This window comes from Canis lupus, chromosome 21, assembly GCF_011100685.1.
Source record: "Canis lupus familiaris isolate Mischka breed German Shepherd chromosome 21, alternate assembly UU_Cfam_GSD_1.0, whole genome shotgun sequence".
Lineage (NCBI taxonomy): Eukaryota > Metazoa > Chordata > Mammalia > Carnivora > Canidae > Canis > Canis lupus.
In genome coordinates, this window is record NC_049242.1 from 50,022,086 (window position 1) to 50,094,174 (window position 72,089).

Consider the following 72,089-nt stretch of genomic DNA (forward strand, 5'->3'; position numbering starts at 1 on the left):
TTTCCAGTTTCAAATGTTATTAAGAAAATTATAAGGAAAATACATTTACAGTACTCTACTGGAAAAAATCCATCCATGTAAATGTAGATCCATGAACCTCCAACCCATGCTGCCCAAGGTTGCATACACTCACACATACATACACATATTGTATTTTAGGGAGGACATCTTATTCACGTAGTAGACTTTTCAATCACTCCTTTTGATAAAGACAAGTGGATTAAATGAAAGGATAAAAATTATGGTTGACGGGACATTGCTATAGGTCTCTTCTGGAAGAGTGCCAGAAAATTTCACATCACGTGGTATAAAGTATAGGACGGTTTTCAAACGATGTAAAATGTCAGCCAGAGTATAGGCTATTTCTTTGTCTAAGCATTCATAAAAACAAATATCAATTAGTTTTCTAGTTTCAATTCTTGTAAGTGTTTGTATACGTCCTGTATATGTGTGGACATGAACAGAGAAGAGTTTGGATATATTGTCTTATTCTCCCTAGATTCTTCTACATTTCCTTTGGTCAAATTAGCTTTATCCTTGAGAGAAATTAATTCTAATTGATTTGGGCCAAACTGACAAAGTTTTTTGAAGCATTTTCAATCAGTGCCAACTTTTAAGGCATTTTCTTCTATTTGTAGGAGATTGAAACAGTATCCAAGCAATATTGCCAAAAGCACCTTTCTGATTGCTTCTCTATGCACATGGATCATTGGTTTTTTGATGCCCTGTACTGTCAAAAGCACCCGCCTTATTCATTTCCAGTCACTGTGCAGCTCATTATAATCCCTCCCCCAGCCTCCCCAGGCCTATTCAATGCCTTTGGTTCTAGTCTGAGTGTCGGGCTCACTAGTCTTTCTGGTTTGCCCATCATGCAGTTGATTCCTGCTGCCACGAACCCTTTTTGTCTGTCTTGTTCGGGACTGCTGCCTGAGTTCTCTCCCTGCATTTTTACCAAGGGAGCCATTGTGTCCTGAGAAAGCTGAGACCCATCCTATTAAACCTGCAGAGATTTTCACTTAAGACGTTAAATATATACCTTGAGGGTCAAAGTGCAATGTGCCTGCTCCTGGCTGATACATTCCAGCCCTGTTGGAGACTCAAAAGAGCTGGAAGGTGGAAGAAGCACCACCTTCTGTACAAGGATCTTCATTGCCCGCGGTGGAGTCCAGCTTGGTAACCTGAGAATGAATACTTCTTTAAGTGCGAATCCAGGAGCCGAGAAATACCCAGCTCTCAATCAGCTTGACCAACAGCATGACCACTAGAAAAGAATGAAAGGCCCCAACTACCGTTGGCTGGAGTACATGAGATTTCTTTAGTGAATATTTGGTTCCCATCTAAACTTCCCTACCATCAAATGAAAAAACAAGTGGCTCAGAATGTTTTCAGAATTTATTGCTCAGGCATTGTATAGTGAACAAGAATGGGTTTTGTTGAACACATTTGGTGATTTTGTATTGTAGGTCAGCTGTAGCTGTGACTTGGTGTACCCTGAGTTAGAAGTGTTTGTTCTCTAAAACACATGGTTCCAGACTTACAGTGTGCTAGGATTTAATTTTTAAATGCCAAAAAAATAAAAGCTGCAGAATGCACTAACTTAGTAACATTTATGTGGGGGAATTTTCAGGTAAAGAACTAATTCCAATGGAGACAAAGTTATGGGGCGGGGGGAGTTGGTATATTAATTAGTCTGTGGTTTCACACTGATACAGAGATATAATTCTGAAACTTTATATTTTACTCAAGATTATAAAATTTAGCCCTAGACAAAGCATGAATAACCTGATAGTACAGACTCCCCATTCTGCATGGATTCTTGATTCCCTAACACGTAACCTGAGACTCCAGGGCCTATCTCCTGCGCACGCATCTTTTTTACCCTGTTTCTCCAGCAAAGCACTGACTGGCTCCAGAGTGCGTAAAAGACTAACCATGTGAAAAATGGGTAGCTGAGCCTTGCAGAGTGAGTAGAAAGGAATTCCTAAGAAAAGAAGAGATTGTAGAGAAGGAAAAGGAGGTATTAGAGGAAAGCTCATCCTGGAGAAGGTGCTTTAAAATGCATACTATTATCGACCCTAATTAAGATAAACCAAGAAAAACATCTCAATATTAGGACAATGTTCTAGAATATTGAGATGAGAGAGGGGTGCTGACAGCTGCATGCACAGAAGGGGATGAGTGGAGGTGGGCGTCGAGGCCTGAGTGTCTGTGCGCCTGGTTACATTCACCGGGGCCTTGGCAGACTGTGGTGGAAAACCAACGTTTAACGCGGTGAACGCTAACACACTGAGTTCTGGGTTTTAATTACCGATATAGTATGTTTGTAGGATCCCTTGCCAGCGTAATGACTGCCAATACAAATCTGGTATCAGATATTAGATAGAAAAGAACTAATTTATATAAAAATAACAACTGTAAACATAGAGGGCTAGGACACCCAACTTTGATCTAAATCTCAGCAGTTCTGACTCGCTCCTCACACGTAAGAGTCATCTCTTAGGGTCCTTGTGAGGGCCGCACAGGATTATGATGTTCAGGCCCAGTGTGTGCCCAAGGTATATTCAAGGTTTGCCTCCTTTTTATAATTCTCGCCATAACATTACTTTTGTTGGCTTTATGAAAAATCCCTTTAACTCAGTTTTGAGCACCATTCTAGTGTAAGGGGTGAAAAGTTACCACAAAGAGTAGTCATTTTGCCCAGGGATTTTGGTTTTCAGCTGGGACGCCTGGGTGGCTCAGTGGTTGAGCGTCTACCTTTGGCTCAGGGTGTGATCCCGGGGTCCTGGGATCGAGTTCCCGCCTGCTTCTCCCTCTGCCTATGTCTCTGCCTCTCTCTATGTCTCTCATGAATAAACATATATATATTTTTTTTTAAGAAAAGGTTACATACCAAAAGGGACTTTGCTTACTATTTCCTTGACCTTCAATCTTTGCTCCTTAGAGGACCCCTCATGGGCCTTAGTCCTGGACAACTTGACCAGGCTGTTGCAAGGTTGCCCTGCTTTGGTAGAGGGTTCCTGGGGTTTACATTTTGAGTCGCCAAATCACTTGGAGTGAAATCATTGAAATCCAGATGGAAAAACAGCCTCCAAAAGCTTCATTAGGGTTTTGTCTAACCTCTACTGATCCCATTTCTCCAAACTTTATAATTTAGATCCTCTGATTCCCATTTTTTTCTTTTTTCATTTTAGTCTGACCTGTCAATCTGCCTTTCTCTGCCTTTAGAGTTGCACTTTTTGAATATCTCTGATTGGGCTGCTGGTTCTTAAATTTTTCCACGAAGTAAAGGTTTGGCGGATACTGCTAAGTTGGTCTAATAAAGTGGTCAAATAAATACCGATGGTATGAAATTGAATGTTTCCTACCAATTGTTGAGGGTACATTTCATTACTCTTTTCACCTATCATTTGTTGGCCTCTGGGCATATTGCAAAGAAGAGCCACGTCAATTCTGATGGATGCTGGTTATTGGCCAGGTCTACAACTTCAGAACAAAGTGGAGCGATGACTCAATTATCCTTGCTCACGCCTGAATTATCTGTGTAATTGGGGCAGGAAAGTGCAGGCAATGAATGTTGCCTATTGCTATTTTTAAGCTCAGCTCCTGCTGCGTTGTTCTTCTTATGTTTCACTGGTTCTGCCGCTGGATTTAAATATTTTACATATCATAATTAATGATTTGGTTGCACCCTGAGGCTTTCTTAGCAAAAGGCACAATTTTGCAAATTGAATAGCAAATAATTACATAGGTGATATCATTTATGAATCGGAAATGAACAGAGACAATGGTGTGTCTTCAGGTTTGTGTATTTAAACAGCATGTTCTCAATTTATTAGTGACAGTATGAGAGGGCTATTATTGTCAAAGGCCCAGGTATGTGTGGGGAGGAAATTAACATTAATAGGATGATAACTGATCTTTAATGATACAGAGAGAGAATGCTCGACTTGACCTCCAGAGTGCGTAAGGGGAAAGGGGAAACACGTTCGTCCTTCCTAATGGCTGAATAACCATTTGCTTCGACGTGGATGGAACTGGAGGGTATTATGCTGAGTGAAGGAAGTCAGCCGGAGAAGGACAATCATTATATGGCTTCACTCATACGTGGAATATGAAACATAGTGAAAGGGACCATAAGGGAAGGGTGGGGGGGGACTGAGTGGGGAAAATTAGAGACAGAAACAAACCATAAGAGACTCCTAACTCTGGGAAATGAACAAAGGGTAGTGGAAGGGGAGGTGGGCGGGGGGTGGAGGTGACTGGGTGACGGGCCCTGAGGGGGGCACTTGACGGGATGAGCACTGGGTGTTATATGTTGGCAAATCGAACTTCAATTAAAAAAAAATACACATATATAAAAGAAACACACTCAACCTGATTTTCTCACACAAGCAGAAATCTTTCTGGTCTTTAGGGTTTTTTCCATTTTAAAATAGAAAGTGAAACCCTAGTCCTTAAACACAAAACAGAACAGAACCCAAAGACTAAGCTTCGGACAAACTGTATCACTCTGCTTGCGTCCCAGGCATTAGGTAATTATAATTAGTAGATATTTCCAACTGCAGTGAACCCTTCTACTTACCAAGGAGTGGATTAGTTTCATTTAAAGTTAGATGTCTGCCTGCAAAGAGAAAACCTGCTCTAAAACCCAACCTAAGAAGGCACGGCCATAACCAAAGACAACTTGGCTATAAATAGACAGTCATGACGTTATTGCAGCTGAGGAGATTTCATCCCATTAGAAACTTCACTCAGAAATGTAGAGGAGTGCTTAATAATGAATGAATGTGATTTAGGGCCGCTTTATACTGATGACACTTTTCCTATAAATATTACAGAGACGTTTAAATTTTTATCTCCCGTAATTCTAATGAATGAATTTCCCTGACCCTTACTGAAAATTATACCTGTAAAGTCGGCAATTTACTGATGATTGCTTAGGCTATTAAAGAGACTTGGGTTTCAAAACATTTTCATTTCATTCATAGATTCCTGTAATGCCTTTGGACCCAAAGTTTAAAGACGCTGGGTTGGATGTGCTTCCAACCTTGGGAGAATGTTGTCGTTTCGACAATCAATTAACTTCATTAACACATTAAAAGCCCTACTAATGTGGAAAAGTGGGGGCCTGCCTGCAGCTGCTTTCCTTGGATGGTGAGCTAGGAAAAAAAGGATGAAGGGAGGGTGTTGTGGCTGCTGCTCTTTTCTGAGAGCCTGTCGGACCCACCTCCGTTTGGACTAAAAGTATGCTTGCTCCTGTACTCTAACTCGACAAAGTGTAAGAAATAAAGGACCGAGGCACAGAAGTCTCGCTGTAATTATTTCCAGTGTTAAGTACAAACACTGGTCCAATTTTATCAAATACAAGAGAGAGTGTTGCAACGTTCAGCTAAGCTTACCAAATTTTCCAGAGAACTGTAGCTTAACTCTTCCAGTAATACAGAGTTCACATTTTATTTATTGTTTTAGTGGAAAACTGTCCAAATTGCCAGACTTATACGGCCTGGTAGAAAGTATATCAGACACATAAATTCATTCCCCAACATGTTTTGAGTATCTGTCTGTGCCGAGGGTACGGGCCTGCTGTTTCAAAAAGTGCGTACACGACGTTCACGAGAATGTGGGCATAAATGTACTACGGGGACAGGCTGGGGAGAGATGGACTGGGGAGCTTTCTAGACATGAAGTCGGACTGAATTTTCAAAGATGAACTCTTTCTTGTTCATAGAAGAAAACACATTTCAGGCAGAGGGTAAGTATTCAAAGCTTCCATATACTGGGAACAAATTAAAATTCTCTGATGACGAATGTGTTCTAGGTTTATCTTTCTCTTTCATTCCCCTACCACTCTGGGCCCCAGTTGAAACGTTTGTTCACATGTGTAGTCAGCCCTTCGTAAATCTGGTCTCCCCGTCTTCTCAGTTGGGCAGCCACTGCTTTGCTCAGGTCTTCGTCCTTTCTCCTGCGGACGATCATGATCACGGCAGCCTTCCCGCCTTCGGGGTGGCCTGCCCCCCGTCTGAGCATCCCCACTATCCTCGACATGGGTTGCCTGAAACCCATAGCCAATCCCATCGCTCCCTTTCATTGGACCCCACTACTTCCTAGGATGAGGTTCAGACTCCAGGAGGCTCTACAGGGAGGGCCCTTTCCCTTGTCATATCCCACGTCCACATGCACGCTTTCCTGGAAAAACCGACTCGCTCACAATTCTCCAAACATTTCGTGCTTTCCCTCCATCTCCTTGCTTTTACACATGCTCTTTTCTATGCCTCTGTCTAGAGCACCCTAAATCCCTTGTCTTCTAACCCAACTTCTGCATGTCTTTTGAGGCACATTTCAAGGGGCATCTGAGCAGCTCCGTCGGTCCTTTGGCTCAGGTCATGATCCCAGAGTTCTGGGATCAAGCCCCACTTTGGGCTCCCTGCTCAGGAGTCTGCTTCTCCCTCTTCCTCTCTCCCTCCTCCACTCGTTCTCTCTCTCAAATAAATAAATAAATACATACATAAATAAATAAATTTTTAAAAAGACACATTTCAAGTATCCTCTCCTCTTAGAGCTCTTCCTGATTCCTCCTGCCTCAGTTAGATGCCTTGTTTTCCCATAATACGTATTCTCCTAGCATGCATCCCACTGTGATACCATCCCCTGTGTGTGTTCTTTACTAGAGTATGTGCATCCTGAGGACAGGACCTGTGCTCTGTCTTTTCGTATATGGCTTCTAACACAATGTTCTACATGATAGAAATTATTTGTGAATAAATCAATGAATAAGCTACTTCTTCCCAGGACTCTAGTGTATTCATTACTCTGATAGTGGATACTGATAGCGTCTTGTAGAAAATTGTGATTTTGAAGTTGTCTTGTTAGGCTTGGCACTGCATTGCCTAGGACAGTTCCTGGCTCATAGACCCAAAATTATTTATGGAAATAATTCTCGCCTTGGTGAGTAAAGGAACCAGAGTTGTGGATTGAATGGTATCTTCCTGTCACCAGATAATATCGGCATCTTAACCCCTAATACCCTGTGAATGGGGCATTACTTGGAGATGGTTAAGTTAGGATGAGGTTACTAGGCCAGGCTCTAATCCAAGACGGCAGTGTCCTTATACAAAGGGGAAATCTGGACACAGACATGCTTAGGGAGAATGCTATGTGAAGACTGGAGTTATGCCTCCACAAGCCAAGGGACGCCAAAGATTGTCAATAAACCCACAGAATCCAGAAGAGAGTCATGGGACACATTCTCCCTTGTAGACCTCAGAAAGATCCAATTTTACAAATACCTTGATCTCAGGTTTCTGGGCTTCCAGAACTACGACACGATAAATTTCTGTTGTGCCAAGCCACTCGGCTTATGGTATTTTGTTATAGCCATCCTGGGAAGCTAATACACTAGGGACAAAGGTTTAGATATGTTCATGCATCTGGAGGCTGGTTTGGATCTGTAGGAGGACTGCAGTGGCACCAATGAAAATTATGGACAGTATGAAGGCAGAAGGGGAGGAGATGTTTCAAATCATGACTAGTGAGAGAAGTACTGTAAGTGTCATTTAAAAAAAAAAAAAAAGATCCAGATTCGTGTGGAAGGAGTATTGGGGACAGTCTGTACTTTGCAATTGAGAATTAGAGTTTTAGATCAGTGTCCAGGCCTGTGTATCCTTACTAAAAGCTCCATCAGGTGATTTGGGTGAACATCCGAGTTGGTGGCTCTAAAGGGATGGCCTTTCTTTTGTTTTTTTTCCCTTTTTTTTTTTTTTTTTTTTGTGATGGCCTTTCCTTTCGCTGCTCTAGGAGGCTCCGGTGGGGTTGTGCTTCTTCCCTGCAGGCTGCCTTCTCTTCCCGGGGTGCCTTCTCTGATGGTCGGAGTGCAGTGCGAGTGAGCCAGGCCTCCCGGTTCATTTTCTGATGAGGTTCTTCCCATTGAGGATAAACCTAGGTCGACTTTTACAGGTGCAACTTTTTTTTTTCAATATTTTTTTCCTTTTGTTTACATATCCTTCTATCTTCCCAAACTCACCTGTGCTACTCAGTCTTACAAAACAAACCAAACCAAACCAAACCAAACCAAACCAAAACAAAAACCTTTAAAGTTCACCACACTTTTCTGTTATTTTTATCTAAAGAAACAAACTTTTTCTCTTCTTGCCTGGGTCTTGCATTCTTTTTCTCAAATGTTGCTCCTTATGTCAGAACAGCTGAACTCCAGCCTTGCCAAGGAGACTAGTTAAACATAAGTCTTTCCAGGTTAACTACTGATTTATTATCTGATGGAGTCTTTTGCCCTCTTGAATTTAAAGTAAATCAGGATCCCCAGAGAACCCAAGGGGAAGAATATAGTGTTAAATGGCTGTTTTACACGGATTCAAAATGGAAAGATACTTTCAGAAACAGGCTAATGTGCACAGCCTCTAAAGAAATACGGAGGCTCAAGTGTTTTGTTTTTTTCCATTTAAAAATATCAAAACAAAATGGGATCAAGGGATTTGAATTTAGTGTACATAAAATAAAAGAGCTTGTGGAACTTCCCTTGCATTTAGAGCAATCAGCTAGAGCACAACCTAAGTGGAAATGGATATGTTTGAAAAAATCTATATGCTCGTTGCAGAATGGTATGTTTGAGAGACCTGCTAAGTGCTTACATTAATACATCCTGAAGTACTTTCTAATCAAACAGATTATTGCATTACTTTCAACACTGTTGTAAGTTGGAAAGTTTCCTCGTATTTTAGTGGTTTTTAAAATCACATATTAAGTCCTCATTGCAGATCCATTTCATCATCCCCCGTTATTCTAAAACGTTGTGTTAGTTTTCACTAAGCTTTGTGGCTGGCCATTGTTATGCCTCAACATACCAGGCTGTCAGTTTGGAGATGGTGCATCTGTTGTCTGAGCTTTGCGAATCAAGGAGTGTTATTTGCCCAATTAGACCAGTGGCTGTTGGTGTATGTGTTGGAGGGGAGAGAATACGTGCAGTGATGACAAATGGAAAAATTTTATCTGTGGAAGCTCAAGTCATTACGGTGAGGTTCAAGTCCTGTCCAGCATATGTCTATAGTGACTTGTGGCTGACATTCTACACCTGCTTATATAATACATGAATTGGGCCTGGTATCATGTGAATTGTTGATGGTGAAACTTGAAACCACGTGAAAATGATCTGGTTTCAGGTTCGGTTTCCAAAGCGAGACTCAGACAATAGTTATAGAATGTGCAAGTGAACCTGGGCGAGTTTGTGTAATTCTCCAGGCTTAGACCCAGGGAAATGTTCGTAATCCTCCCACCTCGCTGTGACTTAAAACTATGAAGCAAAAAAGAATAAAAGATCACAAACGTCTAGGGAAAAGTTTAACAAGGATCAGGGATAAACTAAAATAAAAGAAGCCGGTAAACCCAAGAATGTCATAGAACAGAGTACGTTGCCCCATCCTGTGACAGCATCCCCTTATACTTTGAGACTTTCTGTTATCCCTTCGATTCAAATGTCGCCTTCTCTGTGAAGCTTTCCTTGACCCCACAAATCAACATTAGATAATCCCATCCCCTGTACTTCCCAAATACTTTATTCCCACTATCTTACAAGTATTTTTTTTTTTTGCAATTTTATTTCTTGCCCTCCCCACTTACGTTCTGAACTCCAGAAAGCATAAGCTCTTCCTTTTATTCAGCTCTGTGTTCCGAGCACCGAGTAGAGTGCTTAGCATATCACAGGCAAGCAATATTTGCTTCATGAGCAAACGGAAGAATCAGTTGACTATGTGTCATCATTTTTGTTTAGCTACTTAAGACATGAATGTAAGCAAAATGTCGAGCGTAAAAAGGGTGCAGAAATCACTAAGAAATTGGCCTAGCCTTGTAAATAACCTCTCGCATTTCCTCCTGGGGTTCCAGGGCTTGGTAAACGTGGTAAAGACCTGAGAAGAACAAAGCGTAAGCGAAAGCAAATAGTGCATGAGGTCAAGGCTTTAGAACACCGAGGCGGGGGCCATGAAGGCCAAAGGAGATCAGGGAGGGAACTGAGGCATGAAGTGATGAGCTTTGAGAAAGAGGGTCGTGAGCAGCTATTGTTTGTCTCCACTGAAGTAAAGCAAAGGTAAATGGAACAGGGTAAGTTAGACATAAAAATACTATGACGCCTTGTGATGAGTGGCCGTGGGGATCACAAGAGCTTCCTGCTCCAGACTTCACCCGGTGAGAATCCACACCGCCGTCAAGGGAATGATTCCAAATTCCAGGACTGATTATACTATTTCACAGCTGAGAACCCCTCACTAAATATTCATTATTTCCAGTATTATTTTCTAAACTTGCCCGAAAAGAACAATGCCCCAGGATGGCGGTAAACATTAGAGATTCCTGCTCATCCTCTGAATGAGAATCTTGGGAGGTGGGGACTGGGAACCTGGTTCTTAATATGACATCTGATTATTCTTTTCCTCAAGTGAATTTGGGTTTATATTTGGGGTGAAGTACTTTTTCCTTAGAAAAACGCTCTGGCTTGTCTGGCCATGGGCCCCCGTCCTATTCCAGTAACAGTAGCATACTGTGGCAGATCACTGTTCCGTTCCAGATGCTATTATCTCTACTTAAATTCTATTCATGCTTCAAAACCAACCTCAAGTGAGACTTTCTCTGGAAAACTTTTGTGCCCTTTCCCATAGAAAGTGCTAGACTTTATCTTACGACATTCTCTTTATTTGGTCTTGATTTCCATTGTTTCTCTATAGCAGGAGCTTCTAAGATGAACAAACAGGTCTAACTTATTTATATAATGTGACCAAGACCCAGCATCGCGTTTGGACATAACAGGGACGTATGTCCCCTGACTTTCATTGTGTGCCAGATATCTCTTACCCACACGTCTTTTGCCCTTTATTTTTAACAAAGAGACTTGGTACATCTCAAATGAAGCCTCTTCCACGATGATTTTTCTGGATGGCTTTAGCTTTCCTAGTGAAAAACCTTTCTCTCTCTTCTTTACAACCATCTATAAGTACCACATCCTGTTTGCTTCTCTCTCTTTCTCTCTCTGTTTTTCATGTGTCTCTCTAACTAGAGTGCAAGTGATTTGGGATCGAGAAGAACATTTTCGATTTTATTTGCATGAAACTCTAGGATGAGGTGGCATGTGTAGATTTGGCTCTATCTGCAATAATATAGTTTTTAACAAAATATCTGCACCAAATATGTCATGAAGTTAACATTTTTTAAAATGTCAGTGTTGGGTTTACTTTATAGTTATATGCATTATATAACTTTCTGGACTTTTCTGACACTTGAGATAGTTTAGAATTTTTAAATATTATAATATTTTAAGCCCAGAATTGTCAACCTGAGATCCATCTGCCCCTGAGTTTGGAAAGTTCATAAACTTCTTGAAATTCTTTATAATTTTTTTTTTTTTAAAGTATGTGCCTTTTTCAGGAGAGAGAGCTCATGACTTGAATTACATTTCCATAAAGATCTGCAACCTTAACCCATTTAAGAGCAACTCTTCTGAACTTGCAACAATAATGGTAAGGAGAATTTTACAATTTACAAAGAACTTCCTCATGTGTTGGGCTGTTCATTCTTTAGCACCACTCCGAAGAAGCAGCTATGGTGGGCCTTCTCAGCTTCACTGATCAAATAAAGAAGCCAACACTCGGAGACGTCAAGAACCTCCCCTGGAGCTTACATCTCATGACTCCAGAGCTGGAGCTCTTCCCACTGTTTGTACCAAGTGGCTTCTTTCCGTAAATACTGGTTTGCATCATCTTTTTTGGACATATGGAGTAGGTTAAGCTCATCCCAGCAGTAGACAGGCAGGTGAAACTTAAATTATCCCTTATACTTAATGAATGAGGTGACTCTCCTCTCTCAGTCATTTGTCTTCAGTATCCAGGAATATATAAAAGGAATTTCCTCTTCATGCCTTCATCTTAAATACAGATTAATTCAGAAAATCCCTGGACTCTCAGCATCAGCCTCTTCTTGTTCATCACTGAGAAACATTTATTGAATGCATTTCATATGCAAGGCACTGTTCTTAGTGCTAACAACTGTAGATATATGAGCTGATACAGCAGACCACTGGGCAATTAATACCAAAATAAACCAGCTGGTCCAGCCAGCACCAGGAAACTGTGATCACTGAAATATTGTTTCAGGGACACCAGCGAGTGTGTACTGAGGGTCTTAGAATGAACCGCACTCTTTGAACCAATAATTCTACTTCTAGATATTGGTTTTATATAATTTTAAATCTAGAAAACTGTCTTCAAAATCGCATTATTCAAAATAGTAGAAAACAGGGACAACCTAAGTTTCCAGCGATAGATCAGTTGATATGTACATTTTGATTCATTACTTGTGGATACACAATTGATCCTTAATCTACCCCAACACACCTGTGGGATGTAACATCTCTTTCTGTAGCAATGGTTCACTATGTAGAGATTCACAGTGGAAGTAGCAAGGAGAGATAAATACAAATCTTTGGCAAAGGGCAGAAGGTATAGTTTGAAATGCCAACTTCATGAGGTTGGGCTACTCTCCTTCTTTGGATAAGGAATATTCTTACTTTATGGAAAGTTAATGGTTTATGACATTAGAAAATATTCATCTTTTGGGTTTGACTATCCACTATTCCTCCTAGCCATGCTTTTAGATACAGCAGCTCCCCTTTCTCAGGAAATTGCTCTTCCCTAGCTTCTTGCAGTTCTCAGGGAGGAGGGCCTGCTTCAAGATAGTGATGGATCCAGGGTCAACCAGAGTGTTTCCCAAGGAGCCAGAATGTCCCTCATTTCTGTGGGGTGCTAAGCTGGGATGACATCAAAACCTTCTCTCTCTTCTTGCCATATTATGTAAACATTTCTTATTTGTAGTAATTGAGAAGAACATATGATCTACCCCTGCTCTTCTAAGATAAATGAATAAGATTTTTCTTCTTCTTCTTCTTTTTTTTTTTTTTTTTTTTTTACTAATTTCGTCTTTTTCTTAAACTAATTCGATTGGGATTATTGTCACTTCAGACCAAAAGTGTCCTGAGTGTAACAAAGTTAGTGTGGATCCTCCTGATGTAAACACGCTAAAAACAAAACAAATAAAAATCCAGCAAAATTCCAAAAGTTTATTCATAGGGAAAAAATACTATATTGAACTATTCCAATACTGTGATTATTGATTTATTAGAGATTTTTTTGTCTTGCTCTTTCTTCTTTTCCATATTTCCCCCCATATTTTCTATAATAGGTCATATACTTCATTTAAAATTGTAAACAGCAGCACTCATGACACATGTAATTTGGCATCATGGCAAAGTTCTCAAAAAAGGAAGAGGAAGAAAGGAGAGAGGCAGGCAGTTAGATACAGATTGATTACTGAGGAGTGTATTGTTTCCTTTCCACTTCCACCAACTGCTTCTTGAGAAAATATGCTAAGCTCTGCTGAAATGTCTAAGCCACATGCTATCAGACATCTATAGCTGTCATGAAGGTTAGTAGTAGGAAATGTGAAATCGACTTTTGTTCCTGGGGAGTGTGTAGGTGCTTTATAAGGAGAGAATGTCAGGTAAATAGAAGGAAAGGTTAAAAAAGAAGCCTTTTATTTTAATAGACAGCAAACTGTAAATACCTTGGTAAATCTTACTAGACTCATGCAATGCTCTGACACCACTGGAGTTCAACTGCCAAAAGAGATACCAACTGGGCCAGGGCTAAGATAGACCATCTCAGCAAGCCGACTACATTCTAATCCTAATAGTCTATTGTTAGATAGTGTTTGACTATTGCTTCAGGGGCAGTGAAATGGCTGTGATGATCTTTATATCCTCTTAGCTTTATCAGCAACTCACAAAGCCTTGAATACGGCAGACTTTAGGTTATATTTCTTTATCTGAGTGGAGCACCAGGTTCTGGAGTCCTAGGGTGTGTAATAGCCATCCACTCTAAACCACGTGAAGATAACAGAGCCTCCAGAGTAGACCATAATAGGGTTCAAACTGGATTTGGTTTCTGAGTCTTCATGTAGACAATTTGCTAGCAAAGTGCAGGGCATTTAAAATTGAGCTGAGGGTTATTTTCAAGAGATGGTTGGAGTAGGGCTCTCCAAGTTAATGTACAGGTTAAAGGGAGCCTAAAAAAAAAAAAAAAAGGAAAAGATATTTCTAAAAAAAAATAGATTAAATCAGATTTGTATAATCTTTGTTACTTTGGCTGGAAAATTCAGGCAGGCAGTCATCCTGGAACCCAAGAACTGGGTTCTGAAACCTCACTACCCAAAGCAGAGAGGACAAAAACATGACACAGGAAGTTGGAAGAAACATATTCTCTGATCCCCCCCAGTCCTGTGTTTCTAAGACATCTTCTGTGATGGATTATAGAGATAATTTGGTGATTGCACATAATTGCCAAGATGCTTTATTATTTGACCCTGTGATAAGGAGATTAAGTTAGCATAGACTTTCACCAGGCCTCTACCATCCTCACCTGGAACTTCTCCAGAGTTAACCATCTGATCATTCGTCCACCTGTTCACCTTCATCACCACCAAGAGTGATGGTCAAAACAACAACAACAAAATACTATTAGAACTGGCTTCTGTCCCAAACAAAATAAAACAAAAACCAAGGAACCAAATCCCTCTTTCAGTTTTCTGTTGCCTATAAAATTAAGTCTACTTTATTATCTTCATATTTAACTTCATCTCGACTTACCTCTCTGGACCACCACCTCCTGCTTTTCTTCGCATGGCTTCCATCTTCACCAGTGTCCTTAAACTTTCAAATGTTCTTAAAATGCCATGATTTTTCATGTCGTTGAGACTTTGCATATGTTCTATCTGTGATTGGAATGCTTTTGCCTCCTTCTTCATCCAGGGAGGGTAGTGAATAATAAGGTAGGAGGCATACATGGAAGAGGATAACGGGGAGCTGTTAAACCATGTAGAGAGTTTGCACCTTAGCATCAGAAACTAGGGACTCAGATGATCTTTAATCAGAACACTTGGAGTGATAACTACCTGGAATTGCCTTGTGTTGTGGGAGATCTGGGATCTCTGGAAAGGAAAGGACTCCATAACAGACCCTGAAATCTTAATTCTATAACTTCCCTGATATAAAATCTCTACAAATGAGGAGACCGAGAACCACACAGATGTGAATGGGTAGCTGCAAGTCTTGGGGCCAGTAAACCCATTATACTATGCCATATCTAAACCAGAAGTATCCTATCTCAACTGTTTCTCAATACTGTGCTTGTACCTCTGCTTTAACATTTGCCAAGTTGCGTTATAACTTACATGCTTTCATTTTTTTGTTCCCCTGAAATTGAAGTCTGCAAGAATATGTCATTCAACTTTCTTGCCATAGTGCCTAGGACAGCATAGGTGATCCAAAATCCACATGAGTCATGTGGCATAACTCATAAATACAAAAAAAAAAAAAAAAAAAACTTGGTTTGAAAGCATATTTTCAGGTCCTGCATATATAAGATATATCATGTTCTATCCCTAAAATTGATAATGATGATGACCCTATTTACTATTTTCATTTATAATTCGTATGCAGAATGACCAACAATATTGTTGTGGCTGAAATATATTATCTGACTCTAAGAAAACAAATATTCTTAAAATGCCTTAGGAAGATATGATTTAATATTGTTTGCAATGCTATGTAAAGAAAAGAAAAATAATCTCTGAATATATGTTATACAGGGCAGGCTTTGAGATGATTCCAGAAAAAGATTTGTGGGTCATTTTAGATCATAAGCAAAATACGAGTTTATAATATTCATATTTTATTGCTAATTATGTGTTCGGATATGTGAATTGGTTATGCAGCATAAAATTATCTTTCCATGACTGGGACAATTATGGCTTTTTAGATAACTGAACCTAACCTATATCCACATTCTGTGGCTTAAACAACACATACAAATTTGGAAGACATTTGATAAAGGAAAAAAGCGATCAACAGTGATACAAATTGTCACCTAACAAGGGTTAAGCATGTTGTTATAAATGATTTTTATACAGAATCGCATTTGATCTTCACCATGCTCAAAGCTTTCTCAAAGAAAGTTGAGTCAGCTGGGCTCTCCCAGTTAATAAGTTGTCCATACAATTAATAAATGGTGGAGCCGAGATTCTCATCTAGATATTCCTATACCTTTACTGAACAGCATGCTGCTTCCGGAAGAAGTGTTATTTCTTCGGCCTAGAGAAAATAAAAGTGCAGAGGCTATGAACATTATAAGGGCTATATGTTTATAGGCAAAATAAGAGTTCCTGCTTCCATCAAAGCCTGGGCAGGAGGACGTTGGGTCATGCTGTAACAGCAGAAGGTTCCGTGAGAGCGTTTGCAGGAGACCCTAGAATACATCGCCTCGAAGGATGGTGGAGTCTTTTGGGGAGATCCAGTGAAGAAAGCTTAACGGGCCTGCAGCTTTCTGTCTAGAAGTGTGAGGTGGCCACTGTGCTGAAAGTCTCATTTGAGCCCTAACTTTTAATTTTAGTTAAACGGGGTCCTACGTTCTGATGGAGCATCTTTGCAGACTCCAGGGAAGGCAGCAATTAATACTGCTTTACGGTATAGGAGAGCGAGACTTCTGTTGGAACAGCTGTTTGTTGACCCAGCTGACATTCTCTTTCATCCACCCAACCATTGTTCTCCTTAAACAATAGCAAGATACAAATGTGAGTTTTACTCACTCTAATGAAAAGGGTAGAGTTTCTCTCCCTATAAATATTTTCAAAAGCCTTGATGATTCATGAGATTTGCACAAATACATTTAGAGCTGAAAGTAAGTGTATAAGGCATTTGGAGAGAATACTCTGCCCCTGACATTATAGGCAGGGGAGGGCACCTACATTAAAAATAACTCTGCTTTTGCTTTTAAGGCAAACATGCTCTTCATTACTCTCCTCCCTACCCTGACTCCCCCCTAGAAAAAATAAACATCATCCAAAACAAAACCTGACACGGGAGAAGGCTGCTTCTTGGGTGGGCATGAATGCACTCTTGCCCGAAGCAAGGGATACACACAAGATGACCTTTAAAATTTGCTTTCAAGCCCATTATTCACTGGGTTTATCTAAACATTGTTTATGAAGGAAGATAAAATATGGATGAGTTTTCAAATGAAGAAAGCAGCAAAGACTTACTGACTCTGTCTTGTTGCAGAAGGGAAATTGGATTTGTACCTTCATCTCCTGCATTTCTCATTTATTTCATTCCGGCATGCGGGGGATGTAGCACGTATCAGATTCACCTTTGAAGCTCAGCTTGTACAATAAAAACCTGATGGCTTTATCTCTTTCCCTCTGCAGAAATCTACATTTTCCTTTCAAGCTACTAGTAGTTCTTCATGCTTCTCTGTTAGGGAAGATTCCAAAATTCAAAAAATTTCCCTCTGGGCCTTTTTCTCTTAGAGATGCCTCTGAAAAGAGAGGCTCAAAGTGCACGTGAGATTAGACTCCAACACCTGTGCTTTTTCCAAACATTCTCCAAGGGATCAGATCACAAAACTCTTGTTTTGTCTCTATCCCATATCCTTCACCTCGGAACCGAATCCCGCTCATTTCAGCTGGCCGTTTCTTGTAATTCAGGATGCAGCTTAAATGCCGTCTCTTCAAAGATCTGTCCTGACCTGACCACCCCAATCTAAGTGGCCACTCGGTCACTGTCACATCTCATTCTTCCAAGCCTCAACCTACCTCGGAGTTGTTACGATCTTCGTTATCTGTTTAGCATTCATATCTCGGCCCGGAATGTGTTCCATGAGAACAGAGGTCAAGTCGGCTTTATTTACGAAACCCAGCAGCTTCAACAAAGCTTACTAATAGTATGCACTAAATTAATATATATTTTTTTTTTGATGAATGAATGTCTGGTGCCCTCAACAGGAAATACACTGCAAATGTCCATGAATAATTTCCTATTATCCGGATAACACATGCATGGAGAAATACAGGCAAATATTGATTAGTTGGCATCAAATGTATATTGATTAATACAGGTGAGAAAAGGTTGAAAAAGCACAAAATTGGGGTGGATTTCCCTAATATAAAACATAGTAAGGCAAAAGGTAAGTCTGGCATTGCCTTTTTCAATAAGCAAAACTGCTTTATTCTCGGCACCCTTGATGGTCCCAACGGTTGTGATGATCTCTTGGGTCTCCTGATGTCTCTGGTCTGTTTCTTCATCTAGTCTAGGTCTCCTGAGACCCAGATATTTTGATTTACACACTCCTCTTGGGCCTGATGACATTTTTCCAACTAGATCTTGCTTCCTTTTTTTTTTTTTAGCTAAAACTGGCTCATACCCCTTGAAGTGTGCGTACTTCTCACCAGTTTGGGTAACAATCTGAGCAGACCTGTTTTGGCCCCCGGAACCCTACCTTAGCCTCCCTTTGCCAGGAAACAGAGACTAAGAGCCCTGTGTTTTTCTCAAGTCCTTGCAGTTCTCAAGACTTTTAAAGTATCCCTCTCGGGGCACCCGGTGGCTCAGTCTGTTAAGCGTCTGCTTCTGGCTCAGGTCATGATCCCGGGGTCCTGGGATCAAGCCCTGCATTGGGCTCCCTGCTTGGGGGGAGCCTGTTTCTCCCCCTCCTTCTGCTGCTACCCTGTTGGTTCTCTCTCTCTCTCTGTCAAATAAATAAATAAAATCTTTTGAAAAAAAATAAAGTATCCTTTCCTTCCTAGCTAATCACCCTTCCCATTTTTATCCTCTCTCTCACATTTGTCTCTGCTCCTTCCATTTGACTGGCCATCATTTATCATCAGGTTTTAAATTGTCCCCAGTCTGTAGGATAAAGAGCAGTTTGGAAATCAAGTTACAGCTTTAATATGTGTCTTAATTTGGGCCTATATCAAACTATATTGACTCTGTTTACATTCACCGTGTATTTAAAAATTTATTGGCATCCACATTAAGTGCACTTGGATGACTTCCCCGAAGATAGAGCAGGAATTTTGTATTTCTTTAACGGGGCTTCAAACTGAACATTTCAGTAATGGTAATGATTTTTAAATTTCCGTAAAAACTACCTAATTTTTTCTAGAATTTATGACTAATGTCACCCTTAGCATCAACATTTAATGCAGCAGAGTTGCAGCCAACTATATCCTCGGTTGCACAACCAACCAAAACTGGTGAGGAGAAGACAGTAAAACATCTTGATCATGGTATTTGAAGTCTTCCATTTGTCAGCTCAAAACTCCCTTTATTTAATTCCACTAAAAAAAATTTGAATTTTTATGATTATAGAAATATATTTTTTTAAAAAAGAAATATATTTACTACCTAAAAAATTTCCTCTTCCCTTTTAGAAAATTTAGAAAGTGCAAATAAGAAACAAGCATACATACTCCCAGCCTTACTTTCTAGTGAGGTTTCACTCTCCTGCTAGGCTTCTTCTCCGGAAGCCACACAGCAAACTGGCCACCTACCAATATATCAGATTCTCCTTGTCTTTGCTCAGGCTGTTCCCTTAATACAAGAAACCCCTGAAATTCCTTCTCTTCTTGAAGTCATAGTTACTATTTAGAGTCCAACTCAAATGCTACCTTCTTTATCCATATTGTTCATGTCGTTTCAGATGAACCTCATCCTTTCTTCTTCCCGTCTAAGCAGACCATTTAACTCATCCCTCAAACTTGTGCATTTCCTGTACGTTGGTAGCTGGACTCATGACTCATTAAGGTTCGGGTAGTTTTTGTTTGTTTGGTTTGTTTGTTATCAGCTAGGCTACATCATGCGGGAGGCATATATTATCTTTTTTTTTTCTTTTTGAAAATGGACTTAGCAGCCACTGATTCTTAACGTCTAGAGGATGACAAGCGGCAATACTCTAATACCATTTCTCTTGTATATCATTAGTTGGAATACTTCTTTTGGGGAAAACTTTCCCCTAGGTTACAAATTGGTCACTGCATGGTAAAGTTTGATAGGAAAGGCAAAATAGAGGCTTGATTTTTATTTCCCTTTTAAATTTACAAGCTCTCAAATAATGAATTGATTTACTAGTATCCTACAAAGACCACCTTTACTTCTTTTATTAATTTTTTAGATTGTAGTTCCAGCATAGCTAACATACAGAGCTGTAGTAGTTTCAGGTATACAGCAGTGATTCAACAGTTCCATTCACCACCGTGTCCCCATCACAGCAAGTGCACTCTTTTATCCCCGTCACCTATTTAACCCATCCCCCTGCCTACCTTCCCTATGGTGACCAACACTTTGTTCTCTATAGTTAAGAGTCTGTTCCTTGGTTTCTCTCTCTCTTTTTCCTTTGCTAGTTTGTTTTGTTTCATAAATTATGCATATGAATGAAATCATATAGTATTAGTCTTCTTTGACTTGTTTTGCTTAACATTGTACTCTCTAGCTCTCTTGTTGTAAGTGGCAAGATTTAACTTTTTTATGGCTGAATAATAGCCCATTTATTATATAGATACACTATCTATTCACCTGTTAATGGACACTTGAGCTGCTTCCATAATTTTTCTATTTAATGATGCCAATGAACATAGAATACATGTATTCCTTTGAATTAATGTTTTGTATTTCGCAGGAAGTACCTACTAGAGTGATGACTAGATCATAGGGTAGTTCTATTTTTAACTTTTTGAGGACCCTCCATACTGTTCTCCACAGTGGCTGCACCAGTTTGCATCCCTACCAGCTGTGCACAGGGATTCCTGTTTCTCCATATCATTGCCAACACTTTTGTTTCTTGTGTTTTTGATTCTGACAGCTGTGAAGTGCTATCTCATTGTAGTTTTGGTTTGCATTTCCCTGATGATGAGTGATGGTGAGCATCTTTTCATGTGTCTCTTGGCCACCTGGATGTCTTCTTTGCAGAAATATCTGTTCCCGTCTCCTGCCCATTTCTTAATTGGATTCTTTTTTGGATATTGAGTTTTTTAAGTTCTTCATATACTTTGGATACTAGCCCTTTATCAGATATGTCATTTGCAAGTATCTTCTTTCATTCAGCAGGTTGCCTTTTAATTTTGTTGATAATTCCCTTCATTGTGCAGAGGATTTTATTTCAATGTGGTCCCAGTAGTTTATTTTTGCTTTTGTTTTCCTTGTCTTAGGAAACATACCTAGAAAAATGTTGTTACAGCCAATGCCAGAGAAATGACTGCCTGTACTCTCTTCTAGGGTTTTTATGACTTCAGGAAGATAACCCTTACTTTAAAAAGATTATTTAGAATTAAAAATTATATCTAGGTGGTTCTTTACAGTCAGATAAAATGACAAAAAGTGTTTAAAATATACTCCAAACAGCAAACCATTTACTTCCCATAAATATTTGTTCTATCCTTGTCTCATTCTTTTTCAAAGAACAATAATTTAAATTTTTTTCACAAGCCTCTGCTTATTACACTTCAGGGATTTCATCCAGGCTCATAATTTTAAATATAATTTATATATTTAAATTCCTGAGATTTGGACCCTGCCTGGATTTTTCCCTGAAAATCCTGTTTCATGTGCCTGACTTTTTACTTGGCTATCTCCACTTAGATGTCCAACAGTTATCTTGGGTTCAACATACCTGAAACTCAACCCTTGATCTTCCCCCACTACTAACTCTTCTATACTCTGTTTTCTCCATTTCACTCAATGGCAACCTCATCCCGTCAGTTGATCAGGTAAAAAATTTGGAGTCACTATTAAGTCCCCTCTATTTTTCATATCCCCTGCTGACCCTTGATCACAATGCATTCGGAATATAAGTATTTCTTACTTTCTCCACTGCTTCCATCTGGCTTCAATCACCACCATCTCTTGTTTGAAAACTTATTGCAATAAATTCCAAAATACTCTATCTATATATGCTCTTAGTTCCTAGAGTCTAATCTTAAAAGCAGAAATGTTAAAAAGTACATCAGATCGTGTCACTGTTCCATTAAAAACCCTATAATACTTTCTCATCTCACTCAAAGGCAGAATCCAAAGCCCTCACATCAGTTAAAAAAGCTCATGTTCTACTATTACAATGACACAAAACTCATTTTTCCTTAGCAGACAAATCACCACCTTCTCAGGCCTTTAAATTTGTTGTTTCCTTTGCCAGGATGGCCTTTCTTTACATTTCATGTGTCCTGTTATTTTGCCTCCTTCATTCAGTTATAATCTTTTTAGTGTCTTTCCCATTTAATATCATGTTCAGTTATTCCATTCTAATATATTGTAAGATTTTTTTTTACTTACATTTTTTGTTTTGTTTCCCTGATTAGATCATAAGATCTAGAAAGGAAGAAGATTTTGTTCTGTTCGCTGTTTTGCTCCTTTCTCCTAGAACAGTCTGGTAGTAGCTGCTCAATAATTATGTGTAGATTTAACAAATGGATTCTGAATTTTGGTACTTCTTATGATCTTAAATTTCTAATTTAATTTTTTTAAAAATTTTTTTCTGATTTTTCAGTTTTAAAACATCCATTTGGTTATTTTTTGTAAGTTATAATTTTCTAATTTTTCAGTTTTCAGTTTTTTTTCAGTTTTAAAACATCCATTTGGTTATTTTTTGTAAGTTATAATTTTCATTTAAAATTCTCTCTCTTCTACTTCCCCTTTTACTTTTCTGAAAATATTGATTTCACTTATTTAAAAGTCCCTGTCAGATAATTCTAATATCTGTACCATCTGCAGATCTATTTCTATTGTTTATTCTTTCTTTTGACTTTCAATCGTTTGGTTCTGTTTTTGTTTGTTGGTGTGGGTATTTTGGCTTTTTTGTGTGCCTTATACTTTTTAGCTCGATGCATAAAACTTTGTTGGGGGTCTTGATGATGGCCAATTTTCTTTCTTTTTGAAAAACTTTATTTAAATTCAATTTATTAACATGTAGTGTATTATTAATATTTCTTTATAAAGAAAGGAATACTAAAGCTTTTTCAAATAATTTCTTAAATCTTATTTTGACTTTGCATTAATAATATTTCTCTTCAAAATTTTGATTTTTATGCAATTATCAGTCAGTGCTATCTTTTATGGCATCTGGATTTATTGTTTCATAAAGGTTCCCTTACCTTTTATGTTATATAAATATTTTCCTAAATTTATTGTAATTCTTAATTTGACTTTTTACACAGCAAAGATGATATTTAATTCTTTCACTTTAAAATGTATAGCTGTTTATGCTAAGAACACAATTAAGTACATTGATTTTTCCACACGTACTTAGATTTATGTGTCTATAGTGCAATTTATATCCTGGATTTTGTTTTTGCTTTTGTTTTGCTTTGTTTTTGGTCTCTGCTTTTGCTCATGGCATAGCGTTTTGATTTCAATAACCAATATAATAAATTTTACATATGATAGGCATTTATTTATATCTTTTCTTCAAAAAGTTTCTTAGAAATATATATTTTCATATGTATGTAAAAAACTCTTCACACTTTTTTGAAAATTTTGATTTTGAATGGAATCACATTAAATTAAGCCACTCAATTGCTGTTGTATTCTCAGTTACTTGGGCCTTCACTATAATAATATAATATAATATAATATAATATAATATAATATAAAAGTTTAGGAGTCAGCAACTGGAAGCAGTGCCTTGAATATAGATTTTTGAGTTTTTTGACCCCAAACTTAATTTTATATGTGTTAATTAACATTAATATGTATTAAAAGAAGTTTTTTTAGATATTGTCTTTTAATTCAGGAATACTGTTTAGACATCATTTTCTATTTATTCAAGTTATATATTTAAAATAATGATTTTCCTTTTTAACTTATTACAAGGTACATTATAATTATAATTTCATAAATATTGTCAGCAGGGTATTAATATACATATTTCATATTTGAAATATATATTTCAATGATTTTTAGAATAAAGTACGTAAAAAGTTCTCTTTTATCCAGTTATCTTATTAGGTTTTCTTAGTATTTCTTACATATTTTATAGTTCATTTTGACTAGAAAATCATATATAAATAGTAGTATTTATCTTTTTTGTTTATAATAATTATATGCCTTTTTTATTGCATTAGCTTATTCACAATGCTGAATGATTGTAAGGATGGTGATACCCCAGTATTTTCCCTCATTTTAGTGAGACTGGTCTTGGCATTTTCAATAGTTAATATGATGTTCATTGCTTGTTTTACTGTTGTAAAATCTGGTCATCATATCTAGGTACTTACTCTTCTGCTATTAAATTGTAAAAACTGGCCATCATATCTAGGTACTTACTCTTCTGCTATTAAAATGCAGTTTAGGGACACCTGGATGGCTCAGTGGTTAAGCATCTGCCTTTGAGCCTGCATCGGGCTCCCAGCATGGAGCCTGCTTCTCCCTCTGCCTGTGTCTCTGGCTGTCTCTCTCTATGTCTCTGATGAATAAATAAATAGAATCTTAAAAAATATATATGGCTCCCGAATTTTATGAATTCTCTCTTAGTATATTTTGGTATAATCACATGTTAATTTTCTCCTTTAATATGTAAATTAAATAGAGTTTGATTTTTAAAAACTATCAAAACTGCTTATATATTCAGAATTATAAAAATAATGTTTCCTTAATGGAAAAAAAACCATGATTTTAATATGCTTTTAAAATGAGCTCATGCTATATTTAATATTTTTATAATCTACCTTTCTTTTTTAAGATTTATTTATTTATTTTAGAGGGGAGGGAGAGAGCATGAATAGTGGGAAGGGCAGAGGGAGTAAGAGAATCTTAAGCAGCCTTTGAGCACAGAGCCTGATGCGGGATCCCATCTGGCAATCCTAAAATCATGACCTGAGCTGAAATTAAAGTCAGAGTTTAAATGACTGAACTGCCCAGGCACCCCTATAATCTACTTTTCTATTTAACAATTTAATGTGGTTATCCTTCTTGCTTATAAATCTAAGTCTTTATTACCATACAGATGGCAGCAAAACATAGGATTACATGGATAGATACCATAATGTGTTATGATGGACTTTTAGGTTGTTTGAGTTTTTAGTGTTTAAACACAATTTTTAAATATTTATTTATTTGAGAGAGAGCGAATATGCATACAAGTGAGGGGAGAGGCAGAGGGTGAGACAGAGAGAGTCTCAGGCAGATTCCTTGCTGAGTGAAGAGCCTAACATGGGGCTCTATCCCAGGACCCTGAGATCGTGACCTGAGCCCAAATCAAGAGTTGGATACTCAACAGACTGAGCCACCCAGGAACCCCTTAAACCTATTTTTTAAAAAAGACATTATTCAAGGATGTTTTGAATAACAACGCAACCTGAGGTTTATAAAGTAAGAGTAACTGATTTAGAGAGAAAACTTATTCACAGCCACACAGATATTTAATTTCTTCTTTTCCTTTTTTCAACTAAAGCATATGTAATTTTATAATAAGTATTTTACAACTTTGCAAATTTCCTACCCATTCCTAATATATGATAGACTATTTAAGGATTACTAAGTATGCGTGACTACTTTTTTCCTCAGAACATTTTATAATTATACATGTTGGTTGGAGTTGAAATGATAGGATTTCCATGTATTCTTGTCCTTATTAGAGGGGAATTGAGAGGTATTTAGAGAGAAGGAATATGAGGGACTGGGAAAACACGCTTGTGTGAAGTGTGATGAGGTGAAGTTACCAGTAAAGAATCACCCCTCCTTAGGAGAATTCATTCTTTTAGAAATTGTCTTTACCTTAGATGGTCATCTCTGTCCTTCACTTGTCCAGATTGCTTTATGGAAGTAATTTCTAGAACTTGTCAAAGTTAGATGGTTAAAAGACAATATGGAACTTTGTAGGAAATATGTGTAACTTCTGAAATAAACTGAAGATAACAATTAGCCAATGAGCACCATGATTATAAAAATAAAAACTATGTCATTGAAATTATATGTATTTGGAAAAGTACTCTCAGTCTTTCTCTGCATTGTAGAAAGGGTCCAGCTTTTGAAATGAGAAGACCTTGGGTCATTGTCAGTGATTTATAGGTATGACACAAACTTTCTGAGGTTCAATTGCTGGACTTGTAAAATGGAGGTAATAAGATAAAGGTAATAGCATTTATCTCACAAGATAAATGTGAAAACTAGAGAATGCATGTGCGAGGCACTCTGGAGATGCCTTGTAAATGGTGATAACTACTGTTCTATCGCTATTGTTGATAATAATAATAAGACATTAAAAGATAGTTCATAGACTAGAAAATATTCAGACTTTTTCTCTTAACTTTTTGAACATTTACATTACTCATCCAGCTACTATTTGCTTATATTCATTAGTATTCATCCTAGAGAATCTCTTGGCATAGTACATTATTGATGACAATGCTTCCTGTTCTACTTTTTGTTTGGAAGCAAGATTAATTTATATGCTGATTAATTTGGGGGGCTGTTCACCTCACTTCTCTGCCTTTGTCATAGATCTCATTTGTTTGTAATCAATTTTTCTTAACCTTTATACCTAAGGAGCTAGTGCATGAATACATTACATATTTGTTTCATACTTTCACTTATAAGGCCAATGGTTAATGGATAGAATATAAAAAAAATGGGAAATTAGGACTTCTTTTGGAATCTTCAGTTATCTTCTTTTATTTTCTTCAGTTTATTTCAGAAATTACACATTTTTTGAAGCTTGTTTGAAACTTGTAAAGATTAATTTTGTGAAAATTCTTACTAATGATATCTTGTGTGTATAAATGAAAATAATGCATTAATGTATATTTATGGGTCATTAAATAAGTGTGCATGAAACTAGAAGGATGGCATATCATAAAAGTATTTTTCCCCTACATAAACTACATATATAAATTTAAAGTAAAAACAAGACCTCTCAGACTAAATGAATATTTTTTCAGACCTCCTATTGTAGCTCAGACCTACAACTTTGTTGGACCAAGTTTTGGGAATGTATTCCTTCATGATGCCTTTCAAATTTAAAGTTTATTATTATTGTAACACTATTGAAATTTGTTCTTTTAATTTTTTTAATTTTTAAAAATTTTAATTTTTTTATTTTTTAAAAGATTTTTTAGAATAAAAATCTTATTAATTTTATTACGGTACTTAAAAAAACAGTTGCCCTTGAGTAGTAGGGTAGTGGTATGGTGTTACAGATAACTGGTATCTTGAAAGCCTGACATATTTTACAGTGGGGACCATAAATGGATATAACTCAATGTTAGCTATGATTCTGAGTCTTAGGATTAGATCATTCTACACTTTTCTAAGCCATCTAGTAGTCGTGTGAGTAATCACCAACAGTTCTCAGAATTAGTGTATTTCTCCTTATTTTTTGTCATTAAAGCTTTATTACTAGACAATGACAAGAGACCATTCAGGGAAGTGGAAGAGTTGCTAGATAGTAATTTGGAAGAAAGAATAAGAGTAAGGAAGGAAAGAATGAAGAGAGGGAAGGATAATGAGAGGGAGGAAGGGAGGCAAAGAGGAAGGATGGAAAAAGGGAAAAAGTGAAAAAATAATACGAAGGAAAGAAGCAAACAATCATTCTTTACTATGTCTCAGTCTGAGGGAGAACAAAGGACACTGGAGAACAAAGGACACTGGATCTTCACTGCATCATGAGGTAGGAATTTCTCTGGTTTTACAGATGCAAACCTGTGTGGTGCCCACGGAGGGAATGTTTGATTCCAAGAGATCATTGATACACTGAGCATGAAGTAACCCTAAAGCCTACACACCTTATTGCTTCATTGCTTTGTATTTTTAGCTTTATTTCCTATCTTTGCTCCACAACTATGGTGAGCACATGCTGTGGGCTAATTTTAGCCACAAGGATTTAATGTCACTTTTAACTACAGATGGCTAGGCAATTAGGTAATTTTGTTTCTCTAGTGGCAGCCTGTCAGGGTAGTGCTGATAAAGACGCTGTAAAGAGAGGCCACTCCCTTACCAAGGGCTCTGATCATTTATCTTACTGGGCACAAGTTTCCTTAATTGAAAACACAAAAACAAAGAAGCAGATAGCATTGTGTGTGAGACTCTGGCTTCAGACCCAAACTGACTGGGTTTGAATCTCAGCTCTGCTACTTACTAGGTGGGATATTCCTGGGCAAATTGTTTAAACTTTCTTTTTTTTTTTTTAATTGTATGTATGTATGTATGTATTTATGAGAGAGAGAGAGAGAGCGCGAGAGCATACATGCCAGCAGGGAGAACAGAGGGGAGGGAGAAGGAGAAAGAATATGAAGCTAACACCATGCTCAGCACAAGCCCCCTACGTGGGGCTTGATCCCACCACTGCAAGATCACAAGATCACCATCTAAGTTGAAACCCAGTGGGGATCCCTGGGTGGCTCAGTGGTTTGGCGCCTGCCTTTGGCCCAGGGCGCGATCCTGGAGACCCGGGATCGAATCCCACGTCCAGCTCCCGGTGCATGGAGCCTGCTTCTGTCTCTGCCTCTCTCTCTCTGTGTGACTATCATAAATAAATAAAAATTAAAAAAAACAAAAAAACAAAAACCAGTGTCAGCCACTTAACCAACTGAGCTACCCAGGTGCTCCTGTTTAACCTTTCTATACCTCAGATCTTCTCTCCTCTAAAATGAGGATGACAATAATATTTACATTATAGAGTATTTGTAAGCATTAAAAGAATTAATATGTAAAGTGTCCTGGCACACAACAAATGGTATATAATTATTGTTGTTATTGCTTTTATTATTGCCTTTATCATCCATCGCATTCATTCTAGCTTTGTAATTCAGTAATTCTAGAAGATAACACCCCATTCCTATACTTAACTGCCACTTTCCTGACCCTCCATGAATTCCAGCCACATCCAACGCCTTCTTCTGCAGGAGATCACTGTTTTTGCATGTTACTGCATCTTATACTGAGAATTAATTCTGAAATCGCATTCATCTCAGCAAAGATTTTGTTTATGAACTTGGCTACCTCCTCCACCCCACCCCCAAAGAAGGCGGATTAACAGCTCCTATACATCTCTATCATGGTTCATTACTGTCTACATTATACATGTTGTCAGCTTCCTCCTACCCACTCCCCTCCTCCTCATCTCACACGCACACCTGAATGGTAGCTCCTGAGGACAGAGACTACAGTACATCTGGCTCTTATTGTCTTCTGAGCACATATCACAGTGCCAGGTACACAGATGGCTGTCAGAAAATAGTAAAAGAAAAAATGAATTTAACACCTGGAGGACAGCAATCCAGGGGAGATGAAAAGAATGAAGCTCACGGGCCCAGGTAACTGGAAAGTAAGAATGCAGCCATTGCAAAGGCTCATGAGTAAGTTATTGGCCAATCTAGCTATCCTTATCTAGGTGTAGAATAAAGCTAATATTTTAAGAGCCTTATCCCCCTTCCCAAATATTCCTAGTAGGCACTTTATATTTGACATCTCATTTAATATTTATTTTTAAAAACTCATGCAATATATACTATTATTAGTTTGGATTTATTGATGAAGAAAGAGACTCGGAGAATTAAGTAATGCAGCTGTGACTAGCTAAAGCTGCGACTGGAGCCCTGATCTCTCTGACTTTAAATTCTATATTCTATGTTTTAAACTGACCCTACACATACCCACTGATTCGAATTGATAGATATAAAAAAAAATTTTATAAAAAAATATTTTATCATGCTCACACGAAGATTTGAGACATCTCCCGACAGTCAAAATCTCTTTTGCAGCCCAGGATAGTCCATCTATCTTATATTTCTGAGGCAGAACAAAGGATTGCAGGTAGGAAAAGTTCAGAGAAATATGGTTGTCTTTTTTCCCTAGGTTTTTAAAAAATTCTGACCGTAGTTCAGTATTTTCACACTGCTTTTTATAAAAACAATAACAGTTTCCCAGATATCTCTAAACTCAAGGAGAAAGAAACATTTAAATAAAAAAATAGTGCTGATTTCATTTGGTTTTAAAAATACCTTGAAAAACAAATTAAATTGAAAAAATTGACAACTGCCATCAATTCCATTGAGAGTCATTTTGGAACAAGCAGATTGTCGTCTTTTAAATCTTGAACTATTAGGCTAGGATGGAAGCCCTGCCTCACTTGAGCACGCTTTTTTCTTTTCTTTTCTTTTTTTTTTTTTAATTTTTTTTTTTACTGACAGGGAATCAATCCTAGTTGCTGAACAACCAGAATTGGGTCTTCTAAGAGACCTAACTTGACATCTTATTCTGTGCAAATGAGGAGAAGGGGTGAAGAATGTGAACGGATGTCTTGGTTTGAATATTTTCCAAAGGTAGAATTTATGAGGCTATTGAAATCCTGTTAGATAAGAGTTATTGCCTATGCTTTACCAAGCTGAGCCATTTAAGATAGATGAGAATGAAACCTCTGTGATCAGAGATGCTAACAAGGAGGTCTTTCACCAATAAGCAATATATTATGGTAGTCTTGATGGGGAGGTTGTAGTAGTAGCCAGCTCTTTTTGGCATAATAGGAAGCAAATTCAACGTTGTTTCAAGTCACTGCTCCTCTCCAGAGTAGGGCACTTTGCATGTGCCATCAACATTTTACTCATCTCAGTTCTGAAATCATGTTCAGAGAAATTAATTTTCGTCAACTGCCAGGTAAGGAGGAGTGGGACGTAGAGTTTAAATTCAGGTCATCGCAATAGGTTAGGAATTTGGACTGGAATGTGGTCTTCTGGATGCCCAATATTCATCATTTACACCCTACGGTGTACTCTGATGTGAAATGCTGACTTCAGCGTAGGAGAATCTCATAAGGCTTCTCTGTAACTTGTGAAATTAGAGCTTGCTCCTCTGGCTAGTAGACAGGGGTTTCTGAGTTTGGGCATTTACATAAATGCCCCCATTTATTCTTTTCTTTCTTGAAGGAAGATCCTACACAAGATCAATAGCAACATTCTCCAGTTATGTTCCTCTTACAATTCAGGTGGAAATAAAAAATACATTGAGTCTTATAGATAAATTATTTTATATAATCCTGTTTTGAGATACCCCACTTCTCATCTTCAAGTGTAAGATGTTTCTTAGTATTTAAGCATTTATTACTTTCTCAGTTTTGTGTGCAATTATTTGTATATATCACTACATTCTCAATTATATTTTTATTGTCATTGGTGGTGGATGTTTGGAGCTTTGTTTTTACTTCTGGTTTCTTCTTCTTCTTCTTCTTCTTCTTCTTTCTTCTTCTCCTTCTTCTCCTTCTTCTTCTTTCTTCTCTTCTTCCTCTTCTTTCTTTTTTTTGTTTTAAGTTCAATGTGAAGTCTTGCTTTACTTACCAAGTAATAGATTCTACAATTTTGGACATAGTATATTCAGCATTATTGAAAACAACTCCATATCAAAGTGACCTTCCTGGAGAAGGTAAAACACAACTTATTGGTTTAATCATTGCATTCCGTAAAGGGAGATGTCACTTAACCAGCTTTCCTCTCAGTGCCAGGAAATCAGCTCAAAGTATTTCTCTTCAGATAAGTGAACATGCTTGTCATAGCTTACTTATGCTTGTTAAATCTTTCTATGAAATAATTTACAGAGAAATATGTAAATATTTTGACTGCTTGTGCCATTCTTTTCAGACTGTTTTGCAGATTACACATGGATCTCTATATGGAGTAAGAAGGAAAAGCAAGCAGAAATTTCTTAATGTAGCATTTTTTCATTAATAAAAACAGAAAGACTAAAGGACATTTTTTAAATGGAGTCTTAATGTAAATAGCCAAGAAGAGTAATGTATACTCCATGAGTTGGCCTCAAAGTGATACTAGTATGATGGAAGTACGTTATGAGTTTCCAGGACAGCATGTCCTCTTACCTTTTCTTCCTGACAGCAGATAAGTAAACCAGGGCTTAAGAGTAGAATATTTGCCAAATATACATTAGTGAAGACTTTGTATGTGGCAGGACTTTTATGGGTTTGTTACATCTTACATGAACAATGGTCTATAAACCAACCTTTAATCTTAAAAGTATATGTTCTTTATAACCTATAATTAGCAAATGTGATATATTCTGAGCATAGATAGGGTAGGGGAAAGTGAGGGAATTTTCCCCAGGTGGTTCTCATTAAACATATAAAGTCTGTTCAAATTCAACTTTTGTTTGTTTGGTTGGTTTTTACATGGCTATTGAAATGATAAGATTATGTTGATGAGATCTGAAGATCAATATAATGGAATAATTGAGCTATTCCACCATCACAAATGACATTATTATAGATATTTGTACTTGTCAAATGACTGTACTTTTAATATTTTGCAATGGAACACATTTTATTCAATTTTAGGGTTATAAATGGAAATGTGCCTTAACAGAGGAAAGCATTACATCACTAATACTTACTCATGACTGTGGAACTGAACAAAACATCAATCAGGGTCCCTGGTTTGAAGTAACAGGAATTATCTCTGGCCTTTAACCAAAAGGAGATGCATTGGAAAAATGGCAGGGATGCCCATAATTGACAATTGGATGGTAGACTAAAGCTTAGAAAATGGAGAATTGCAGGCCAGGCTATAGGAAGAGCCATCAAAGTCACATTACAGCAACCATCTGATCCATGGGCGCTTGCTACTGTGATGGGATCATCTGACTCCCCCTATATTTACTCATTCTTTGCATTGCTCATTTAAGTTTCAGAGTTCTAGAACAAAAGCTTTACCAACAAAGCCTAACTCATTGGCCTATTTTGTGGTAGAGGAAGGTCCCAGTTTCTATGGCTTGGGATCAGGGCAGCGATAGAAGGCAAACACTAGAAATTGTCTTCCAATTATGTTGGCACACAGTGAGGAGCTAGTAAGAATAGTGGGAAGTAGATGATAACCAGTCAAAAAATGACAAATGTCTACTCCAAATAAATATTGACTTGGAAGTCATAATGGGACTTGTAAGACTGGACTTTATCATCAAATACGATGAGATTATGGAGTACCTTCTGCTGTCTTTTCCTATCTTTAAAATGACAAATTTGAGGATGTCTGGGTGGCTCAGTCTGTTAAACATCCAACTCTTGATTTCAGCTCAGGTCATGATCTTGGGGTCATGAGATCAAGCCCCAGGTCGGACTCAACATGCTCAGGGTGGAGTCTGCTTGAGATTGTCTCTTTCCTTCTCCCTCTGCCTCTCCTCTTGCTTGTGCTCTCTAAATAAATAAATAAATAAATAAATAAATAAATAAATAAATAAATAAATCTATCTTTAAAATAAAATGACAAATTTGACTTAGAGCAGAATGGCACTTGTGTCTTTTCTCTGGTTCTATAGCAGACATCACTAATCAATTACTGTATTCTTCCTCCTAAGACCAGACATGACCTTAGAATTCTTCTCAATATAGTGCTCTGACAGCAACTACTAAATTATTATTGACAAATGAGATGAAACCCTGCAGATACCTCTGAATTAGAGGTTAATTACATTTCCTTACAGTGTTAATAATGTTCTTTGAAATTCCAGGACTAATAAGTATTGTTGGTTGAATTATTTTAGAATATGAACCTAGACCAGGTGGGAATATATTCATAAAGTAGCTAATCCAGTAATATCTGATTGAAATGAAAAAAAATATTTTCAAATTTGACTGGCTTTCATTATGAATGTTGAAATGTTGAAGGAACAGTTTATTCTCTTGTAGAATGTGCTGTTCATCCTCTGCTGTTAATCCAAGAAAGTCCAGAGCTCGTAACAACTCTTTGTGGACTAACAGAAAAAGAAGGGATTAGTCTGAGGTTTAGAAGTATGGATGATGTTATTGATGGTAAACAAATGTAACATTAGAAAAAAATCATTAACTATGAATTATATTGTTAATGGTAAAGGAACTATGATTTAAGTAGGCTTTTAAAGTTTATAAAATATAGGATCTAAAACGGCTCAAAAATCTATACTAGAATTCACTAGGATTTAAGCTACTAAACCAGATGGCATGTTTAGCTATTGTGACCAAATAAACATATTTGTTTAGTACTGTTTTTGTTTACTTATTTATTTTAAGAGTGAATGTTTTGTATTTAGAGCTCTGTTAACATCTGGAGCCACTAATCGGACTGTTGGATTTGCGATTTACAAGTGACACGGGGTGTTAATGATTACAAAAAGACCATGAATTCCCCTCATTCCTGTATGCGTTCATGAGAGACACACAGAGAGGCAGAGACACAGGCAGAGGGAGAAGCAGGCTCTAGGCAGGGAGCCCGATGCAGGACTCGATCCCAGGACCCCAGGGTCACACCCTGGGCCACAGGCAGACGCTCAACCACTGAGCCACCCAGGTTCCCCTCGTACCTCCTTTAATCAAGAGAGGGGAGATCTATTTCTCCACTCCTTGAATCTGGTTTGGCCACAAGTCTTGCCTTGGACAAAGCTTCTTTACAAATGTAGTGCAAGGAGTCTTGAGAAGTGCTTGCACTTTGGAGTTTATCTTGTTATTTTAGGGAGGGCTATGTAAATGAAACTGGGCTGGTCTTCTGGATGATGAAAGTTACAATGACCAAGTTTTCTCCATTATTTCACTCAACATAACCAGCCATTTGTCACATTGGTGAACGTCTTCTAACACCACGCAGCCTCATTTGAGCTGGACCACTTTAAATTATACAGTCAATTCTCAGAATCCTGAGAAATAATGAATCTTTTTTTTTTTTTTTGAGACATTAAATCTTGCATGAACTTATAAGTAGCAATATATGCCAAGCAGTTGCTTTTGGTCTTCTCGTCATTCACCTGGTATTGGTTCACTTACTCTCACGGAGAAATCTCTAGAAACTGCTTGTTTTTTCCCACTGATTATCAATGAACAGAATGCATTTTAGATACACTGGGAAAGACTACTGACACCCTATCTATAGTTTTTAAAAGCAAAATGACTTTGGGGACACGTGGGTGGCTCAGTGGTAGAGCGTCTGCCTTTAGCTCAGGTCATGATCCCCAGGTCCTGGGATCCAGTTGCGCATCGGGCTCCCCAGAGGGAGTCTGCTTCTCCCTCTGCCTGTGTCTCTGCCTCTCTCTCTGTGTCTCTCATGAATACATAAATAAAATATTTTTTAAAAAAGAAAAGAAAAAGAAAGCTGACTTTGGACTTTTTTTTGATTTTCATTAGTTTAGCTTCAGGGATTATCTTTCTAAATGAAAATGTATGTTGAAATTCTTTTGTTTTTAGGTCTAGCAATGATACAGGTGTCAAACACCTTAACACAGATGACGAAAACTTCATAATGTCAGCAAATTCCAAGCTATTGCAAAAAAAGTAATTTCTCAACTTGTTCAGGGTTAATCTGCCACATGGATTTGATGTGACATTGAAGAATGAAAAAGGCAAGAGACTGGGATTTTATCAGAGAAAGGAAAGGGGCCTCATAACGTTTAAACTACACAATATCTTCCTGATGGGAAGCTATAGGTCAATTTACTTTTAGAATTTATAAAGTTTTTTGTGACATTTGTTCTAGGTCCTAGTATTCCAAGCTGTATCTTATCCTAGATCCCAGGGCTAATTGACCTACATCTTTCCTCCATCTTCAAGCTATTTCTAACAACACAGCATCTGTTTTCCCTGGGAATTGTCCTGACACACAGAGTTCTCTTCAGAATTTTCACTTGTTTTGACTGTGCTACTTGGTCCCCTTCCAAAGTTAGTCTATGCCCATACGTATGCATGTATGTATTTATGTCATATTTCTCCGTTGTTTCTCTTTGTGCCTTGGAAATAGGTTTCTGGTGGAAAATTGGCCAGAGACGTGTTTGGAAGGAAGGGCAAAGCATGGTAATCTATGGTCACAGGGATTGTGCCTAAATTATATATCATATTTGTACTTAGAAAAAAAATGCTTTTTTTGTTATTATCATCATATTTCAGTAATGTGATAGTGCTTTGGGGTACACAAATATGCTGTTTATGCAGTTCTGGAGTCCTTTGGTCTAGTATTACAATGTCAATTACTTCAATTGCTGTATCTTAGGGACCGTGGAGAAGTTGACTGAAAGGGCTAGTTTTATGACAAGGCGCATAGTGATATTGGTGTTGCATTCTTTAGAATCAAATACCCAAATTCGACATAGAACCACAAAAGGGGGAATAGAGTCACAGTGGCTCTAATGGCAGCTGGTTTAGGGTAATTACTGGCAAAAAATTCTCTTTAGATTAAAAAATTTAAATGATCCAAAATAAGACTTATGTAAAATGTCTCATCATTTTTAATTCAACACCACTTGGAAGTAACACATAGCATGCACTGTTTTGTTTAGAAGTCAGTAGACTTTCTGAATATGTTTATTCTGGATAATTCAGTTCAAATTTTCACTAAATTTATCCCTCCAAAATAAGTATACTGTGCATATATTGAAAGTGATGCTGACTGTTAACTCTGGGAAAGGTCTTGTAAAAGCCAATGACTTCTGAAATAGAGGCAGCACGAGGCAGAGGTCTTGTTCACTTAACTCTGTCCAACTTGGGACTGCCTATCAGGAGGGGAAAGCACTAACAGAGAGGTATTCTGTGTTAACAGTGGATCAAGCAAATTGTGACCTATAATTAGTAACTTGGAATCCCTTCTGCTTCTCAGAGGGACAATGAACAACAAAGAACAAGGTATCTGGGACCTTGGAGCTACAATACACTGATAGGCTGTGTAAGAAAAATAACTCTTCTGCCTTTGTTAAGAAGACACTCCAAACCTGGATCCTGGTGATAAGTGCTCTCTTTTCAGTATGTAATAAGAACTGGATCAAAGTAGAATCAGGTAAAGATATGGACCTTTTAGCTCTCAAGGAGGGTCTAGCCACTGATGAAGGGGGAAGATGGCACTTAGCCTTAAGGACCCACGATAACTCATCTTAAATGATAGACCAATCATTAAATGATAGTCTCAATCCTGCCTATTGCAATGCATGATGGATTCACCCACAAGACAATTATTTTGCTGACCCATTTACCATTATTCATTCACTTATTTGTCATTTCAGAAATCGTTAGGGGTGCCTGGGTGGCTCAGTAGGTTGAGCACTCGGCTCTTGCTCTCTTAGGGTCATGAGATTGAGCCTTGCATGGAGCTTGGCACTCAGCGTGGAATCTGCTTAAGATTCTCTCTCTCCCTCTCCCTCTGCCCCTCTTGCCCCCCGCCTATGCTCTCTATCTAAAATAAATACATATATACATAAACATATAAAATCTTAAAAAAATGCCTATTGGATGTCTCTTTTATTTCAGTTACTGTTCTAGTCTCTTGGGTTAGAGCAATTGAACTAAATAGAGAAAAAACCCCAGCTTCGTGGATTTCTTTGTAACAGTGGGAGAAGAAAGATAATGAAGTTAAAATACAGTAAGTTAAATGGGAAAAAAGCTCTGAAGAAAAATAAGGCAAGAAAGTGGGATATTGTGTGTGTGTCTGTGTGTGTCTGTGCTGGGGAAGCAATTTTAGATACGATAGGGATAGACACTGCATGGAATTTCAGAGAAAAGTAATAAATGAGGCAGACATGGAATTTATAGACTGGTGGCCAGGAAAGGTGGTCATATAGAGAATTCTATTACATTGTGACAGCAGCGCTGTAAGAGATCCATACAACGCTACGGCTCAGCCTGTAGTGCAAGGGGACGTTGAGTGGTCTGAGGAGTCAGGGAAGGTTTTATGGGTCCATTGACAGTAAAATTGAGACCAAAATATAAAATGGGCCACAGGAAAACTGAAGTGGGTTGAAGGTCAGCACAGGTAAAAACACGTTCAAAGATTCTGTAGGAAATGAGAATTTTGTATGTTCAAGGAATTGAAAGTTTAAAATGGCTGAAGCTGAACTGGAGGAAGGAAAGTGACATGAGATGAGTCTCTGGAAGGAAGCACTGGGCACATCACAAAGGTGTTGAATGCCACTTTAGGAAGTTTGGAGTTTATCTTAACTACAAAGTGAATCCATTACACGAATCCTAAGGTTTGGGAAAGTCTTGAGGTTTGTTCCCTGGGACCTGAAGGGAGGCAGTGTGAAGCTCTGCGCGTTCGGAACCTTGATGGCCCCCAACTCTTTCTTTGATTCAGCTCATTAGCTTGCCTTTCAATGGAAAAATGCCTTTATCTGTGATCCACATATTTATTCTCTCATTCATTTGTTCTTCAGCAGATATATATGATCTTGGTAACATACATTCTGGTTGTGTACAAAATAAACCATTTTAATTCACATGTCTGAGAAGGTGTGTTTCCTTGGAATCTAGGTAACTAGAGCCCAGCCAATGGTCCTGTCCCTAGGACTGCACTTTCGGTTTTAATTTAACTCATTGGGGTCTTTATTGCATTTGACTGCCTTGTTTTATATTTACAAAACACAGCAAGAAAATAATTATTTCATAATCTTTTTTTTGGCATGTTACATATTATTTGTTTTCCAGAAGATATAATACACGTTTCATTCTCAAGAAAATTCCATAATAGAGACATAAACTTTTATAGTTGGAAGGGTTCACAGGAATCAAAATTATAATACAGGTGAGGAAACTGTCAACTTGAGAGAAACTGTCACTTAATTTACATTATTTGACAAAGTCTACTTAAAATGTTATTGCTTTTAGTTTACATATTTCATATTATTTTTATAATGTTATATATTTTAAAAAAATATTACTACAAACATAGGGTGCAAAAATCTGAAAGTTGTAAAAGGGTATAAAATTATCTTTATTTTTCATACATTTTCTCAGGCCATATATTTCCCTCCACAATTCTATTTTTTAATGTAATCTCTCCAAATATGTTTTATGTATATGCAAACATACATTAAATGTGTGTATACATATTATAAGACCAACCTTTAGCATTGTCTACATCATTTTCCTCAACTTGTTTTATCACTGAACAATATATTTTTGAGATCATTGCATATATTATACAGAAAGAGCTGCCTCATTCTTCTTAATGACTATATAGTATTCTGTGGCATGGCTGTGCCCTCATTAAATTATCTAATCCATGAAGAGACTTTATTTTTTCCAAGTATTTTCATAATAAAAATATTTCATTAAACATCATTTACGTAATATCATCCTTACCATGTGGGATTCTATCTATAGATATTTGTAAACATAGAAGTGCTGATTCAGAGTATATAAGTTATGAAAATTTTAATGAATATTGAAAAGTTACCTATATAATACCATATATTTAATTAATGAGAGTTCTGGTTTTCTCACCCTCTTTACAACAATGCCGTATTGAACTATTTGATCTTTGTCAAAGACCAAAATGATAATTGATCATTATTTTAATTTATATTTCTTTTTTTAAGAGTAAAGATGAACATATTTTCATATGTCTAAGATATATTTGCATGTTCTTTTCTATAAACTAGTAGTAGCATTTGATTATTTTTATCAGATTATTGCTTTTTGATACTGACTTACATGCATTATTTATATATTAAATAATTGAAACCTTTGTTATCACTGTTGCATTTTTTCCCCAGTTTGAATTTTACCTTCTAACTGTGGTTAAGGTGTTTTTACTATGCACATTTTAAAAAGTGTAGTAAAACTTATCACCTTTTTCTCTTACCACCTCTGGGTTTATGTATTTTATATAGAAGGGCCTTTCTCACTCTATGATTATTTTAAAAATTCCATGTTTTATCCTAGAAAGTTCATAGATATGGTTTAGTATATTAAATTATTGTAGTTTTAAAATATGTTCAAAGCTAGTAGGTCTAATCCCTTTACATTGGTTTTTATTTTCACAATTATTTTTGACAAAATGCATTGGTTTTTCACATGAACTTTAGAATCTATATAGTTCCAAAAACTCTTGGTATCTTTTGGTGATTTTATAATAATTAAATATAAATTTAAAGAGAATTAGCCTCATTCTGAGTCTTTTTGAACAAGAAGAGAGGGCATTTTTTTTTTTTTTGCATTTGGGGGGGTCGTTTTCTAAAACAGTACATGAAATAATATCGACCTGGAAGTAAGATAAGAATAAAAATTAAGAGCAAACATTTAGAAACTTTGAGGTAATTTCATATGTTTGTGACATTAGTGTAGTTCTGACTTTTTTCAGAAGTTCATTTTTATTGTATTTTTAAAATTATCTAATCATGGTAAATTAAAAGCAAAAAGACTGGTCTTTCATCATTTTAGTTTGAGAAGTAATGCTGCAAATGCTATAACAATTTTTGTGGTTACTGTTATTGTTTGAAGATTATTTGATTTCATTACCTGCATGAATATAGGTAGATACACAGGTACGTAGACAGATGGTTAGATTAATATAATCATATTCATGTTCTTTGTGAATTTTTTTTCATAATCTTTTTCTTATTTATTTGGCTCTTCTCTCCCTTTTTTCCCTCCACATTCCATAGCATCTCTCCACTCCAAATATCCCATGTTAACAACCCACTGTATAACTTTCCATATTTTATCTACAAAAATATTAAATAATAGTGGCATAATTTCTTCTCTCTGAGTTTTAAGAAAAATACAGCTAGAGCTTCACCCGTAAATATGACCCTTTTGGGGAAATAAGACACATAATTTATCATGTAAAGAAGGTATCCTATTTATTTTTTACTACATCAAAAAAGAACCTATTTTAAACATTATCAAATCCATTTTTAACCTCTATGTGATGTTTTTTATGCTCTTCCTTTTACATGTATCATTGTGGTGAATTATATAATCAGATTTCCTAATATTGGACCATCTTTGCTTTCCTGGAGTAAATCCCATGTCGTTGTTGAATATGTGTATTAATCTTTTCCCCTCGGCTTTATTGAGATATAATTGCCATGTAACATTGTGTAGGTTTTAGGTGTATAAGTTCATGATCTGATACCTATATATTGTGAGATGATTACAGCAATAGGGTTAGTTAAGGCATCTTCACCTCAAATAATTACCATGTTTTGTTGTTGTTATGGTGAGAACAATTAAGATCTCCTCTCTCATCAACTTTCAAGTATACGATATTATATTTTATTTTGTTGAGAATTTTTTTTTATCCATGTTCATCAGGAATATGGGCGATAGTCTTATTTTCTTGTAATCTCTTCCCTGGCTTTGGTATTAGGATAACTCTGGCCTTGTAAAATGGGTTTGGAATGTTCCTTCATCTTATCTTTTCTGTAAGACTTTGAAAAGGATTGGCATTAATTCTTTAAATGTTGTTAGGATTCACCAATGAAACTGTCTGGTCCTGGACTTTTCTTTTTGGGAGGTTTTGATTACTGATTCAGACTCTTATTATCAGTCTGTTCAGATTTTCTCTCTTCATGATTCACTCTTGGTAGCTTATATGTTTCTAGGAATTTATACATTTCTTCTGGGTTATCCAATCTGTTGACATATAATTGTTCATAGTAGTCTCCTATGAACCTTTGTATTACTGTGGTATCAGTCACAACTACTGTTTCATTTACAATTTTATTGTAAATGAAATTTTGTTTTTCCTTTCAAAAACCAAATTTAGTTCTGTTGATCTTTTCAAATTTTTTTCTATTCTTTATTTTATTTATTTCTGCTGTGTTCCTTCTACTGACTTTGGGCTTAGATTTTTCTTTTTCTAGTTTCTTGAGATGTGAAAGCAAGTTATTTATGTAAGACCTTTCTTTTTCTTAATGTAAGCATTTATCACTATGAAATTCCCTCTTAGAACTGCTTTTGCCACGTTGTATAAGTTTTGGTATGTTTTGTTTCCATTTTCACGTGTTTGTATACCTTCCCTTCCTTTTCAATGATATGAAGAGAATGGATTCTCTCATAATGATTTTATTTTATTTAAATTTAGGTCTCCACTTTTAGATTTATTTCAGTTATGATTTTAACCACTATCAGCATTTAGCTGAATCAGATCTCAGAGCTATCTAGAAATTACTACCTCAGATTTCAAAAAGGAAAATAGTATTTATAAAAAGGGATCTATTATGTACAATATTATGTATATTTGGAAAGAGGGGAAGGAGATAGTGAGAAGTGTTCATGTCTTGAAGGCCTATTTTAGTAAAGCGATAGTGTCTATACTAATGTATTTTTCTATTATAATATGTGGGGTACCATATGACTAAGTAATATTAATAATGAAGAAAGTTCAGTGGAAGCAAAAACGCAAATTAAAACAAACCTTTATGTAGTTGCTGTTTATCTTCCAGCAAAGGTAAGAATAACTTAAGACACAACAGCATCAAGAGATAATACCTCCTTTCATGGGTCAACCTCAACTTATGCCACTTTGCAGATATGCTTTATAACGCCATCAGACTATCTCAGAAAACCCCCAAATCCAAAAACTCTTTTAATTTTTGGCATACAAACTGAGGTTTTGGTAAAAGATACAGAGAAAAACCTGTGACACAGATTCATAGATACTTTTTAAGCACCCAATTCACCATGTAAAATCAAGGCATTTGTGTCCAATTTAAAATATGGAGGTGTTCTGATTGCTTCTGGAAAATATTTTTAGATTACAAAAGGGATTATCTATACATAAATGACCCAATACTTGTGTCTTTCGGTATTCTAACTTCACTCATTCCTTACTGTAGTAATGAGACAGAGAAGACCTTATATTCTAAATTGTGATTCTTTAAACACTCAGGCCCTCAAAAGCTCAGCCTAAACTACAGGTAAACAAAGCACCTCGTTGATACCTGAGACCAAATAGTTTATTGTACAATTGACTTAAACTTGGATTTTTAAAGCACAGAAAGCATCCTTGAAACCAAAATTGGGGAGCTTGCCTCAATGCTAGATTAAATGCTCTAAGTAGCTCTGAAAATCAAGTCTGCAAACACAAAGAGCAATCAGTCCACTCATCATTACTATGCCGCTTGAATTCCAGTAATTTATGGGGAAGGAAAACAAATCTAGTTACTCATCCTCTTCGTGAATGAAATGTGCTCTGCACTACAAATGCAAATTATTATCCCTCATCTAAATCATTGACTTAATGATATTCTATTTCCCAGTCTCATCCTCATGTCACTGACAATGAACAGGCTTAATCGAATGATTAAAAAGTGTTCTCTGTTATATTTGAGCTAGAGTTTATTTCAGAGTTGTGTGCTTTAAAATTATAAGGATTTTATGTTTTTATGTCTCTGCAAGAAAATATTCAAAGTAAATGTTCCTGTACTTTCTTCTTAAGAGGAATGGTGCAAATATATATTAGTTCCTGCCTGGAGAGTCCAAAATGTATTTCTGAGGGCCAGGATACAATAGGACCCATTGGACAACTACACAGGAGGCCAGTAAAAATTCAAAATGGGAGTATAAGAATTCTGAGTGAATACATTAAAGCCTGTTCAGTTTTGAAAAATGTGAGACATGTCCTCGTAAAAATTATATAGTGATGTTTATTATTTTAAGTACTGAAATATTCTTGATTTTATAATAGTCTGATAGCATTCTAGCTGAAGTGTTTTACACATACCCCTCCTTTACTTTGTAACCATATGAATAATCATATTGCATGTTCTTTAGTGATCCAAAATTATGGTTGTAAATGTCAACTATTATAAAACAGGGAGAAGTATGCTCTTTACATTTAGTAGCTGCTAATGAAAATGTTTTTGCTTTTTTTTTATCTCTCTCTCTGTCTTTGATGTGCTGCTTGAGAATTTTCTACTTGTTCTTCTTCGGACTAGGAAATAAAGTATGATGTGGACATGGGTGTGTACATACCAATGTGTGGTTGCGTGTGTGTGTGTGTATGTGTGTGTTGGATTCCTTTAGTTCAAGGAACTGAAACACTTGTTACACCTAAAATATTAGAGGATTTTTCATAATGATACGCGTGGAAAGAACAAAGGCAGAAATCTCTCCCAGCTTATCACGCCTCAGGGAATCTAGCAACAATAACGCAATAGAAGAAGACTAGAACGTGGTCTGGGACTAGAAAGTCATTTGGGATATAAAGCCATTCTGGGGACAATGGATTAAATGAACCTCATACCACAGATGCGTACAGGATATTCCACTCAACAGCAGCAGGACGTACATTTTTCTGAAGTGCAGTATGGCACATTCTCCAGGGTAGATCACATGGTAAGTCACAAACCAAGTCCTAGTGAATCTAAAGACGTTGACGTCATAGCAAATATCTTCTTCTACAATGTGTGAAACCAGTGCTTTGGATACAAAGATGATTATGGCATAATGTTTACCTTCAATAACTTACCACCTAGAAAATGAGAGACAAATAAGCTGAACTGAGGTTTTAGGTTATGACTCATGAAACCTAAACCTTCGGGAATACCAGGTGTGAAGGCCTTGATAAAGGTGATACACACATGAAAACCTTTCAGAAGACCTCTCTCCTTCACGTTAGAATTCCCTTTCCAGCATTCTGTTTGGGAATTGGTGTTCTATACATCACAAACCACTGGTGTTAAAAAACAGGAGAGGCCTGGAAAATCATCTGAGCTTGAAAACAGTCGTTGAAGTTTCAGTGTTCTTGGTGATGAAGTTGATTGTGTGCATGTTTCATTAAGAATCAAAGCATGTACATCATTCTGCATGGAAGCCAACAGCAGAAGCACAGCAGCATCCCCAAGGTGCGGTGACTAATATTTTGAGTAAGGCCTCAGCGTTCCCTTTATAGATCAGGTGTTAATATACACTGACATGCTTGCTCACAGCGCTGAAAATTAATACGAACAAAGTGGGCTAAATAAAGTGTCACTCTGAAAATGCAAATGCTTTGGGTAGAATGGGAAACATTTTACGGCTTTCTTTAAAAATATTTTCTCAGTTCCTTTGAAGATAAAAATATGCTAAAAACCCTTTAAGATCTTTTAGGGGCGGTTGTATTTTTTCTTCTATATCTTGTACTGAAGCAAAACTTTTAGTTTGTGTTTTAATAAATGTATTTCCAGAAAGGACAGGTTGGAATTAATTCATAACCAAGTATTTTTCCAATGACCATCATTTTTGTCCTTTGAATGATGTTATTTGTAATGAAGTCCTTTAAAAAAAAAACAAAACTGTTTCTCTTGTTTGTTTTATTATAGGTTCAATGGTCTGGAAGGGATAGAAGTGGTCAGTTAATCAAAACATCTGGACACATAGGAGTTTCATTTTATCTTCTTAGAGCAAGCACCTTGGCAACCCAATTTTTGGGGGGACCAGCAGTGGTCATTTCAGAGACTCACTGAGCTGGTAAGGACCTTAGAGATTAACCTAGTAGGGATTATTCAAAGACCTTCATAATTCTGAATAAAGAGGATAAAAACTAACAAGCAAACAAAAAACACATTTGTAATTCTGGAAGTATTTTCCTTAAGAGTAGATTCATGTTAAAAGAGAGAGAGAGAGAGAGAGAGAGAGAGAGAGAGAGAAAGAACTCTTAGATTCAGACACAAGGAGTTTTAATAATGTAACTGGTTGTGTTTTCTCTATGGACACTGACCTAAGTTTAATGCAATGGTTAACAGCATAGAATATGGTAACGGTCTCTGGGTCAGAATCCTCTCTCTGCCACTTATTTGTTTTGTAACCTTGGACAAGTTATTAAATATCTCAGTTTTCTTTTCTGTAAAATTGGGATAATAATAGAACTTATTTAATAGAGTTATAGTGGGTATTAAATGAGTTCATAGAAAGTGCATAAAATACTCCCTGCCACATAAAAATTATTATGTATGTTTAATCCATCATTTTTATAAGTTAATCCTTGCAACATTACTAGAGATAATGTTTTATTTTTTATTTTTAAAGGATTTTGTTTATTTATTCATGAGAGACACAGAGAGAGGCAGAGACACAGGCAGAGGGAGAAGCAGGCTCCATGCAGGGAGCCCAATGTGGGACTCAATCCCAGTACCCTGGGGTCGCACCCTGAGCTGAAGGGAGACGCTCAACCACTGGACGACCCAGACACCCTGAGATAGTGTTTGAATAGAAGGAAAATTGAGGCTTACAGAAGGCAAATAACATATACAATGCCAATCAACTAATAAGCAAGTCAAGCCAGGCATACAACACAATGATTTTCACTGCAAAATATATATTCTACATAATACTGCTTTAGTTTCTCCTATGTTGTCATGTGCCACCCATATTATTATTCATTTAATGCCACTTCTTCTACTAAGTTTCAAACTAGGCAAGTTTTATTTCAGCACCTTTTTAAGAGAAAAAAAGATATGTTAGTTTTTTATTGCTGCTATAGAAATTACCACAAACTTAGTTTCTCTTAAAATTCTGGAGGCCAGAAGTCTGAAATAAGTTTCACTGGGATAGAGACAAGGTGTCTGTCATTGGATCGTCCTGGAGTCTCTGGACAGAACCTGTTGCCTTGCCTTTCCCAGCTTCCCGAGGTCATCTGCATTCCTGGGCTTATGGCCCCTTTCTCTATCTTCAAAATATATCACAAATCTTTGTTTTCATTGTCTTGTTGCCTTCACTCTTTCTGACCATCTGCCTCCTCCTTATAAGGATCCTTGTAATTACAGTGAGTCCACTTGGATAATACAAGATAATCTTCCCACATCCAGATCCTTAACTTAATCACATCTGTAAGTTTCCTTTTTGCCATATTCATAGTTTCTGAGGATTAGTGCATAGACATCTTTGGGGGGCATTATTCAGCTTATAATACAAGGTTTAGATTAAGATATATTTATTTGCATGTCATTTTGTAAACCTAAATAGCATAAATTTAAAGAACAGAGAGAAAATTTGTATAGAACTCTTGATCCCCTTTGTGTTTTACTCCCTCCACCCACATACTTGCTCGTTGAGGCTACTGTAAGATATGATGTTTGTTAATCATCCATTTTATTGTCAGGAAGATGCCTCCTTGGGATAGAGTACTCATTTAAATATAGCAAGGGATTAGTGGCAACAAATATTTGACTATAAATATTATAGGGTGAAAGTCATGATAACTTTAATTTTCTTTAAAATTTTTTTGGCTGAATCGAATTTGAACTATATTTTTCAAAGTGTTTTTCTGGAAAATACATTCAGATGACCACTTCTCCCCATCCCCATTGTTTTACAAAACAATGAGAACAAAAGGCAATTTTGCTGCAGCTTAGATAAGTTTTATATAATTACATCTTTTGGATAAAGAAATAAATGCATCCACCTTAAATTTATAATCCAAGTTTCAGGTGTCATAATCACTTTAAGGCCAGAGTTGAGAGCCTAACATGACCATTGAGAGATAAGCTTGCACAGGTGAACATAAACTCGTCAGGGCTATTCAGTCAATTAAGAAAAGACCTGAAAATGGATATAAGATCTATGCCTATAAAATCACTTTTGGCATGTATACAGGACTCATAAATATCATCACCAAATCTTATAACATTAGTAAAGTTACCATTCCCTTTCCTAAATTTAAAAGAAATTTTAGGAAAAAAAATAGAAAGGGAATCTCAACAATCAGCATTTTCAGAGACTGGACAAGTTGACTTAAATAGCATGATCATTAAATTTCACCAATTTTCCAAGACCACTGAACTCAACATTTCCTAAAACACCTATTGATTAATCATATAAAAACATTTAGTATTATTGAATTCTTACTATGTGCTACTCACTGGGGTATATGTTTTAAATGAAAATATAAATAAGATACCATTCTTCTAAGACTTCTAGAGTCCAATTGGGCAGTGATATTATCAAGAAAACCCCAGAGTCTGCAATGATAATAATATGCACTATGGCGGAGGAATTTATACAGTATGAGAACACCTAACCTTAAAATTGGCCAGCATATAGAACTTCCTGTAGGTACTGCTTGAAGCTGAGACTTCAAAGGGAAGGAGCAGATGCCTTTATGGAGAAGAGGAGTCCACATCACAGTCAAAGGCATAGAATAATTTTTGCAGGGAACTATTTTATTTGGCAAAATAGAAGAGAGAAAGACTAAGAGGCTGACTAGCAGTAAGTTGTGAATGATTTTTTTTTAATTAGAGAATTTGACTTTCATTTTAGATTCTATGACTTAAAATAGAAAGAATAAAATAATCACATTTGTGATTTGAAAAAAATAATCAGTCTGTTGGTATGTTAAGGCGAAAATGAGATTTCAGTAATCCAGTTAAACGTAATAAGGATATTGTGTAAGAAAATAGAAATAGCTATGAGTAGGAGTAGCAAAATAAAGATATGGATGCAGATTCAGCAAAACATGAGGGTTAAATAAAAGGAGTCAGAAATTTGTTACAGGTAAATGATGATGTCACTAAAAAGGAGAATATAGGAAAAGAAGGCAGATTTTGTAAAAAAGGTAATGAATAATTAGTGTTTAGACTAGTTTAGTGGTATGCCTACAAGATATTTCAAGGGAAATGTCATATATATAGTTGGATATATTGGGCTGGAGGTCAGAAGAGTGTTTTGGGATGAATACACACACACACACACACACACACACACACACACACACGAGTTGTGGATAAAGAATTGAGGCCATAGGTATGATTAGATTTATCTAAGGAAAGTGAGAGAGTTAAATGTTTTGGGATAGAAGTCTGGAGAGTACTGCTCTTTAGTGGAATTAAATAAGGAAGAAGGAGGGAAGGAAGGAAGAAAGAAAGGGAGGAAGGAAGGGAAGGAGGGATCACAGGGTTAGCCTAAAGTCTAGTAAAATAGGAAAAAAAATAGGGGAATATCTTTAGGACATAAAACAAGCATTGTGGCAACTGCTACTCCCATTTTCTAACCCTGAGGTAGCAAATTCAATTGCCTATGGGGACATGTAATTTAATGAGAAATTTGGGCATAGAGTAATGATAAGGGACTGTCATATACCAGAGAACATGTGGTATGCAAGCTGCTGTGTATGTCCTGCCTGTTATTGCCCTGTGGGAATTTGGGTCAATGTTGCCAGATATGTTTTTTTTTTTTTTAAACCTGAAACTCTATTTTTGTATGAAATCTGCCAAATTTAAAATGTTTAAAGTCTCACAAAAAATATCTAGAGATTTTTTTTCAGCTCACAGGCTACCAGTTTGCAACATCTGCCTAAGTATCCATGACAGAAACAATCCTGGGCCCACAGCACTGCTGGTTGGCCCCAGTATTATAATCTTGCATGTTGATATGCATGAGTATGTTCTCCACCTTGATGAATACATGTGATATTCTGTGCTACTCTGCTTAGAAATTGGCAACAGGAAAAATTAAGATGTACCTTAAAAAAACACTTTAATCAGTGTCTAGGACTGTATTTGTAAACTTTGCTAGCTACCGTTATGTAAGACCTTGACGTCTCTAAATAGGCCACTTATATATATGTTAGCATTCAAACATGGGCACATTTCAGGTGAAAAGGGATGCTCTCAGCAGAAGGTAAAAGTGAAATGTTTAATCACTCTAATTATAAATGCATATTATCAGTGTTGAACTGTCTGTATTTTACTTGGACCTTGTGAATTCATTGTTCTTAAGTAAAATGAGACTCATTTTCTCAAAATTACTTGATCTTCATTATTTATCTTGAGGGTATACCATGAGCATTTCAGTATTTTTAAGCCTTACTTGCTACTCATGTCACTTATTTGGAGCAAGAGCAATTTTACTCTGTATCAATTAATGGTTTCTTTTGTTTGGGAATATAAAATCCAAGTAACCTTAGAATAGGAAAAAATAATTAGGTTGTAAATCTTCACAAGTGGTACATATTCTTTTCTCAGTTATAAATTGAGCATCAAGCATTGTTCTTTTGCATGTGAAAGGACATTCAATTAGTAGGACTAATTTTCTCTGGCATTAAGTCAAGTTCTACTATTTGGCTTTAAGTTCTGAAACAGATGACAAGCACATCAAAAAAAAAAAAAAGACTGCTTTTTATTTTAGGGAATGAAACAGACTTGGTTTTGAGAGGAGTTAAGATGGTGGAGGAGTAGGGGGACTCTAAGCTTCTTTCATTCTTCAAACACAGCTACAAAGTTCTCAAATCGTTCTGAACACCCAAAAAAAATCAATCAGAGGTCTGAGAGAACAAAAGCTGCAAGTCTACAAGTACAAAAGTGACCACCTCTTGGAAGGTAGGAAGTGTGGAGAGTTAAATTGGGGGAGACATAACCAGATATGGCGGTAAGGAGGGAGCATGCTTATGAAGGCTCTACAAATTATTGTAAGCAGTGGAGCACAAAATCTGTACTTTTAGAAGTCTGTTACCATGGGGGTAGTGCCTGGCTTAAGGGTTCTCAGGTGGTGTAGGAGGTGGACTCCCAGGAGTGACAATGTGGTCTGAGGATCCCCTGGGTCACAAGAAGATCAAGTGGTGCCAAGTGTGGCAGTGTTCCCAGGCACGAGGGCAGGAAACCCAGCTGGGAGCGGCCAGTCTTGGTGCTGGTCTTCTGTTATGTTTTGCCATAAACTGTGACCCACTGTGCAGTCTCATGCTCACTTTCCCAGCAGGGGCTGGCAAATGGCACAAGTGTGGTGAGACCATCTCCCAGAGGAACAGTGTGGGTCTATGTGGGGGGGAGACCCTAAAACTTGGAGTTTTGAAATTGTGTCACACACCTGATAAAAAAGTTGGATGCAGGCAAGGTGAACACAGGGTTTAGACAGAAACTGGGGACACAAGAGGAATGATTGATGGATCTTCTGTGAGGGCTCCCTGACAAGTGAGGAGCATTAAATTTCAGCTCCAGGGCTAGAGAGCTAGAGAGCTGAGTGTGGCCACAGTCATCCCACCGTCAGTGCCCAAGGCCTTCAGAGAACGAAACAGAGCCACCTAGTGCAGGATGGAGCTGCTTACACCAAACCCCTACTCCCTACACCCTGGAATAAGTGACCCTGAAACAAATCAGCCTGAAAGTCAATGCAGCAGGCACCCATCCCCAAATGACTCATTCACACCAAGTCTACTGAACAGAGTGCTGTAGCATTTAGTTCTAGGGGAAATAGGCTATAACGTCCTTTTTACTTTTATTCATTATTTTTTATTAATTTTTAAATTTACTTTCTTATTTTTTCAATTCCTTAAAGTTTTTTCATTATTATTTTTATTTATTTTATTATTTTTAAAATATTTTATTTATCTATTCATGAGAGACACACACAGAGAGAGAGAGAGAGAGAGAGAGGCAGAGACACAGGCAGAGGGAGAAGCAGGCTCCATGCAGGGAGCCCGATGTGGGACTCGATCCCAGGTCTCCAGGATCACTCCCTGGGCTGAAGGCAGTGCTAAACTGCTGAGCCACCCAGGCTGCTCCTATTTTTATTCATATATTATATATTTAATTTTTTGTTTATTTCACACACTTATATTTTGTATTTTGGGATCTATATTCTTTTAACAAGTAGATGAAAACACACCCAAGATCTAGATTTTGTTTTGTTTTGTTCTTTGTTTTTTTTGTTTGTTTTTGCTTTTTTGTTTTTTCTTTCTTTTCTTTTTCTGGACAAAATGACAAGACAGAGAAATTCACCCCAAAAGAAAGAACAGGAAGTAGATAGAACTCAAGGCCAGGGATTTAATCAATATAGCCATAAATAAGATGTTTGAACTAGAATTTAAAACAATGATTATAAGGATACTAGCTGGTTTTGAAGAAAGCATAGAGGGCACTAGAGAATCCATTACTGCAGAGATAAAAGAACTAAAATCTAGTAAGGCTGAAATTAAAAAGTCTATAACCAAGATGCAAACACAAATGGGGCCATAAAAATGAGGATGGGTGAAACAGAGGAATGAATTAGTGATATAGAAGATAAAAATATAGGAAATAAGCTGAAAAGAGGGAAGGGAAAGTATGGGTCATGAAGGTAGACATAGGGAATTTAGAGACTTACTAAAACATACTAACATTGGTATCATAGGAATACCAGATGATGAAGATAGGGGAAAAGGGACAGAAGATTTATTTGAACAAATTATAGCTGAAAACTTCCCTAATCTGGAAAAGGACATTAACATCAAAATCCAAGAAGCACAGAGACCTTCAATTAAATTCAACAAAAACTGATCATCACCAAGGCATATTATAGTCAAATTCAAAACTATGCAGACAAAGAAAGAACCCTAAAGTAGTAAGGGGAAAAAATTCTTTTTTAAAAAACATTTTTTTAAAAGAATTATTTATTTATTTGAAAGAGAAAGAGTGAGTGAGAGAAAGCAGACTGCAAGCTAGGGGGAAGGGCCAAGGGGAGGGAGGAGCAACTCCCAATCAGCAGGGAGCCTGATGTGGGACTCAATCCAGGGACCCTGAGATCGTGACCTGAACCAAAGGCAGATACCTCATCGACCGAGCCACCCAGGTGCCTAGGGAAAGAAGTCCTTAACCTACAAGGGAAGGCAGATCTGACTCACAGCAGATCTGTCCACACAAATTTGGCAGGCCAGAAGAGAGTGGCAGGAAATATTAAATATGCTGAATGGGAAAAATATGCAGCTAAGAATTCTTTATCCAGCAAAGCTATCTTTCAGAATAGAAGGAGGGATGAAGAGTTTCCCAGACAAACAAAAACTAAGGGAGTTTGTGATCACTGCACTAGCCCTGCAAGAGATTTTAAGGGGGACTCTGAGTGGAGAAAAAAAGACCAAAAGCAATAGAGACTCGAAAGGACTAAAGAACATGACCAGAAACACCAACTCTACAGGTAACACTCAATGGCACTAAATTCATATCTTTCAATAATCATTCTTAATCTAAATGGACTAAATGCTCCAAACAAAACTCAGAGGGTAGCAGGATGGATAAAAACAAACAAATAAACAAACAAACAAACCAGATCCATCTTTTTGCTGCCTACACAGGACTCATTTCAGACCTAAAGTCACCTACAGAGGGGCTGGAGAACCGCTTATCATGCTAATGGACATCAGAGAAAAGCTGGAGTAGCCATACTTATATCAGACAAACTAGACTTTAAACAAAGGCTGTAATGAGAGATGAAGAAGGGCATTATATAATAATTAAGGGGTTTATCCATTAAGAGGATCTAAGAATTATAAATATTTATGCCCCCAACTAGGAAGCACTCAAATATATAAATCAATTAATAAATAAACATAAAGAAACTCATTGATAATAATACAATAATAGTAGGGGACTTTAACATAAGATTTACAGCCATGGACAGATCATCTGAGCAGAAAATCAACAAGGAAGTAATGGCTTTGAATGACATACTGGACTGGATGGACTTAATGGACATATTCAGAACATTTCATCCTAAAGCAGCAGAATACACATTTTTTTCACATGCACATGGAACATTCTCCAGAATAGATCACATACTAGGTCACAAATCAGCCCTCCACAAGTACGAAAAGACCAAGATCATACCATGCATATTTTCAGACCACAACACTATGAAACTTGAAATCAACCACAAGAAAGAATTTGGAAAGACCTCAAATACATGGAGGTTAAAGAACATCCTACTAAAGAATGAATGGACCCATCAGGAAATCAAAGAAGAAAAAAAAATACATGGTAGTAAATGAAAATGAAGACATGACAGTCCAAAACCTTTGGGATACGCAAAGGCAGTCCTAAGAGGGTGATATATTGCAATACAGGCCTACCTCAAGAAGCAAGATAAGTCTCAAGTACACAACCTAACTTTACACCTAGAAGAGTTAGAAAAGGAACAGGAAATGAAGTATAAGGCCAGCAGAAGGGAATTAATGGAGATAAGAACAGAAATAAACAATATAGAAACAAACAAAAAACAGTAGAAAAGATTGAAACTATGAGCTGGTTCTTTGAAAATTGGTAACTGCCTAGCCACTCTTATCAGAAAGTAAAGAGAAAGGACTCAAATAAAATCATGAACAGAAGAGTGGAGATCACAACCAATACCACAGAAATGCAATTATAAGATAATACTACGAAAAATTATAATCCAACAAACTGGGTAACCTGGAAGAAATGGACAAATTCCTAGCAACTTATAAACTACCAAAACTGAAACAGGAAGAAATAGAAAATTTGAATAGACTCACCACCGAAAAATAAATTGAACCAGTAATCAAAAATCTCCCAACAATCAAGTCCTGGACCAGATAGCTTCCCAGGGGAATTTTACCAGACATTTAAAGGAGAGTCAATACCTATTCTTCTCAAACTGTTCCAAGAAAATAGAAATGGAAGGAAAACTTTCAAACTCATTCTATGAGGCCAATATTACCTTGATTCCAAAAGCAGACAAACACCCCACTAAAAAGGAGAATTACAGACCAATATCCCTGATGAGCATGGATGCAAAAATTCTCAATAAAACACTAGTAAGTTGAATTCAACAGTACATTAAAAGAATTTATTCACCATGATCAAGTGGGATTTATTCCTAGGCTGCAGGGGTGGTTCAATTATTCACAAATCAATCAATGTGATTCATCATGTTAATAAAAGAAAGGATAAGAACCACATGATCCTGTCAATAGATGCAGAAAAAGCATTTGACAGTGTGGAGACTTTCTCAAAAAGTTTAAAATGTAACTACCCTACAATCCAGCAGTTGCAATATTAGGTATTTACCCAAAGGATGCAAAATACAAATCTGAAGGGGCACCTGCACCCCAATCTTTATAGCAGCATTATCAACAACCGTCAAAGTACGGAAGGAGCCCAATGTCCATCGACTGATGAATACAGAAGATGTGGTAAATATAAATATAAATCATATATATGTATATATATGGCATGTGTATACACAATGGAATATTACTCAGCCACCAAAACCCAGAATCTTACCCTTTGCAGTGATGTGGATGGAACTAGAGGGTATTATGCTAAGTGAAATAAGTCAGAGAAAGACAGATACCATAACATCTCATTCATATGTGGAAATTAAGAAACAAAACAGATGAACATAGGGGAAGAGGAAAAAGAATAAAAGGAGGAGGGAAATGAACCATAAGAGACTCTTAACTATGAAGAGCAGACGGAGGGGTCCTGGAGGGGAGGTGGGCAGGGGAATGGGTTCAACGGGTGATGAGTGTTAAGGAGGGCACTGGTTGGGATGAGCACTGGGTGTTGTACGTAACTGATGAAGCACTGAGTTCTACTCTAAAAACCAAAATTGCACTGTATGTTCACTAAGTGAAATTTAAATAAAAAAGAAATAGAATTAGTTTTCAATATATTAATGATAAGCCTTTTTGCACCTTTGTTCCTAAAATGGCTGTTACGTGCACCCACATTTTTAAATCCCACAATGAAGATGCCAAGAAAGTACCCATTCACACGGGCATCACTGATTATTCTCTGCTGAATTATACTGGAATAGATTTGGGGGGAGGAAACTAAAACATAATGATCCCATGATCTTGGGGTTGTGGAATGGAGCCCTGAGTGGGGCTCCATGCTCAGTGGGGAGTGTGCTTCAGGATTCTCTCTCCCTCTGCACCGCCCTCCCCTCCCCTTCAATAAATAAATAAATCTTAAAAAAAATAAAAAGGAAAAGAAAAGAAAGGGTAATAATAGGGAAAACATTTTACTTGGGAAATGTAAAAGTAAGTAAATAAGTATTTCTTATAACCATGTGGTTACTGCAAGCATGAGTCATGGAATTCATCGAATAAGGAGGTTTTAAAGTGCATGTGTGGGACGTCTTTTGAAGTCTCATAAATATTTACATTTTTCTGGAGATGATAGTTGGGTATTTTCAAGATAAGTTTTGGTGTTAAGTGTATCTCTGGCTTTTATAGCAAAAAAAAAAAAAGGCCTTTGAAATTTTCAAGTTCAATCTACTTTTCAGGAGAGGATTTGATAAAATCAGAAGACTAGTTTGTGGAAGAGTCAGAAGTCGTTCAGGGGTCCTCCCTGTAAGCCCAGTGTATCTCCCGCTATAGGTTTTTATGTTCAACCATTCTTTGTAATATAAACATCATTACAGCGGCCAGGAATCAAGGAAAGACATCTTTGGACTTTTATTTTATTTTATTTATTTTATTTTAGTTTATTATTTTATTTTATTATTTTATTATTTATTTTATTATTTTATTTTATTTTATTATTTTATTTTTTTATTTTAGTTTTTAATTTAATTTAATTTAATTTAATTTAATTTAATTTAATTTAATTTTATTTTATTTTATTTTATTTTTATTTTCTTTGGACATTTAAATTGGCTTGGCACACCATGAGGAAGTTCACTAATCGCCTATGGTTTCCCTGGATGAAATCATGAACTTAAATCACCATTAAGGCACACACACATAAACACATGCCTGTGCGTGTGTCTGCTGTTGTTCACCCTCAGCGAATGCTCTGATTGCAGGGGCTCTTTGGAGACTACTTGGTGTTTATTCCTATTTTTAGCCTGGAGGGATATTTAACTTGGTGCTTGCCTCGGTAAGCGCTTCCTGGGGACAGATAGCTCTTTAGATGCCCCGAATCTAAAAACCTCTCTCCTAAGAAAATGCCTCTTCCTAACAAGGGTTTGATTTGTTTGGTTATTAGACTCTCTCTTGAGGTATTGGAAAATTCTGGACTTTCATATGAAAACTGGAAGTTGCAACTTGCTTGCAACAGTTTGTATTTAGACACAAAAGCTTTATTTGAAAGGTATTTCATACCTTTGTCGAAAGGTATGAGTGAGACTGCTACGTATTTGCGAGGGATTGTGAGTTTCTTCTGGGTGAGTGGCTCAGCCCTGAAATGCCAGGGTCCCTGTATTTTATATATATATAAAATACATAAAATGTTATATATATAAAATACATAAATAAATAAATAAATAAATAAATAAATAAATAAATAAATAAATTTTTATTTATTTCTTGAAGTTCGATTTGCCAACATATAGTATAACACCCAGTGCTCATCCCATCGAGGTACTTCTAAGCTACACCTGTTGGAACCCTGTAAGGAGGGGCCAAATAAGTATTTCTTGGGTACAAACATGGTCTGTTCTCTCTATGAAAACTCATTTATTTAAGGGATAGAAGTACCTGATTATAGCTCCACTTCTGGAGCTAGAAAGTCATGCTTTAATCAAGTCAATAAAATAATTGCAAATGATAAATTGACCATAAAATATAAACATAAAATAATTATAAATTCACCTAAAACTTTAGGAAATAGTGATTATATATAATCATGATTTTCTCATTACACTAAAAAATGAAAATTGCCTACTGTTTACATTTAATTTTAAGCCTGGCTATCTAGGCATATATAAGACCTGTTAATTTGCTTGGGTTTGCATGTCTGTGTCTGTTTGTTTGTTTTCTTAAAGTACAGCCGAGCCGCAAGGTCACCTTGGTTCCACGTACAGGCAGTGATGGGCCCCATCTGTGTCGTGCTAGCGGGTCATCAGGGGAGCTCCCGTCTGTCACAGGGCCGGCGACTGTCACCCCCAGGACGTGTTCCCTCCATAAATGGAAACCGGCCTCTCCCACTCCCCTTCACCCGTTTTGCCCAACTTCTCTCCTCTCTCCACTCTGGCAACCATTAAGTTTGTTCTGGGTACTTAACAGTCTGTTCTTGTTTTTTGTTTTAGTTTTCAGATTCCACATAAAAGTGAAATTCCATGGCATTTGTCTTCCTCTGACTTATTTCACTTAGCACAATCCTATCTGGGTCCATTCATGTTGTCTTAAATGTCAGGACCTCCTTCATGACCGAGTAATATCCCGTTATGTATATGGGGGTGCATTCACACCGCACCTCTTTTACCCCCTCGTCTATTGGTGGGCACTTGGGCGGCTTCCATATTTTGCCTATTCTAAGTAACGCCGCAGTAATATAGGCGTGTGAGTGTCTTTTCCAATTATTATTTTCCTTTTCTTTGGGTAAATACCCAGTAGTGGAATTACTGGATCATAGGGTATTTCGATTTTTAATGTTTTTGGCCTAGTTTAGATGCATGATGACTTTACTTGCTGGGGATGAGGAAGAGGGAGAAATTAGATAGATGGCAAGTTTCTGGCTTTAGTCCTACATGGATGCCCTGAAAATTTACTGAGCATCAGTTATGTGCCAAGCACTGCACCAGGCCCTGTGTGTCCTAAGCTAGTGGGTACAGCACGTCCCTGTTTCATGGGCTCCCTGGGCTAAGAGAGAAAAAGAGAGCTGGCGGGACAAGGGGGAGAGATGCACAGTGGCCTGTAACATGATGTGATAAAACACAGAGGCACCTCAGTGCCTTGGAAACATGGACCAGTGAGTGATTCATTCTGCTGGTTTTTCCAGAGGCCGTGTGGGCTGCACATCAAGAAAAGCTTTACAGAGAAGGTATTTGAGCTAGTTTTTAGAGGTTAGTAAAGAGAGAGGAGAAGGGAAAGCCGAGGAAGCAGCCTCACAAGGGCACCAGAGGATTTATCTTAATAACTTCATTTATTTATTTATACTCCTCCTCATTCCACAAAGAATTTGAAGCAGTTCACCAAAGTACAAAAAAGTATGAAATGTCTTGAGAGTAATAAATAGTCTAGTGTGGCTAGAAAATTGGATGCATGATGGCACATCGAAGTTCGAGGAGAATAGTTGAGGGCGTGTTCGTGAAGATTCTCGTGCTGTGCTAGGAGGTTACCTTTTCTCCTACTATGACTTCACGCTGAACATCTAGTTAAGTATAAACGCATTAATTAGATAAAAAAGACTAACTTAAATCCCCAAACAAAAATAGAGGCAACCATATACCTCTTGTCACTGCTTTGCAGAGGATCAAATTGTACGTGTATTTGTTTATTCAATAAATAAATATTTAACAATACATTGGAACCTCATTAGTCATAATAAGATAAACAGGATTATTGCAGTTGAGGTGCAGTCCAGGAGAAAAGGTAATTATTAGACTGATAATCCAGCAAAGTAACTAATTAGATTTATGTAAAGCGGCAGAGAGGAAAAATTCAAGTTGCTATGACAGCATGTAAAATGGGGACCTTAGCCTAGTGAGGGAGGGCAAGGGAGTGCTAATTGAGGTCATGAGGTCGGGCGGTGACGAATCCTCTGTGGTCCGTGAAAATGCCAGCGTTGAAGGGGAAAGATAAGCAGCATGTGTGTGTGTGTGTGTGTGTGTGTGTTCGTCTGTTTACCAACATACGTGGAAGTGCTGCTGCTAGGTGGTGTGAGAGAAAGGGGGACAAGTCATGCAACAGCGCTTCTAGAAACTGACGCTGCACTTGGTAGTTTTCGAGCCATTCTTTTTTAATCAGACACCTGTCACCTGTCACTGCTCCACACGGTAAGGCTCTGCAAATAGATACCCCTCAACTTCTCTGACGTGGGCGACGACGCCAGGACTGTCTGTCTGAGGCCTTTTAGGGGAACCGGTGCTCCTGGCAACGAAGGAGGAGACGCTCTGGTTTACGGTGGTTTTGTTAAGTCGGTGAAGGCTCAGTAGTGAACAGAGCAGGTGTGATTAAGGTAACTGCGAGAACAGCAGCAACCACAACTCCTTTCACCGTGACGTCCCTTGGTCTCCTCCGGGATTCAGCTCTTACCTGGTACTACCACGATGAGAAGTGAGAGCGCTGAAGACCTGCCCCCGGCTGGCTGCTGCTAAGGCCCAGACAGGTGTCCCCGGGCACCTCCTCTGACACAACCTCAACCTTCTAAGGAGTCCAGGTTTCATTGACATTAATTATGCCACGTGAAGGGTGTCATTGGGTGTCCCCCCATGTCCGGTGGCAATAGTAGTGTCTAGATTACGTACAGCAACCAAAAATAATAATAATAATAATAATAATAATAATAATAATAATAATAAAAGGAGTAAAGGTGGGTTGTCCTGAAGAACAGTGGATGCGAATCATCCCTGGGGGGTAAGGGGCACCAGAGTACATGTCCCGGTTCCGTTCTGTCTAAAATAACCTATAACAGAAATGGGGTCAAGAGAAGCTCGGATGGCATGACGGTTCCCAGAGGTCAGCGACCCCCAGGTGTCCGGCCCACTGCTGCAAGCGGGCGTCTCCAGCACATGGCATCTCTTTGGTGCCCACAACCCAAGGGACGCTGGACAGCAGGGGGGCAAGCCGGGCACGCACAGGGACACCGAGGCGCACTACGCCGACGGCTTTGCAGTGCAACCTCCCCGAGGCTTTCCTGAAGGGGATGCAACAGGTTCCACTGAGCTGCCCGTCACAGCAAGGGAGCCGTCTCTTGGCATAAACACGTCTCGGCACTTGAACCCTAGGGGAGACAGCATAAAGGGAAACACGTGCCAAGCACGGCTGGGCTGTTTTGACTTTATTTATTTATTTTTCAGGATTTTATTGGCGGCTTAAGCTGCAACCTGAGACCTCTACTTGACAAAAGTGCTACTGGCTTAGCTGCATTCGGGACAATTTACTATGTGATAAAAATTGTCATTTGTAGATGCTTCTCCTGTCAGTAGAGACTCAGGATTTCATTACCACCAAAATGCCTGTCTCAGTGTAAAGGTCAGAGGCATGTTGGAGAAAATGCTCGTCTATTTAACTGTCACACGGTTGTTCTCTTCCCACAAACCCTAGAGCACGTACTGTCTAAGGGTTCGCCATTTATTGTACATAGGATGACTGTGGGCACTTGGTTACAGAAGACACCAGCACTTTAGGTCTGATGCATTTTTTCCTTGGTGGAAAGAGACGGAGGGAGAATTGTAATTCGCACATTCTAGGTGTTTATGGGGAAAAAAAAAAAAAGAGTGGGCATGTGTGGGAAGTGAGAGGCAGGAATGGGACAAAATGTTTCTGATCAGGTCATTTCCTGCCAACCTTTTTATTCAGCCCATCTCAGGCGATGGCACTTTGTGGAACTTAAATGATTAATAAGACTTCCCAACAGGACAACAAAGCAACCTGAACCACCACAGCACGTCACAGGTTACTGTCTAGAGGAAGAACAAACGTCTGCAGAGGGCTGTAAGGACCCGGAATGGCAGACAGGGTTACAAAGGCATCGGTGAGGTGCTAAGTAGAAGGAACAGAGATGAGTCAGCACGCCTTTGTCAGGATATCCTCTTTGTGCTGGGATAGTTGGGATTTTCGGTTAATCAGAGCAATTAGAAACACCCGTTAGGTGCCTATTTGTTCCAGAACAAAGGAAGCCCCTTCAGCTGTCCTGGGGTTCACTTTTCATAGGGCGTCGGGAGCCTGGACCTAGCTGAGCACCGTACGAAGGCCTGCTTTATTTTGCTCTTTTTCCTTAAGATCTTTCAACAAGCGCCCTTTGGGTGGAAGGGGAGTGGGCCTCTGCATTTAGCTCCATGTGTGCAGTAATAAAGCATGACCCAATCGGGGGCATCTCTTAACATTCTTCCATATGTCCAGTAGAATCCAGTTCTTCCGGGAGTTTGCCTCCTGGAGCAAAACAAGGCAAAAGGCTGAGCCAGTTGGAAAGCAATGTCCAGCAAAAAATATGGATTCAGATTTGGAGATAATAAAAGCATTATCCCAAATAAATAAATAAATAAATAAATAAATAAATAAAAAAAAAAATAAATAAAAGCATTATCCAAAAACAGAAAGCAAGTTAGCGGCTGCGTGTACATCAAGTAAAAAAGACACTATTCTCTGGAACCAGCATAACCAAGTCCTAAAGTCAGATTCAGTGCTGTCGTTAAGGACGGGAGGTGGATTCTGGATCCACCAAGGGCCAACCATTGGCGAAGGAGACACACGCACACACGCGCACACAGCCACGTGAGGCGGAAACACTTTTGAAAGCTTGAGATTCTTCTGCGTAATTCACTTTGTAAATCAGTCAGTAATATGGGAGGGGACTATTTTCTTGTCTTTAGGTTTTTAATCAAACATTACCTTCAATCGCACTAATGTGGACTTTACTACCTGTGTTAGTCCCTTAGTGCTGCTGTAACAAGTTACCACAGATTTATGGCTTAAAAGTATAAATTACTTATGTTTTCAGTTCTGTAAGTCGGAAGTCTCAATGAAGCTCACTGAGCTAAAATGAAGGCGTCAGCGGGGCTGTGTTCCATCTGGAGGCACGAGGGGAGAATTTGTTTCTTTGCCTTTTTCACCTCCTGGAGATGGATTGCATTCCTTGACTAATAACCCTTCCCGGGTCTTCAAAGCCAACAGCATGAGCATCTTCAAATCTCCCTTTGACTCTTTGACTCTTCCTTTTCCGTTACCCTCTTCCACGTTAAAGGAGCCTTGCGATTATTTTGGGTGCACCTGGGTAATTTAGGATAATCTGCTTATCCTAGGGTCGGTTGATTAGCAGACTTAATTCCATCCGCAAATTTAGCAGCCAGCTCCCCTTACTAGGCAGCATTACATATTTGTAGGTCTCAGGGATGAAAACATGAACATCTTTGGGAAGGGTCGTTATCCTGCCTACCACAACATCTAATTAAGTATTAGATTGACATACACACATGCAGAGTATTTTCGACTTAAATTTATCTTGACAGAGGGGACCACGTCATCCAAGCTTCAGCATGTGTGCAGGTGCAACGTCACTCTAGGATCCTAAAACTTTGTTCTGCCAGTCCATCAACCAATTAAACGTCATCTACCTCTTTTTCAAAAATATGTCTACTTTTCTTAGAAGGCCTTCTGAATTCATTCGTTTTAAATTTGTTCCCAAAGGAGATTTTAATTGTCATAGATGAATTTGACTGCTTCAGTGCTTTTAAATTTACGTCCTCACTCTTCTTGCAGCTCGTCGCTGTGCCTTCTCACAGTCAACAAGCAACAAGCGCCCTATGTCTCAGATACTTTGCCCGGTACAGGATATGCAAAGGTGGATAGAACTCGTAGGTAGTTGCTGCTTAAATAGGATCTGAAGAGAAGAGGAGGAAGGGGACATACAATTAAAGGGGAAGTCAGTGATCTAAAGTAAAGTGCTCTGAACTGTTAAATCAGAGAGAGAGAGAGAGATTCTAACTGTGGTGGGTAAGGTCAGAAATCACTGTAGGTGTGAACTGTGGGTGTGATGGGTACGGGCGGGGGTGGGGACGGCATCCCAGTTAGGAAGGAAGAGCAAGTGGAGAGGAACACCCACATGTCTCTCTCGCTCTTGCTCTTGCTCATGCCATTTTTCCTGGAATATCCCTCCACCTTCCACCACATCTGAACCTTCTCTTGTCCTGTTCCCATTTCCAGGTCACCAGTCGGTCAAATCTCTATTCCTGCTTCATTTAAAGAATAAGATAAGGAGATAGTAAATTCTTATTACATGGTGCATAAGAGCCTTATGATTTATCTTCCTTGTTTCTCCAGATAAATTTCTTTTTTTAAGATTTATTTATTTATTTGGCAGAGAGAGAGAGTGTGTGTGTGTTCCGGGGGGCGGGGGCGGTGGGGGGAGAGGGAGAGAGACAGCGTCAGGCAGACTCCCTGCTGAGCATGGAGCCCTGATAAGGGCTTGATCCCATGCCCCTGAGATCATGACCTGGGCTGAAATCAAGAGTTGGATGCTTAACCGACTGAGCCACCCAGGTGCCCTTTGAAATAAATTTCTTAACCATTTGCCCACGTAAACCTAAATTTTAGATATTTTAGGCTTCATTACATACCTCATATGGACTCCACTGTGTATATGGGAGCAGAAGAGACTGGGGGACCAGAAGTACTTTAATGTGACCCTTGAATCATCACTGATACATATTTGACCTTGAGTGAATTGCTTTCTTGCTCTCAACTCCATGTAGCAGGGAAGTGGTGAATTAATGCGACTGATTTATTGGGTAGGTTGAACATGGTGTGGTGTAATCAGAAAATTATCTTGGGGCATGTGCGTGGCTCAGTCAGTTGGGCGTCTGCCTTTGGCTCAGGTCATGCTCCTGGAGTCCTGGGATCGAGCCCTGCATCAGGCTCCCAGCTCAGGGGGGAATCTGGTCCCCCCCTCCCCGCCTCTCCTCCCACTTGTGTTCTTGCACTCTCTCTCTCAATAAAAAAATAAAATCTTTATTTTTTATTATTTTTTTAAGATTGTATTTATTTATTCATGAGAGACACAGAGAGAGAAAGAGAGAGAGAGAGGCAGAGACACAGGCAGAGGGAGAAGCAGGCTCCTCCCTGCAGGGAGCCCAATGTGGGACTCGATCCCAGGACCCCAGGGACATGCCCTGGGCCAAAGGCAGACGCTCAATTGCTAAGCACCCAGGTGTCCCAGAAATAGAATCTTTAAAGTAAGAAAACTATCTTGTTTTTTTGTACAGTCTTCAAACATTCTCTGTTGTACTTCCTTTGTTCCAACAATACTTAGGAATATTTTACAGCTTTAGATCATTTTAATATGAATAAATTCCATTTTGGTCACAGTGATTAAATAGGTATCTTAAAAGTTCACATCGAGACTTCAATATAAATTGGAAACTTCAGTCTCAATTCCGTTACATCTCTCCTGGGGAGATAGCATGGCTTCTCCTTTTAATATTCCTCAATATGTCTTTTCTCCTCAAGTCTCCCCACGTTTTTACCCTCCAAATCCTCTGGGGTGAAGAAGAAGAGGAAGAAAAACGTCAAAGTTATTTTTATTTATTTATTTATTTATTTATTTATTTATTTATTTATTTTTTTCTTTTTAGTTATTTTTATTTATATGACCCTGTCTGAAGTTCCATGTCAGCATATTCTATCCATCATTCCCTCTGTTTCTGGCAACTGCTCAGACGCTCCCGTTTCTTTGCAAGGCACAAATGTGTGGGTTAGATGAGCGCTCATCGCAGACGCCCACACTGGGCAGTTGCTGATAGGAGTTTGTTGGATCCACTAACCAGTTCACCTCTTGTCCTAATAGGTCACCCCACGATAGTAATAGTATCCTTTTGTCTTGAGTGGTTTCAGCAACATGGCTCAGTACCTTCTGCAGGGTCCACCCGGCCCAAAGAGACTCCTTTTTCTTTCCTTGACAAATGCGGACACGGGTGATCATTCTGGTTCCCTCTCCCCTCGTCTTGCTCTCCAAAGCCTCTTTAGTCATCTGCCCACCTTCAGACTCCGCTGATGGAAAGTAGATATTAATTTTGATTGGGACAAAACTCTGGAGGATACACGACAAGATCCTAAGATGTTTCTTTCTGCACTGTATTCATTACAGCCCTGATCTGAGCCTGTGGATTTTTCTAGGTCATCAAGCATATAGCCTTGGAGGGAGATGTCCATCTTTTTGTTTTTCCAGGCATTCTAGGTGTTTGTTTTTATGCTTGGGTCTTGGCTGGTAGGCATGGAGAAGTACCTACCTGTCTCACAGTAGGGAGAAAAAGTGGACACACGCCCCGCTGGGCTGGCAACGCTTCCATCTGGCCTCGTATGAGCAGGATGGAGTGATAAGCTGGAGGTTGAAGGGGGTGGTGTCGCCCATTCTCGGGCACCCAGGGTGACCAAAGGCCTACTACAGCGCGGCCTTCCGAGCAGGGACGGACATGTCGCCCGTTGCCCCTAGATGTGTCATTTCAGCCGAAGTGCTGAGAGAACAGTAGGCATTCCGCTTACATCCATGCTCAGGGGTGAACTTCATGTCACGCCGCCGGGCTCGTTACGGGGCTCAGAACTAGTCGCTGATATTCACCATCACAATTTTTATCATTCATTCATTCATTCGCTCATGCATTTTTCCTTGCAGAGGCTCAACTGGGCAATCCTGTAACGCAACTCCTTCTATAAACTTCTAAAGGGAGTCTGGAAATCTAACACTCACATTCTGGCACTTTTTAAATGAGCAAGGAAGCCAAAAGAAGAAGAAGAAGAAGAAAAAAAAAAGTAAATCTAAATTTTAAGAACTGCTTGGGGAAATGGAGAGAAGTAACACCTTTCCACGTTGAAATATTTTTTTCCTTCAGTACAGAGGACTGTGGGCCTCATTTACACTTGCCTTTTCCAGAAGCTGACTTGTAGCTCAGCTCACCTGCTTTTAGGAACAGGTTGATTCCTTTTACCTTAGCATCCAGCCGGTGCATTTGAAATTGCTGATGAAAGGGGCTGTCAAATCCCCGGTCTATTTTGATAATGACTTGTACTTGTAAGGCAACCTGCCCATTAGCGTCGAGAGGGAGAATTGGGACAGCACCTCGGAAAACGATCTTTGAAACCAGCACGGAGTCCCAGAGTCTGCTGGGCAGGAATTTATATTCCTATAGCATTTTGACTCAGCACACAAACGTGGGATGTGTGGGGGTGTTTGTGTTCAGTGCCAGATTGTTTGCCTACGCCAGAGGCTGTCCTAAGAGATTTGTTGTATCTGCCTTCCTTACAGATTGGGATTTAGGGGCCTTTGTGTGGATGGTAAGCTAAGCCCAGCGTTTCTCCACACTTCATCTGTGGCTGCCAGTGTAAGGCCCCCCGATGATCATGACACCCCAGAAAGTGTCCGGTCGTCTGCCAAAGAGGTAGACCGTAATCTGTCGCTCACCCGCTCTCGATGATGTGCCCAACGACGGGCCTGACCCCGAGGCTCCTTCCCTCCATGCCACCGACCCTCACCCTTTATCCCAGTATTTTACCTCAGAAAATACGGATGTGTTGAGAAAATATGAAAACTATGATCTGAATGGATTAGGCATGACTTTAACTGGTAATTTGTGTGAGTTTGAGTATAAAAATCCTACTGTTTCCAAGCCACATTTTTTTTAAAAGACCAATGACTCCATTTGCTATGAGGAAAACAACGGCCTACTAAGCCTAAGGCCTGTGCCACGACTTGGCACGCGGCAGGTGATCGAGAACTGTCATTCTCTTGGCGTTCAAGGCTAACACTTGTTACTCCTGGGGCTGGAACTAAAATATATATATAAATATATATATATATATATATATATATATAGCAATTGTTCCAGTCTTCAACTTTGGGGAGGCAGCATTACCTTCAGCTGGCAGTGTCTCGGGGGGAACGGGGTCGGCTCCACTATTGTTTTCAGCAATTCTGTAGTCTTCCTTTGAGATCCGAGGAAGACCATACTCCTTTACGGTCATGAGGAAGACCATACTCTTTTATGAAGACCATACTCCTTTATGGTCTTCCTCATGTTAGGGAATTGTGTTCATGAAGAAACCGTGTGAGCAGCTCTCGGCCTTCCCATGGTCAATTTTAAAGGTCGGGACTTTGTTATGATTATTGTTACCTTTTAAGATCTTTAGAAGGTAGACTTTATGAGCACCACGTATAGGATTATGGCCCCTTACTCCTTTTTCCTAGCACCCAGCTCACGTGGGGGCATAGTGAAGGGAAGAGCGGGGATTGGAGCCACGTGGCCTGGGTGTGGCCTCTACTCCGGTGTTCATCTCAGGGCCATCAGGCAAGTCACTCACCCCATAGCACACTCCTTCTGGTTCTTCGAACAGTCACATTCTTTCCTGTCTTAGGTTCTCCATCCCTTCTGCTCCTTTCCTGGGAACATCCACGGCCTCTCCCCTCCTGACTACTTCTCACTTTTCCAGGCTCAGCTTCAGCATTACTATTTCAGAGACACCTGTTTCAGGCCCCCCCACCCCTCACTCCTTTAACACTGGTCACAGCTCTCTGGTTGCGTTCTTCACCCATCGCCACTTGAGCTACCGTGTTTGTTTGCTCACCCTGCCAGCCCCTACGCTGACACGAACTTCTTGAGGGCAGAAACTTGGTCTATTGCTTCACTACCCTAAAGCCAGTGCTTCACAAAGTGACATCCAGAATGTGCTCAAAACACATTAATTGAAGCAACGAATAATTGTATTTTCCAGCCTCCTAGTTTCCTCATCTAGGAAGGGAATAGTAATAATACGTGGTGTGAGATTGAAATGAGATAAAAATAGGAAGAATCTGGCAGAGTGTGTGACCTAGCTTTGACATTATTGTTGTAAGTACACGTAATGAATGATTCTCTTATCGTCCACTGATTATGTAAATTGGGCAAATTTCTTAGCCCTTTGGTGCCACTTACCTTATCTTTAAAATGAGAGCATCAGGCTGTTTCATTTGAAGAGTCCTCTTTATCTATAAAATTCCCTGTTAGCAAAGAAAGAAACTATATCTGGATTTTTAAGCATACGAGGCACCTTCTTGATTACACAATTAAAATGTTATGCTACAACATGCCTAAATATTTGAGTTATTATGTAGTGAGAACATGAAACTACTCCTTTTCCTCTGGGAAACTCATTACCACCCAAGAGAAAAGAGGAATATTTCACTGGTTATAATTCTGTGAGGCTTACCAGCAATAAAAAGAGGAGCTGGAAATAACACGATTTCTCTGCTGTGATAAAACATGTATAAAATTCACTGCAAAATTAACAGCTTTTCCCCATGTATAAAAACTGCAACTGCTTCTCCCATATTTCTAGATTTTCTATTCTGAGGGAGGGAGTTGTTAGGATGTAATATTCTGATTTGATATATTTAATTAAAATTGTGGGCTTGCCTCAGAGGAATTACCAGGAAAACTCTCCTCGTGCGGTGGTGACATGGTTCATCCCATTTCCAGGCAGTGGGGAGGTTTTGTCTCCTTGCCCCCGTGTGACTTCCTGTTGCAACAAAACATAACGCGCTCCCCGATTTGCAGGGCTTGTTTCAAACTGCCATCCTGATCCGGACAACATGCCTTCTCAAGACGCCTTGGGGAGAAGTGTTGCAATAAGTAGACTCACTTGGGCCATTTTTCTCCTTTATTTTCTGTCGTTCTGTGACTTGGTGCATTTTGCCTCTATTTTCTACAGCGACAACAACAACGAGGACGACAACCACAAACGCTGACATTTACTGAGGGTTTACTTTCTTTGGGGCACTTTTTAAATACTTTACATTTATTAACTTATTTACTCTTAAGGTTGCAGGAGTTGCTTTCTTCTGCCCTTTGCAGAGAAATAAAGTAATTGAATATCTTGCTAGGAACGATGAATTATTAAATAAGAGAGGCAGGATTTGAATGCAGGTCGTATGGCTCCAGAGTCCGTGCTTTTAACCAGTGTATTTATAAATGTCCACCATCACTGTGAAGCCCTGTGATAAGCCACTTGCACAACGGCCCCCCGTGATTCCTGACTTCTGGTATCCAACTCTTAATTCCCCCCCCTTCTGTGAGGTCTGCATCTAATACCCCGCTTCCAACAGAATACAGCAAAAGTGATGAGATATCACTCCCGAGATCATGTTAGAAAAGTCTGTGACTTCCATATTATTCTCTCTCTTTCTCTGGCTCTTCTTCTGATGAAGCAAGTTGTCATGTTGTGAGCTGTCCTATGGAGAAGCCCACTTGGCAAAAAACTAGCAGTGGCTTACAGCCAACAGCCATCAAGGAACTGAAGCTTTCGGTCCAATATCTAGTGAAGAACAGGCTCGTGCCAACAGCCATGTGAGTGAGCTTGGAAGTGGATCCTTCCCCAGTTGGACCCAGTGAGGACCGCAGACGCCGCCAACACCGTAACTTGCGAGAGGGCCTGAGCTAGAGAACTCAGTTACTCTGTGCCTGGATCCATGACCCACCCAAACTGTGTAGAACTAGAGGTTTCAAGCCACTAAGTTTTGGAGTGATTTATGCCACAGTCATAGATAACTGGTACGGCTCTCTGGCAGTCTTACCATTCTTTCCCTTCTTCCTTCTCTCCTTCCTTCTTTTCATCAATGCTTGCTTTGTGTCAGGCAATATTTTCACAAGCATTGTCTTATTTACTCCCCGTGACAGCCCTGCGAGGGTTGTGTATGTCATAGCTTCTCTTCCACAGGTCAGAACACAGAGTCTCCAAGGGGTTTAGGAAATCTCAAGGCTCATACATTGTAAAAGCCATGTTTGTACCTAGGGCTCTGCTATCTTTTCATCTTTTATACATTTATACCATTTTTTTCCTGTAAATTATTCCCAAGTAATTCCATCTCCAGCCCCCTAATTCTCCAAACACAGCAGATCATTTTATGTCTGATACCCCTCTCTGCATCATGCAAAAAAAAAAAAAAAAAAAAAAAAAGACTAGTAATAGATAGTATGGGTGAGTGACTTTAATATGCCAAGCACTATGCTAAGAGTTATATATACATTATGTGATCTAATTCGAATAACAATAATGTGAGATAGGTTCTATTCCCTATTTTGAAGATGAGGAAACAGGATTTAAATGTTAAAGCACTCACTTATACTCACAAAGATAGAACATTTTGTGTTATACTTATTAGCTTTAATTGTAACTCACAAGCCTGATTTCCCCAACGGACTTTGAGCTCCAAAAGGGCTTGTATCTATGGAGACCGGCGCCCAGCACAGAACCTTCCCATATGGATGCTGAATGAATGTTTGTGGAGTTGAATTTAATTTTGACCTCAACCCGTCCATTCTACATATATGGACAGTCACATTTATTCAGAGCAAGATCAATACCAAGAAAACTAATTCTATACTTTATAATATTATATAAATATTATATATATTATAAATTATAAAATATGTTATATATTATATATCATCTACATAATATATATATAAAATATTTTTTATTGTCTTGGCAACATGTTGTATTAAGTTTTAGGAGAGATTGAGAGTTACAAAAATCTGGTATCATTGACTCTCATAACATCCTTGACTCACATAGCATAGAATCGCTAATATCTCCTTTTCCGTCACAATTTGTATCATTATTTCATATCCTTTAATGAATAAAACTGATGGACATCGAGCAGCAAATTCTGAGACTCTACAAAATTTGTAATCATAAAACAATTGAGGAAATCCCTTCAACATATTGCTTTTGCTCAAAGAGTTGGAGGCTAGGAAACAGGATACCGAAAGAATTTCTAAACCAGGATTCAAACCAAGTGATGCTTGGAAATTGAAATGATGGGGTAACCAGGAAACTCTTTAATTTCAGTAAATTGAATAATTAATATAGTTTGTTTTGGAAGTTCCTACTGAATTGTTTATAGTTGCTCCATTAGAGTGTGATTTTTGAATTATCAACTTGATTGATTCATCTACTCAGTTAAGAAACATTTAATGAGTGCTTACTATAGCAAGACACTGCTTTTATAAACAATAATATAGAAATGAACAAAGCATGGTCTCTGTGCCAAGGGTCTTTCAGGCTAGTGAGGAAGTTAGATGCGGATAGAAATAGTTACGTTATGTATGTGTGTATCTTAGGAACACGGACAAGGGAGTTTCTAGTTTGATGATAGGGATATATATAAAAAAATGTGGTACATAAAACTTTACCCAATTTGTATGATTTCCATGTGATTCCATATTCTCTGGAATTTTTTTTTTAAGATTTTATTTATTTATTCATGAGAGACACAGAGAGAGAGAGGGAGAGGCAGAGACACAGGCAGAGGGAGAAGCAGGCTCCATGCAGGGAGCCCGACGTGGGACTCGATCCCAGGACCCCGGGGTCAGGCCCTGTGGGTTGAAGGCAGGCGCTAAACCGCTGAGCCACCCAGGCATCCCTGGAATTTTCTTTAAATGAAGAAATATAATTATAGAAACTACCAAATAAATATAGACACGTTGGAAAGCTTTGGCTCTCCTATAACAAATTCCTAGCAGCTAATGAGTCACCCAGAAATATGGCACATTTAATGTTACATCTCTGTGTACTAACATTAGCACAGAATCACACCAGGAGGAGCAAGAGTGCGAGAACCATAGGTATTTTGAACTCCCCAAATGTGTCTCGACTTCAGAAACACCTGTGCTAAAGAACTTGGTGCGTATCAGCTGTGATGACTCAAAGATTTTATAACTGTGGGGAACTTTGCACCTCCAGATTCCCCGCATCGTGATGCAGAGGCCCCCCCCAGCGCTGCAGGGGACAGTACGCCCCGGTGAAGGCCCAGATGGGATTGCCCCGACCCCTCAGGGAGCTTCCAGTCTGTAGATTTCTAAAACAGACTGACTTTTAGACTTGCAATTGTTCAGAGTCACACGGAGACTACATTTTTAAGCCAGTAGCATAATCCATAATGTATTTTCTAAGTTCACTTTATAGAAAACGCCGCACTGCTCTTCTACGCAACAGATTCAGGCTGTCAGATGAGGCCATGGCCCCATGCTGGTCTTACCGGCCACGATTCCTTCTTCCATCCTCTCCTGAAGCATGATATTTGAGTCTTTGACCGTCCGTTTCTTGTCGTCACTGTCATCTAACCCCTGCCTTGTGTGGTGCCTGCTACCGTCGAAGGTTTTCTTTGACCTGCTGCGTGGTGTTTATAGCCCAAGGACTGGGGTCATGGCAGAGAGCTTACGCGGTCCGCACAGCGTCTGCTGCCAGCTTGTTGGGGCCCCGACTGCTCCTGAGACCCCCGGGGCCAGCCTGGGCCCATGACCTGCTTTCCGGCCTCATTCCCCACGTTGGTTTTGAGCCACTCTTAGTCTAGTCCCTGGGGATGAAATACCTTGCGTTGTCCGAGACTCTCCTTGCAGTCT

General features: G+C 38.3%; 1 long non-coding RNA gene across 1 annotated transcript; it reads left to right on the forward strand.

Annotated features, from left to right (window-relative positions):
* The first annotated feature begins 44,282 nt into the window (after positions 1 to 44,282).
* On the forward strand, positions 44,283 to 57,279 carry LOC111091469. Its single transcript, XR_005375393.1, has 3 exons — positions 44,283 to 44,440; positions 44,897 to 45,044; positions 57,045 to 57,279. It is a non-coding gene; the product is annotated as an uncharacterized LOC111091469 (long non-coding RNA).
* Positions 57,280 to 72,089: the final 14,810 nt, after the last annotated feature.